General features: G+C 43.0%; 3 protein-coding genes, 1 long non-coding RNA gene and 1 other non-coding gene across 6 annotated transcripts in view; 2 read left to right on the top strand and 3 right to left on the bottom strand.

The window, feature by feature from the left end:
* The window catches only part of hcar1-3 (hydroxycarboxylic acid receptor 1-3), a 2,715-nt gene extending 354 nt beyond the window's left edge, over positions 1 to 2,361 (bottom strand). Inside the window, exons 1-2 of the mRNA XM_046358886.1 lie at positions 2,189 to 2,361; positions 1 to 1,470 (exon numbers count right to left, since the gene is read on the bottom strand). The exon at positions 1 to 1,470 is cut by the window's left edge and continues 354 nt beyond it. Of these exons, the coding sequence (XP_046214842.1) occupies positions 359 to 1,366 (1,008 nt within the window). The 5' untranslated portion in view covers positions 1,367 to 1,470; positions 2,189 to 2,361 and the 3' untranslated portion in view covers positions 1 to 358. The remainder of the gene's footprint in view (positions 1,471 to 2,188) is intronic.
* A 4,137-nt stretch (positions 2,362 to 6,498) lies between these two features.
* Positions 6,499 to 16,945, top strand: LOC124041373 (transmembrane protein 229B-like). Its single transcript, XM_046358887.1, has 2 exons — positions 6,499 to 6,730; positions 15,483 to 16,945. The coding sequence occupies exons 1-2, from the start codon at positions 6,571 to 6,573 to the stop codon at positions 15,965 to 15,967; spliced, it is 645 nt and encodes a 214-aa protein (XP_046214843.1). The 5' UTR covers positions 6,499 to 6,570; the 3' UTR covers positions 15,968 to 16,945.
* A 171-nt stretch (positions 16,946 to 17,116) lies between these two features.
* haao (3-hydroxyanthranilate 3,4-dioxygenase) lies at positions 17,117 to 19,796 on the bottom strand. Its single transcript, XM_046358888.1, has 4 exons — positions 19,185 to 19,796; positions 18,929 to 19,035; positions 17,831 to 17,899; positions 17,117 to 17,670 (listed from the first exon to the last, which is right to left on the bottom strand). The coding sequence occupies exons 1-4, from the start codon at positions 19,314 to 19,316 to the stop codon at positions 17,517 to 17,519; spliced, it is 462 nt and encodes a 153-aa protein (XP_046214844.1). The 5' UTR covers positions 19,317 to 19,796; the 3' UTR covers positions 17,117 to 17,516.
* A 5,016-nt stretch (positions 19,797 to 24,812) lies between these two features.
* trnai-uau lies at positions 24,813 to 24,906 on the top strand. Its single transcript has 2 exons — positions 24,813 to 24,850; positions 24,871 to 24,906. It is a non-coding gene; the product is annotated as a tRNA-Ile (tRNA).
* A 3,605-nt stretch (positions 24,907 to 28,511) lies between these two features.
* LOC124040806 lies at positions 28,512 to 33,082 on the bottom strand. 2 transcript variants are annotated; one of them, XR_006839793.1, is made up of 5 exons: positions 32,542 to 33,074; positions 32,017 to 32,085; positions 30,378 to 30,682; positions 30,184 to 30,295; positions 28,512 to 28,980 (listed from the first exon to the last, which is right to left on the bottom strand). It is a non-coding gene; the product is annotated as an uncharacterized LOC124040806 (long non-coding RNA). The 2 variants fall into 2 exon arrangements; XR_006839792.1 differs by having other exon boundaries at positions 30,184 to 30,682; positions 32,542 to 33,082.
* Positions 33,083 to 72,089: the final 39,007 nt, after the last annotated feature.

A 72,089-nucleotide genomic window follows, 5' to 3' on the forward strand; every position in this document is an offset into this window, starting at 1 on the left:
AAATCCTCCTCGACTGAAATAGAAAGCTTGTCCCTCCCCCATTCTCCTCATGGTCCCCGTTCTGTACATTTTGAAACATCCCTCAACACTGCATCTAGTAAAAATGGTGTATTTGATAGACATGACTAAACCAAGACAAAAACATGTCACTCTACATCATTCGGTTCTAAAAAATATCCATTCAGTAGAATGAAGGCTTTCTTTTTCCTGTCTTTGTTTCACATACATATACACGCATACACACATACTCAGTCCTTTCAAGTATGTATCCCACATAGCTACAGAATCGGATCGGATCCTCCAGCTGACAAGGTAAAAATCTGCTGTTCTGCCCCTGAACAAGGGCAGGCCTCGCTCTTCACCCATCGCTGGTCATGCTTCCCCGTCGACTCAGCCTCATCTCCACCAGGCCCAGCTTATTGATGGAGCTCTTGAGGGAGTTTCGGAACATGGAACTGGAAAAACAGTAGATGACTGGGTCCAGAGCACTGTTAAGATAGGTAAATCCAATGGACATGCTGAAGAGCTGTGCAGCCAATTTGTAAGAGTCACAGTCCCTGGGTCTGAACTTCTTGATATAGACCGTACTCAGGCCTGTGGCGATTCCGGGAAAGAAACACAGCACAAACACAGCCACGATCAGCCCAACCACCCGGATGGCCCGCTGAACCTTCTGCTCCTTGTCCAGTTGCCGTTGGCGTAAGATGCAGGCAATCCTGGCTGAGCAGAAGAGCAAGAGCAGCAAGGGCAGGAAGAACTCTCCGACGAACACTATGTTGTGAATCTTGATTGCCAGGGGAGTCACAGTGTAGGAGTTGAAGCTGCGACACAGGGACATGTTGCCAGTCTGCCTGAGGAGGTTGGTGGTCAGCAGGGGGAGCCGCAGGGAGATCACCACTGCCCAGATGCCCCCCGCCACCCATCCTGCCTGGGTAGATGTCATGTGGTTGACACGGTGGTGTGGGTGGACCACCTTGAAGTAGCGGTCGAAGGCCACGGTAGTCATGAAGGCGATGCTGGCCGAGCGGTTGACAGCGAGCATGAAGAGGTTCATCCGGCACCAGGCTTCGCCAAACACCCAGTGTTCCCCACGGAACAGGTTGTCAATGCGGAAGGGCAGGCAGATGAGCAGTAGGAAGTCAGCCAGGACCAGGTTAAAGAGGAGCAGGGTGTTGGCCCTCCAAGTCTTCAGACGGCAAGTGAAGATCCACAGGGCCATTACGTTGCCTGGCAAGCCCACTAGGAGCTCTATAATCAGGACAGGAGGCAGTATGTCGGCCACCAGATTCTGAGTGGCCAGGCAGTGGAAGGGCTGGTCCAGTCTTCCGGTAGAGTTACTGTGCACTACTGTTGCTTCATCAACCATCGTTAGATTGAGTATGTTTTTGCTTCCAGGAAACCTCAGATGTTGGTGTTTTTCACACAATCTGCCTCTTCTTCTTCCTCTTTTCAGAGCATCTCAGAGGATATCTGCACAAACAAGGCAAATGTGAGAAAATAACATCAAATTTGCCAGGGTAATTTATTCAAGACAGACGAAGAGCTGTTTTCTACAAATAGTCTGTTCATATGCCTACCTCTTTGTAAATAAAAAGGAAGCTTATTGGAGGTTCGTCTATTACAGGGCTTGGGAAAGAGCTCAGCAAAACCGCTTTCAGTCAAGCTGTGTGTTCCTTCGTCCTCATTGCTTGGTTTTTGCTCTGACATGCACTGTCAACAGTGAGACCTTATATAGACAGGCGTGTGCCTTTCTAAATTATGTCCAATCAATTTACCACAGGTGGACTACAATCAAGTTGCAAAAATAAAATGAAACTGGATGCACCCAAGGTCAATTTCAAGTCTCATAGCAGTACTTATGAATACTTCTGTAAAATTTGGGAATAAACTGTAATAAAACAATATATTTTCTATGCTCAAAATTGACTCCTCCCTCAGTGCATGTTCAATGAAAATGCTTGCCACCATAATTTGCAAATAAATTCATAAAAAATCCTACAATGTGATTTTCTGGATTTTATTTTAAATTTTGTCTGTCATAGTTGAAGTGTACCTATGCTGAAAATTTACAGGCCTCTCATATTTTTAAGTGGGAGAACTTGCACAATTGGTGGCTGACTAAATACTTTTTTGCCCCACTGTGTATATATATATATATAAGATAACTTTTCGCATATTCACTACTCACCGGTTGAGCGTTTGGGGTCAATGACTGCATTTGGGGTTGAAGAGCAGTTTAGAATCCTGTAGGTGACTTTGAATGTCCTCAACAGATCTCCTCTCTTGTGTGTTTCCACTGTTCAGGATTTTCTGTTGTTTTCTCCGAGAGGCGTCTTGACATACACTTTAAGACTGACTTCCTCCGAGGGCTGGCCAGAGCCAACATGACATCACAAGTGTGATCTCTGAGCTAATTCGGGGAGTTTGCAATCACAACCAAACCCTCATTTGAGTGTCATCTGGTTCCGCCATGTCTGCATATACAGTGCCTTCAGAAAGTATTCACACCCCTTGACTTATTCCACATTTTGTTGTTTTACAGTCTGAATTCAAAATGGATTCAATCAATTTGTTTTCTCACCCATCTACACACAATACCCCATAATGGAAAAGGGAAAACAGCTTTGTCAAAATGTTTGCTAATTTATTAAAATTAAACATAAATACCTTATTTACATCATTATTAACACCCCCTTTGCTATGCCACTCCAAATTGAGCTCAGGTGCATCCATTTCCTTTGATCATCCTTGAGATGTCACTCCAACTTGAATGGAGTACACCTGTGGCCAACTAAATTGTTTGGACATGATTTAAAAAGAAACACACCTGTCTATATAAGTCCCACAGTTGACATCACATGTCAGAGCAGGAGCTGTACCATGAAGTCCAAGGAACTGTCCGTAGATCTCAGAGATAGGATTGTGATGAGGCGTATATCTGGGGAAGGGTATAAAACCATTTCTAGAGTGTTGAAAGATTCAAAAAGCACAGAGGTCTCCATCATTGGGAAATTGAAAAGATATGAACCTACCCAGACTCTGCCTAGAGCTTACCATCCTATCAAATTGAACAACCGAGCAAGAAGGACCTTGGTCAAGGAAGTGACCAAGAACCCAATTACCACTCTGACAGAACTACAGAGTTCCTTGGCTGAGATGGGAGAACCTGCCACAAGGACAGCAGTCTCAACAGCACCTCACCAATCTGGTGGGAGTGTGGCCAGGCGGAAGCCACTCCTGAGAAAAAGGCAAATGACAGCATACCTGGAATTTGCAAAAAGGCACATGACAGCATACCTGGAATTTGCAAAAAGGCACATGACAGCATACCTGGAATTTGCAAAAAGGCACATGACAGCATACCTGGAATTTGCAAAAAGGCACATGACAGCATACCTGGAATTTGCAAAAAGGCACGTGAAAGACTGAGAGCATAAGTTAAATGAGTCGGTGGTCTGAGACCACAATTGAACTTTTTGGCCTGAAAGCAAAGCATTATGTCTGAAGAAAACCAGGCATCACCTGTCTAATACCATCCCTACCGTAAAGCATGGTGTTTGCTTTTCAGCGGCAGGGACTGGGAGACTGGTAAGGATAGTGGGAACAATGAATACAGACAAATAAAGGCAAATCATTGATGAGAACCTGTATCAGCGTGCAAATGACCTCAGACTAGGGTGAAGATTTACATTCCAACAGGACCATGACCCCAAGCATACAGCCAAATCAATGCTGGAATGGCTTCAGTCCAAGAATGTGAAAGTCCTTGAGTGGCCCAGCCAAAGCCCAGACTTGAATCCCATTGAAAGTCTGTGGAAACACTTGAAGATTGCTGTTCACCACCACTCCCCATCTAACTTAACAGCGCTTGAGAAAATCTGCAAGGACGAATGGGAGAAAATCCCCAAATCCAGATGTGCAAAAGCTGATACTGACACACCCAAGACAACTCAACGCTGTAATCGGCACCGAAGGTGCTTCTACAAAGTATTGCCTCAGCACCTATTTTTTTAAGTGTGTATCTAGAACAATCTTTTATTTAGATGTCACCATAGGAGAACCGTTTTTGGTTCCAAGTCGAACCTTTTAGGTTCTAGGTAGAACCGTTTTGAGTTCCATGTACAACCCTTTACACAGAGGGTGAAAGCCATGAAAGCCAAAATAGTTTACCTGGAACCAAAAAGGGTTCTACATGAAACCAAAAATGTTTCTCCTATGGGTACAGTACAATAACACTTTGGAACCCTTTTCTCTACAAGTGCGGTGGTGTGAATACTTTTGTAAATGAGATTTCCGTATTTACTTTTCAATACATTTGCAAGCATTTCTAAAAACATGTTTTCACTTTGTCATTATTGCGTGTAGATGGGTGAGGAGAAAATATTTAATACATTTTTTAATTCAGGCTGTAACACAAAATGTGTAATAAGTCAAGGGGTATGAATACTTTCTGAAGGCACTGTACTGCTGTATGACCTTGAGGTCTTTGCTCAATCTGAGGTATCATTGTGGTTATTTTAACATGCAACTGCTTGTTCACAGCGATAGGGGATGTTGGTCAAAATACCAGTGAGTCAAGATATGGACGTATTATGAGGAATAAGAGAAGGTTAAATATGCTGTCCTCATAAGAACAAAAACCAGGCATACAGTTCCACTATTACCCATGAGTCATGACATATGAGCAACATATACTGTATCAATCCAGAAGCTCCTTTTCGACCTAATTCCCCCTGGATCCCGATATACTGTAGTCTATGAACCAGTCCATGGATTGCACCTGGCTGAGTTTGGGTGTCTTAAAGGAGCATTCTGGGATGGCTACATCCGTTTTAAGACTTTTAAATGAATGATATATAGCCATTGATTCTTGAAGAAAAAAATAAAAATAAGAAAAATTGTCTGATCTATGAATAATGTTTATAGCATTAATGTCATAATATAACCATATACATCTCAAGGTAAAAACAAAATTGCCTAGTATGTGACAACAGACGGTGTTACTCTAAACAAAGTCCAGTACTCTGATCAAAGTCCATAGGAAATTATTTAGAAATGTTCAGATGACAGCACTATCTGTCAGCGATGTCTTAAGTCCTCGGTCTTCAGTCATTTTGAGGTTGCCAGTCTCACTCTATTTCACAGAGCACAGAACAGAAGTAACACATATTGCAAAAAAAAAAAAATAGGGGCACACAACCGCACCCACTGACTTTCACACTTTCAAAACAACACTTCTCCATGCACAAATACTCTGCAATACATTAGTGTATCTCTGTTGATAGGCAGATGTTAACCCCATGGTGGTGCTACTTTTACGGCCTCTGTTTGTTTTGTGTGCGGTGTAATAAAGTAGGAAAATAAGAGACCAGAGTCCAGCTTGCACACACACACACACACGCACACGCACGCACACACACGCACACACGCACACGCACACGCACACGCAGCAGCAGGTAGCAAACACTGTGGGAGGCCTAGGAGGTGGACCACACTCACAGTGTGGGAGTCAATTACCACTAAGTCATTCCCCTCTGTCTGTGAATGACTGTAAAAGTAGTTGAATCGTAATGTTTTGAGAGCCTTTCGAGGGGAAGATATGTGGTTTGTGAAAAGGACCTGTGCTAGATAACCTATGACATTTCTGGCACAGAACTGAAAGATATTATGCAAACTGTCTCGAAAGTGTACTTCCATTAGCTTTTTAAAACTCACAAATGTAAATGGTTAGACATTGGACAGATCAGCTTTGTATCAATATCTTGGTCACTGTGTAAACAGAGTACAGTGTACTACACTCTTAGAAAAAAGGGTTCCAAAAGGGTTCTTCAGCTGTCCCCATAGGAGAACCCTTTTGGGTTCCAGGTGGAACACTCTGTAGAAAAGGGTTCTACATGGAACCCAAAAGGGTTCTTCAAAGGCTTATCCTATGGGGACAGCCAACAAACACTTTTAGGTTCTAGAAGATAGCACCTTTTTTTGCTAAGAGTGTCGGCCGTACTTGCATGTTAGACATCCCACATTAACACATACCCACAATTCTCCCATCCCATGTAAATGTACACATCACATATTAAACCAGCCTGGGAGGCAGACAATGGTGATCCTCTCTGTAATTCCAGAGGACCTAGATGTAATGTCAGGGCTAGCCCATCCTTATCAGTGTCCCATAAGGTCATGTCCCTCACTCCCTTCGCCTGTCCTCAACTGATAAGCCTCACGCAGCCTGCTCTGAGACAGTAGAGAAAGGACCCTCAAAGCCTTAGTAAAGTTTACTTTGGCGACAGTGACACGCAGGCACACACACACACACACACACACACACACACACACACACACACACACACACACACACACACACACACACACACACACACACACACACACACACACACACACACACACACACACACACACACACACACACACACACACACACTGTTTGTCACTGATGGCCCAGGTGAGTGGTAAACCTGGTTGGCTCTCCTCCCCACCGCCTCCGCACTCCACCTTGACCTTAGACTGGAGAAGAGATGTCGCTCTGTACCTCTGATAGCATGGACTGGCTTAATGTTTAGCCTAGGGTCTAAACACACACACACACACATAGACACAAAGAGGCAGACCGGGAAGCATTATAAAAGGCAACGTAACCACAGAGACATACACGGCTCAGGGATGGAATCAGGAACACGACACGTAAGGAGGGTACTAGGCGGTAAAACTTTGGGTGAGTCATTGAGTCACTTTTTGGGGAGTTGGTTTTATAGGATTGCATTTTTATCACAAAGTCATTTTTTCAGATAACAATCATGACTATCAGCTAATCAATTTGTTACAGCCATAAATGTTTCTATGCTGAAATAAAACTTGTTCAGTTCTTTCCTAAGCTGAGTCTTTTACAGTAACAGCCTGATCCATAACAATCGCAGATAAAGTCAATTGTTTGTCTGTTAAATTGAGAACAATAGACTCTATAGACCATAACAATGCTGACATAGTATAAGCACATTTCTTAAACTTTGCATGGAATATCATAGAGACTTTTTAATAGGAAAGCATGTCGTGAAATCGTCTGTGTTTCCCCCGTGAGTCAATAGAAGACAAAGGTTATTGACTTGCACCCCCCTCCCCAACGTCAAAAATATTTTCACATGACACTCCCCTTTGTACGGTAGAAGAAAAAAAAATGCAACCAAGGTAAAAAACAGTTTCAAGTTGGATATTCAACGGATATTCGCTCTTTCAAACCTCAATAGCTTTCAAACTATTTGAGCCACAGACTCCAAATAATTGTCATGATGTTGGAAAAATTGCGCACAACATTGCACAGGTCTTATTTTCACGATTTGGACATTAATGTGCTTTCCAAAGCTAATAAACATGTGGAAATGTGAGCAGCATTTTGAATTCCTAATTGAATTAGGAAGTACAAACTTTGTTTACATTTGAATTTCAATAGCTCCTTAGTCATGTGACCTACTGACTTCAAACAAGGTGCAGAATGTCCACTCAGTGGGCCTACACATTGCACATCCTTTAGTTTGTCCATTTTCATCTCACATGATTTTACAGTAATTTTTCTAAATTTTAAATGTCAATAGCTCCTTGGTCATGTGACCTAATGACTTCAAACAAGTTGCAGAATGTCCACTCAGTGGGCCTACACATTGCACATCCTTTAGTTTGTCCATTTTCATCTCACATGATTTTACAGTAATTTTTCTAAATTTTAAATGTCAATAGCTCCTTGGTCATGTGACCTAATGACTTCAAACAAGTTGCAGAATGTCCACTCAGTGGGCCTACACATTGCACATCCTTTAGTTTGTCCATTTTCATCTCACATGATTTTACATTAATTTTGAAATGTTCAAATTTCGAATAGCTCCTTGGTCATGTGACCTACTGACTTCAAACAAGGTGCAGGATGTACACCGACTACCCTTCTATATTGCACACTTCTTGGTTGTATACTGTAAAATCATGCGGTGTAACGTACATTTTCATAGTTTTAAATTGCAATAGCTACTTGGTCATGTCAATTACACACCTAAGAAGCATACAGTGGATATACACCCATATTGCATAACCTCTAGTCATGTATCTTCTATATTGCTGTACATTATTATTAGTTTGACAATTAGGGGGTTCAGTTCAGTGTTGTGTATACCATTTTCTTTAATATTTATCGATAATAATTGGTAGTTCTAAGTACTTATTTTTCCTGTTTTTTTATTTATTTTGCCACAGTATTTAACAGCGGTACACAATAGGAGAGAGACAGATAATATCTCCTTTAGTCGTTAATATCACCCATAAAGGAAAAGGTCAAAGTACGAGAGTCATGCTATTAATTGTCCAAAGCAGGGATGGAGAGTGAGCTTGTGAGGTAGGCTGCAGTGGGTTTACTGGTCAATACATATACTGAACATGTAACCACAGTAATGGTGGCCAGTAAATCAATGAATAAAAAATTTATATTGACAAATTAAACAGAAATTGTAGACCTTTAATATTTTCCAACATGTCAACAGAGACTTTACTTCAATTAAGTACGAAACATGTCACCCTGTTAACTTTCTCTTTATCCCTGGTTGACATTTCAGAGCCTCTTCAGTGTGGATGGGGTATAGCTTACATTTTCAACAACAAAGACAGCACTTCCAGTTTGTGTTCTTCACTCTGTTGAACTCGTTTCTCTTCATTCCAAGGCACAGCACATGGAACCACCGTTGGCGTGCAAAACATTCCATCTAAAACAAAACAAAGCTTAACACGTTATAAATAATATCAAATATCAATGCAGTATGACGTATTAGCCATCCATTGTGTTATATCATAAATTGTCTTACATGTTACTAACCCAGTCAGTCTTTGGGCCACATCCAGGTTCTTTATCAGTGGCCCACATGAAGCAGTTGTTGAACTCTGAAATCATAGGCATTGCCCTGAACATATGGCTGTCCCACACAACAACATAGAAATATACATAACATAAAACAAATATTTACATTTACTTTGAATTAAATGTCATTACATACCAGACATTTTTAGTATAACCTCAAGCCATTTTATTCGCAGTTGCTCCATGTGTTTTTGAAGGTTCCATATCAATTTGGGAAGGGATGTTGGGGAAGTTCTGTGCAACTTCCTTGGTCATCTACACCCAAAATAAAATGGAGTTTTTGACCTAATTGTCACATAACAGCTAACCATCCATTATTGAAAATATAACTCTCAACCCTGCATTATAAAGACCCCACAGCTGAAGGTGTCCTGCTGCATGGTGGGAGTTATTCCCCCCCCCCCCCTTTCCACTTTGTCCAACCAGTCGTCTTTTCCATGGCAGGATCTTCTCATTTTGAGGTATTCTCTTTTTTAAACATAACGGGATTCTGATTAATATAGGCATATTAATACACAGGCCAAAAATGTATGCTGTTTTCATTATCTCTGTAATTTATGCCCCATTCTACACACAGCCTAAATTATAGGCACTGAACCATTTACAGGACAATAATAAAAGTAGCATATAGGATCCAACACTATCACAGAGTGAATAAATGTAGAGCGTTTGTAGACTTTAAGGAAAAAAATATTACGTGACAGTTTCATCAGTACGTGCTGAAAGAAAGTCATATCACAAAGACCACAGATGACAGTGCTCACCAAATCTATGACAACGGAGAATGAATTGTAAGCACCAAAGTGTGTTAAAGTGTGTTTGTCAAAATAATATCTGAAAATGTCTGTTTTTGAACATAATACCTCTATTTGCAATAACAATTTATGATATATACAGATGAGGAATATTCCATGTACCAACATGAAATGTAGGCCGGACATAAGACATTCCCACATACAGTATACACGTACATAGAGGTATTTTTCAGCTGTGATTTTACCCGTCTGAATCCAGAATGGATACGACAATGTGGCAGCACAGGATGTAATACACCCTGACAACAATCTACTTTTTGATCTTCTTGACTTGTTATGTGGTAAACTGCTACTGTGTGTCAAGAAAAGAGCCCCAATTAGGGGTTAGTGTCCTCCAGTTAAACAGGTCTGGTTTAGATGAAAAACTATTGCCCTGTGTTCACGTTCATAGGGGCATGAGAGACTAGTCAGTGGTAGAATTGAGTTGGCACTTTATTGGCCCAAACATCCACAGACCTACAAGGTTGAAGTTACTAATGGTCAGTAATTAGTATATATATATTTTTGCATTAATGCATTGTGTCTTCTAACTGTCCAAGAACAGGATACAAAGCAATAGAAAACATTTGTTCCCATAAATACAATGGAGGATGTCTCTCCTCATACCTCTGGCACTTGAGTCAGACTGCCAGACTGTGTAAAAACTTAATGATGGGGCCAGCAACGGAGATCCCATTGACTAAGCACCACAGAGACCAATCAGGAGAGAATACACAGGTCAAGGGTGCCAATTGAAAGTCAAGGGGTGTGTCTGTGCCTTTTGATTACTCTCTCTTTACAGAGAACCCCTGTGGTTCAAGTCAAGAGCTACCCATCCCCTTTCAGTCTGCTCTGCGCATGTCTGAAAGTGACAGAGCTAGCAGCCAAGACAGTTTTTCACAGTATGTCATAAAAAATGAGGGACATAAATATTAAGGTGTACGTCATCAGAAACATTCAGCTCCATTTCCAGTGAACTACATAATGATATTACATGTCCTTATACTTGGTTAGGTGCACATCTAATGTTCTTCTATGTTCATCCTTCATACTGTATGAATAATTTTTTACACAATATGTTTAGAATTACTGTGAATATAAAGAGCATATGTTTTTCATGAGGCCTACCTGTGCGCCTTCCTTTAAGCACCTCTGTTCGAACACATCTCCTGTCCTTGATCCATTCCACATACAGCCATTTGTGGATCTTTTCAGTGGTTAGAGTGTTGGACTAGTAACCGAAAGGTTGCAAGTTCGAATCCCCCGAGCTGACAAGGTACAAATCTGTCGTTCTGCCCCCGAACAGGCAGTTAACCCACTGTTCCTAGGCCGTCGTTGAAAATAAGAATTTGTTCTTAACTGACTTGCCAAGTAAAATAAAGGTTAAAAAAAAATTAATGAAAAATTAAATGTGAACGATAGTTATTGCGAGGCTGGAACATTTGTTAACTTCCCCCAAAAATGTTGAACACCCATGTAAAATGAAGGCCTGCAAAGCTTACAGATTTACGTCTAATAGCATGAGATTAAAGTAGACAAACTAAAGGGTGTGCAATGTGTAGGCCCACTGAGTGGACACTCTGAACCTGGTTTGGAGTAAGTAGGTCACATAACCAAGGAGCTATTGAAATTATAATGTTGAAAATTCATGTAAAATCATGTGAGATGAAAATGGACAAACTAAAGGGTGTGCAATATAGAAGGGTAGTCAGTGGACATTCTGAACCTTGTTTGAAGTCAGTAGGTCACATGACCAAGGAGCTATTGAAATTCAAAAATGTAAATAAATCATTTAAAATAGTGCGAGATGTAAATACACTTTTTTTTAAAGTGTGTGCAATGTGTGTCTATGCCATCAGGTTAGCTACAACCAATTTTAAAAGCTTTAGGTGTAATGGTTAAAGAGCTATTGAAATTTGAAAAATTTGATTTGTTACTATGTTGACGGTCCCTAACTGCTGTTGGTGGTCGTAAGGAAAACTACAGGCAAATATCCGTTGAATATCCAACCTGAAACAGTCTTTACCTCGGTAAAAATGCACACCCTCCCCCTTATACTTATAGAATTAACCCAAAACAATGTTTACGACCACAAATAACAATAACTGTAGCGACCCTGTGTTTTTAAACGTGGATATCGTCTTCGCCACCTCACCATGCTTTTGTGGCACAGTCGATACCATGCAGGGCTACGGGCCAGAAGGTTGAGGGTTTCGCAGACCACCACGGACAAGTTAACTCTCCCTACCTGTTTCAGTACGATCAGAGCCGGCTGCAGACAATGATCCGCTAGGTAGGAATCCAATTTACAAAATGTTGATGCAATGTTTATAATTATATAAAACATATGCAATTAATTTTCCACCAACAGGTTTCTGTGCCAAATGCACCACAGAACCAATAAGCCAAGCATATCAACTTTGGACGCTTCAACATCATGGTTTGCGTTTTCAACACCACAATCAAATAGACTTGTCAAACTCGACAAACAGAATATATAGGTCTTACATCCCTCCCAGTATCGAAGGCTTGGCTTGACAATCTCTGAATGTCATTACACCTTTTGGTGTTTTGTAACAGATGTCTCTTTCCATTGAATTAGCCTAATCAGATTAGAACATTGTGACTGTTTGTGTTTGTGTCACACATGAAAGGTAATACATTTAAAAAGTTAAATTACAAATACAGACTATATTAAAGCGTACGTTTGTCGAGAGGAAGCAGAGCAATTTAAGCTTACCTTTTTTAGACTTTTGTTGGCTCATTGTCCTGTTGAAAAACAAATGACAGTCCCACTGAGCGCAAACCAGATGGGATGGCGTATTGCTGCAGAATGCTGTGGTAGCCATGCTGGTTAAGTGTGCCTTGAATTCTAAATAAATCACAGACAATGTCACCAGCAAAGCACCATAACACCTCCTCCTCCATGCTTCACGTGTGAACCACACGTGTGGAGATCATCCGTTCACCTACTCTCTGTCTCACAATGACATGGTGGTTGGAACCAAAAATCAAACATTTGGACTGATCAGACCAAAGGACAGATTTCCACCGATTTCCACCATTTCTCATGTTTCTTGGCCCAATCAAGTCTCTTCTTCTTATTGGTGTCCTTTAGTAGTGGTTTCTTTGCAACAATTCAACCATCAAGGCCTGATTCACACATACTCCTCTGAACAGTTGATTTTAAGATGTGTCTGTTACTTGAACTCTGTGAAGCATTTATTTGGGCTGCAATGTCTGGTAACTTTAATGAACTTATCCTCTGCAGCAGAGGTAACTGGGTCTTCCTTTCCAGTGGAGGTCCTCATGAGAGCCAGTTTCATCAAAGCGCATGATGGTTTTTGCGACTGCACTTGAAGAAACTTTCCAAGTTCTTGAAATTTTCCGGATTGAGTGACCTTCATGTCTTAAAGTAATGATGGACTGTCATTTCTCTTTGCTTATTTGAGCTGTTCTTGTTTTTTTTAACCAAATATATACCACCCCTACCTTGTCACAACACAACTGATTGGCTCAAACGCACTTAAGAAGGAAAGAAATTCCACTAATTAACTTTTAACAAGGCACACCTGTTTATTGAAATGCATTCCAGGTGACTACCACATGAAGCTGGTTGAGAGAATGCCAAAAAGTGTTCAAAGCTGTCATCGCGGCAAAGGGTGGCTACATTGAAGAATCTGAGATATAAAATATATTTTAATTTGTTTTACGCTTTTTTTCTACTACATGTTTCCACGTGTTATTTCATAGTTTTTCGCTATTCATAGTCGTCGCTATTATTATACAATGTAGAAAATAGTTCAAATAAAGAATGAGTAGGTGTGTCCAACCTTTTGACTGGTACTGTATGTGGCCACATTATTATAGGACGACTTGGGAGAATGATGATCCACAAAATACAGCAGACTGGCCTGCTACTGTGCCTTTCTAGACCTTATAAACCATTCGAGAGCAGAGCCACAACTGATCCAAATGGAAGGCAATATTCAAATCACAGGGCTTTTGCGTCGTTGTTCAAATGACATTATCACTGCAGTTTACAGCCTTGGTGCAGCTTTGAATGATTTTACAGTTAAGCCTATTGCAGATGTGGACAAACGATCCACCTACCACTATTGTCACTATGCATGGTGGATAGAGGGCAGGATAGACAGACGTGTAGACTATATTGACCTGTGGTGAAGTTAGCTCCCGTGAAAAGCATAGTGCATAAGGGAAGTAACAAAACATGTTTACATAGGGGAGGAGCATGAAAGCAGGAAAGTTGTGATGAGGAAATGTGTCTAAGATGGACTCAATGATATAGTGAAACCTGCAAAAGGGGAAATGCAAACCAGGGAAGAAACATTCTCTTCAACATTTACACTCATCATAGCATCTTCAGCGGTGGTTTTCTGACAGTACCAAGTGAGAAAGTTCATTAAAATAGCTTCCATTATGGCTGGGTTTGCAGGATCACTCATGGGTGGAGCTACAGTAGTAAACATATATCTATTATGTATAACTATATCATTTTAGTGGTAGAATATTTGTAGAGTGTATCCTTAAAACCATTTAGTAAAGGGCCAACTTTATTGGGTGTAAAGGTCACACTGGGTGTATGGGTTACACACAAGTTGATGCTGTAACTAGTGGGAATGACTGTCTTACTCGATCTGACAACTGGGGTTTTGTGTATTTGCCTGGTGAACCTGCTGTCAAAATGACATTTCTAATATTGCATAACTAAACAGTTATCATACTGTAGGTATCACAGAGCTGTAACTGAACATGGAGACATACAGAGTGAACCATCTCAAACCATTCCATTTGGACATGCTAAGACATCATGAAGACAACAGATGATGAAGAAACATAAATGTGACGGAGAATAGTAGAGTTGTCTCCTGATATGCACTGGCATGGGTCTTTGACTATGTGCATTTAACCAGAGCATGCAGATATGTGGAGCAAGTATTTTGTGAGACTGTTAAAATGCCCTGTGTTGCATAATACTGTAACTGTATCACGGAACCCAAACCTGCTGCACGTGTGTGACATCCTGCGTTATCGTGCATACATTTATTTTGTCCCTCTACACCAAACGCGATCACGAGACGCAGGTTAAAATAGCAAAACAAACTCTGAACCAATGGCATTCATTTGGGGACAAGTCGAAAAGCATTAAACATGCATGGCAATTTAGCTAGTTAGCTTGCACTCGCTAGCTTTCTGTTTAGCTAGCTTGCTGTTGCTAGCTAATTTGTCCTGGGATATAAACATTGAGTTGTTATTTTACCTGAAATGCAAAAGGTCCTCTACTCCGACAATTAATCCACACATAAAACGGCCAACCGAATCGTTTCTAGTCATCTCTCCTCCTTCCAGGCTTTTTCATCTTTGAACTTATATGGTGATCGGCAAAACAGTTCATCTTTCAATCATCCACGTGGGTATAACCAATGAGGAGATGGCACGTGGGTACCTGCTTCTATAAACCATTGAGGAGGTGGAAGAGGTAGGACTTTCAGCGCGATCTTCGTCAGAAATAGAAAGGAATTCTATTTTAGCCCTTGGCAACGCAGACACTTGTTGGCGCCCGCGAGCAGTGTGGGTGCAATAATTGAATAACATGGCTTTCAAAATGTATTTTGCGATGCTCGCGCATGCGACATGTCCAGCAGTCTGGTCAGCATGTTATGCTGTGCACTCATCACTCGTAATCGATTGTACTGTCTGGACAGGTGAGAAATACTTCATAGCGTGCAACAAGTCTTGATATTCTCTTCCTGTGACAGAGGCTGGTGATGATGAGGAGGCCCCACCAGAGCCACCAGAGCGGGTGACCCATCGTCCCCTGTCCCCTCTGGGCCGCCTCTATGTCTACGCCCTGCACGGCTGCCTGTGTGAGGTGGGCTTCACCGCTGTATGGGACTGGTGGGAGACCAAGGACAGGAGGCTGGCAGGACACACCAGCCTTTGGGCCCTCCCCATGTATGCCTTGGCCATCTTCCTCATAGAGGGCCTGCGTGGCAGGCTGTTGGCCCAGCGCTGCCCCCTGCTGCTACGCATGCTGGTCTACACCCTGTTCATCTACCTGTGGGAGTTTAGCTGGGGCGTGGTGCTGAGGATTTTAGGAGCCTGTCCATGGGACTACTCTGGGTTTAGCTATAACCTGGCAGGGCTGGTGACTCTTGAGTACGCCCTGCCCTGGGCCCTGGCCTCACTAATAGCAGAGCAGCATGTCATCAGAAAAACTCTGAGAGTACGACTGGCTAACTGATGACTCTCTGTAGAGGATTACCAAGTCATACAGTCTCACCTACATCCTATTATATACACAGCATACTTAAGCAATAAGTCCCGAGGGGGTGTGGTATATGGCCGTTCTTAGGCATGCCTCATCGTGGAGTGCCTGGAAACAGCCCTTTTCATAAACCCCTGAGGTGACTTATTGCTATTATAAACTGGTTAACAATGTAATTAGAGCATTCAAAATAAATGTTTTGTCATAGCCGTGGTACACAGTCTGAATTACCACAGCTGTCAGCCAATCAGCATTCAGGACCTGAACCACCCAATTTATAAATGGAAACACACCATGTAATTGACAGTGTCCTCACAAACCCTTAAGTCTATCGTTTTCAGTGAGCATGGTAATAACTGTCAACATGGTAATACCGGAAAGCATTTTTACCGAGAGAGCACTAGTCGGTTGCCATGGCAGCGAATAACAAGTGCACTATCAAGCATCAAATGAGGCAAGCTGGAACATGACAGAATGTATCAGTCATCTGCTCTGTGGGCAGTACACTGTGCTGGGAAGAGAATCTACTGTAGGGCCACTGTCACAAACCCACACACCACATTCAGTTGTACAACCTAAGTACTGTTCAAACATCCTAAAGGATCAAAGGCTTCATATTAAAAACAGGTTTTAATTAGTAGGCCCGTCAAATATCTCGACTAACATTGCTGATTTCTAATTTGTTCTGCTATCTTACATGCATCAGGTTTGGACTAAGAGAAATAAAATGAGTTTTTCTGAAATTTGGGTTTAACTTGGTTAAATGGATGTTGTTGAAATTAATCTAATGCAGCATTGCATCAATGGAAGATAAAAGTTATGCTTCAGTGTGTGGTTTACATGAAGGGAAGTATTACAGGAAGTATGTGTGAACTTCCTCATTCAACCATCCTGACTGCTGGGAAGTGCTAACGAAACCATTTGGTGTGTCAACAAATAAAAGATCACATACCATATTTGTATTTATTTATGAACACTTGTACAAATTGTACAAATGTACAATTCAGTTTGAATACATTTCGAACACTGATTCAGGTGTTCATGCAATGGTTTCATTCCGAAAGCATGAAAATATATTGTTGTTGCTATGTTTATTTGTCAAGATGTTCTATTACAGTTTGTTTTGACTTCCTGTTTTACTCAATACCTACCCAAATCTTATCTTTGAGCTCATTAGAGTGTTAATCTTTAACGTCATTTATGACTCAGGGTTACAATCACGCTCTCTGCAGCAAAATAACATGCAATCCCTTTCGCTGACCCTCCTTTTCCCTTGTGCGTCGCAGCAGAGAGCGTGCTCGTCAGAGGTCATGCACGTCTCCTTCCTGGGTTTTGACTGACAAACAGGCAAATTCTCCCCTCCACTGATACCGGAAGCACCGGAATCATACAAAAACAGAAATTCAAACCGATTCCTCTAGCAAACCACAAAATAATAGCATCTACTGTATGAGTGCGCGACCTCTTTCTTCTTGTGTTACTTGAATACAGCATTCTTTCTCTAGCCATTATTTATTGGGGCAATTCACAAACATGCACATATCCACTCTATCATCCATTTCCTTTTCTTATTACCACACTCATCATCCCACTCACTGGCTGTGTCCCGGAATGAGTAGGCTGTCTCCTGTGGGCTGAGGGAACTCTTGGCCATCCAGTCACATGGGGAGGGATCCCTCCTGGGAGAGGAAGAGAAGGTGAGGACGAAAGTGCAAATAGACAGAAGAAAGCAGAGCGAGTGAAATGAAAAGAGAGAAATACCACACGTTTAAATAAATAGTGAAGGCATTGATGACGTGACAGAAATGCAAATTCACGAATGGATTAGTGACACTGTACCTGCTGCCATAACCAGACATCAGTTTCTTGTTTACAAACCTCTGTCTGCCCGGGGCCACACAGCATGGTCTGTCAGAGAGTAGTAGAAGTAACATTAGCACCACCATCATCATCTTTACACTCACTAGTCCGATAAACCAGACCTATAGCTCACTTTCCTCCTACTACACTAGTGAGCAACTTACTGTAACTTTCAATATTAGCAAGTCATGAGTTTGAATCAGTGGGGAGCTCAGTCTGGACTGGTTGTTGGTCGCTTTGAAAGGTTTCAATGAACGTAAAAGGTCAACAAATAGCTAAGTCATCATTCCAGAGTCACCTCCGTCTCAAACTGGGCTCTGAACATGCAGATGGGGTGTCAGCTGGCCAGGGAGGGACGTTGTTTTTCCACTCAGTCTCTGAAGTGGAAGGGGGTCATCACATGCAAGGTTTTCTGAGGCTGTCTGAAGTCTAGACAGACAGAAAATGATAGCACATTGGCCAACAGGGTTCTCGTGTCGTGGGACACACTTGCACAGCAAAATATCCACAACCCCGATATAAAACCACACAAAAAATAAAAGTCATGTGCAACACCTACTGAAGACCACCTTTCCCATTGTCACTTTGTGAGAGGGGGAGTCACCTGGGTTTAAATTGCCTGTTCTGTGCTGCTCCGACGCAAAAGAAACTGAGGACCACAGCATCCGCTGAGTATTCCCTGCCGAGCACTAATGTTCACAAAAAATGTTCTGTTTAATGCCAGACTAAATTCAATGACATGCGTCTCACTTTTGAATCACTAGCACCAACTGGGTCCACAGGTTTTCACAGTAAAACCCTCTCAAAATGTCTGTAGTGTCATCCACACATTACCTGAAACCACAGAGGCATGATTTCTTCTCTCTCTCTCTCTCTCTCTCTCTCTCTCTCTCTCTCTCTCTCTCTCTCTCTCTCTCTCTCTCTCTCTCTCTCTCTCTCTCTCTCTCTCTCTCTCTCTCTCTCTCTCTCTCTCTCTCTCTCTCTCTCTCTCTCTCTCTCTCTCTCTCTCGTAGGGGGGTCAAGGGGATGTGAGGTGTGACGATGTGTGTAAGAAGAAGGCATGGTGGATGGTGGTACCTTAAACAGTCTGTCTTTGAATGAAGCCTCCATCTCTCCAACACCAGCCCCACAGTGTTATCCAGTCTATGGGGGGAGTGGGGGATCCGAGCTGGGAGCAGAAATGTCTGAGGACCAGATATGGACACAGGAGGACAGGAGGACATGTGACACAAACACAAACCTAAAAAATCTGCATAGTTTTTTATGGCACTATCACTTATGTTAAACAGTGGACTTGGCGAGGGAAGCTTGGAATAGCTGTTGTTTCTCTCACCGGGGCCTTGTGGATATGCACAAGCTCCTGAGTGGTGCAGGGGTCTAAGGCACTGCATCTCAGTGCAAGGGGTGTCACTACAGTCCCTGGTTTGAATCCCGGCTGTATCACATCCGGCTGTGGGAGTCCCATAGGGTGGTGCACAATTGGCCCAGTGCTGTCTGGATTTGGCCGGAGTAGGCCATCATTGTAAATAAGAATTTGTTCTTAACTGACTTGCCAAGTTAAATGTATGTTTTCCATTCTCTACCACCTTCAGACATATGTCCCCTTCCACCAAGTAGAGCTGCACAAAACAAGACAGGAAGAGGACATGACAGTGAAAAGCAATACCTTCAGACTAGAAAAAACACAGATACATCATATCTTAGGCTTCACATCACATTCAAGTGCTCACTAAGCTATGAATGTGCTTCTACTGACCTCCAGTGGCTAGATTTTGTTCTTGAAAATGCAAGTGCAATCCTCTCTGCTTTGTAAATAGACTGAGTACACAAAGCATTAGAAACACCTGCTCTTTCCATGACATAGACTGACCAGGTGAATCCAGGTGAAAGCTATGATCCCTTATTGATGTCACCTGTTGAATCCACTTCAATCAGTGTAGATGAAGGGGAGGAGACGGGTTAAAGAAGGATTTTTAAGCCTTGAAACAATTGAGACATGGATTGTGTATGTGTGCTATTCAGAGGGTGAATGGGAAAGACAAAATATTTAAGTGCCTTTGAACGGGTTATGGTAGTAGGTGCCAGGCGCATCGGTTTGAGTGTGTCAAGAACTGCAACGCTGCTGGGTTTTTCACTCTCAACAGTTTCCCGTGTGTAATCAAGAATGGTTCATCACCTAGAGGACATCCAGCCAACTTGACACAACTACGGGAAGCATCCCCGTGGAACACTTTTGACACCTTGTAGTCCATACCCTGACGAATTGAGGCTGTTCTAAGTCAATATTAGGAAGATGTTCCTAATGTTTTGTACACTCATTGTATAAAGTCTTTACATAGCGCAAATAAGTCTTATATCACATACATAATATATCTTAGTCGTTTGAATGCCAATTGTCTGCAAGTGCTTGAGATATCATTCCTATGCAATGTCCCTATCTGAAAGTAAGCAACTGATGCAAGGACATTACCACGCTAGTTAGTTAGCAATCAGTCAAGCCACCGTAGTATCTTTCCTAACCCCCGTGCCTAACCTTCTCACATGAACTCAGTCAGAGGAACATCACTCAATCCTTTGCCACAGTATTTGGTCAATGTCATAGGTGAATGTTGGCCTTTTCTCCTACCTCCTCCCCTTCCTCTATGTGTTAATCATTGCTGGTGTTGGGACCTCCAACAAGCATGATGTTCAGCTGACACAAATGCCTAGAGGAGAAAGAAAATATGAAAGCATGCACTTTGCTCACATTCATTACCTTTGTCAATCTTTGCCAACATAGCGTGAATGATTCACATTTGACTACTAAAGATAGTCAGGGGGTAAACAGAACTTATTTTACAGCTCAACGTGATGGTAGCATGGTCCCATTTTAAAATAACAACAGATGCTTCATATAAATCCTATAGATGATTTGTGAAGCATCTGTGCTTATGAACACTTAATATGAAGACTTTCTAAGTTATAGTTTGTTTAATCTAGTGACACCGGAGTGTGCAACTAAAACTGAAACTATAACGATGTCTATAAACAAAACTAGCCCAGGCTGCTACTCACGTGAGTTTGTTGCACACTGGTGGTAGAAAGGCCCTTTCATTCTCTGCAATCCATTTGTCCACGTTCACAAGAAGTGGTTTCCCACTCATTATTGCAAAGTGATGTGAAAATTGTAACGGAAAAAATAACTCTTTGTGTATCGAATCATTTTGTCCTGTGTGTTTTTTTGTGGGGGGGGGGGGGGGTTCAGAGAGATTGAGAGTCCAAAGTACAGAAGTGGGATAACTAGGTTAGTCTGGTGTGATCGGTGAAAGGTTGCTTTCATTCCCACAATAAGAAAACTAGTGACAGTGATGTGGGCGGTCATATAAGACCAAAGCGGAAACACTTGTCAGTAATGTGATGGAGTGAAGTGATGAGGGGACGAGGACTGCACATGTTAATGAGTAGGAGGGAAGCAGGAATCACATTCAAATTAGCACTGCTGTCTCATAGAATGTACATGGATAAGCAAAGTATATTATAAAAGGTACAATTAAATTAGTTGTATTTTGTTTTTATGTTTAAAAAAAACATTTAAAATTGACTGTACTCTATGTTTGAACCTGTTTTATTGGCTGAGTTCATCACCTTAAAATCCCCTTCTTTTACCACTTACCACTTTTCGCAACATCAGCAAGACAAAGGAGCTGATCGCGGACTACAGGAAACAGAGGGCCGAGTACGCCCCCATTCACATCGACGGGGCTTTAGTGGACCGGGTTGAAAGTTCCTCTGTGTCTACATCACTAAGGAATTAGCATGGTCCACACACACCAAAACAGTTGTGAAAAAGGCACGACAACGCCTCTTCCCCCTCAGGAGGCAGAAAAGATTTGGCATGGGCCCTGAGATACTCGAAAAGTTCTACAGCTGCACCATTGAGAGCATCTTGACTGGCTGCATCATCGCTTGGTATGGCAAATGCTTGACATCCAACCGCAAGACGCTACAGAGGGTAGTGTGTACGGTCCAGTACATTACTGGAGCCAAGATCCCTGCCATCCAGGACCTCTATACCAGGCGGTGTCAAAGGAAGGCCCTTATAATTGTCAAAGACTCCAGCCACCCATAGACTGTTCTCTCTGCTACTGCACGACATGCAGTACTGATGCCCCAAGTCTGGAACCAACAAGACTCTGAACAGCATCTTCCCCCAAGCCATAAGACTGCAAAATAGTTAAGCAAATAGCTACCAGGACTATCTGCATTGACCCCCTTTTGCACTGACTCTTTTGACTCCTCACATACGCTGCTGCTACTTCTCATTATCTATCCTGTTGCCTAGTCGCTTTACCCTTACCTACAGTGGGGCAAAAAAGTATTTAGTCAGCCACCAATTGTGCAAGTTCTCCCACTTAAAAAGATGAGAGAGGCCTGTAATTTTCATCATAGGTACACTTCAACTATGACAGACAAAATGAGAAAGAAAATCCAGAAAATCACATGGTAGGATTTTTAATGAATTTATTTGCAAATTATGGTATATATATATACCAGTTGCATATCCACAAATCAGTTTCTCTTCTCATCCCCTCAGTCTCTTGTGGCCAATAGAGAAGGGTCTGTCATGGGAAGAGCAGGGCAATGTGATATCATCATCATCATCATCTTCATCATCACTCTGTAATCAAGCCCCAGGTGGACTAAAGAGCAGTTTCTCACATTTTCCTTTCCCATCAATGTGTTAAGGATCGGCCCCCTTTTTCCAATTTTGGCCTAAAATGACATACCCTAATCTAACAGCCTGTAGCTCAGGCCCTGAAGTAAGGATATGCATTTTCTTGGTACCATTTGAACGGAAACACTTTGAAGTTTGTGGAAATGTGAAAGGAATGTAGGAGAATATGACACATTAGATCTGGTAAAAGATAAAATACAAAGAAAAAAAAACTGTTTTTGTATTTTTTTGTACCATCATCTTTCAAATGCAAGAGAAAGGCCATAATGTATTATTCCAGCCCGGATGCAATTTAGACATTGGCCACTAGATTGTGTGCGCAAAGTTTTAGACTGATCCAATGAACCATTGAATTTCTATTCACAATGATGTATCAAGACTGCCCAAATGTGCCTAATATGTTTATTAATAACTTTTTATGTTCAAAACTGTGCACTCTCCTCAAACAATAGCATGGTATTATTTCACTGTATTAGCTACTGTAAATTGGACAGTGCAGTTAGAATAACAAGAATTTAATCTTTCTGACAATATCAGATACTTCTATGTTCTGGGAAATGTTCTTGTTACTTACAACCTCATGCTAATCGCATTAGCCTATGCTAGCTCAACTGTCCCACCAATCCTGAAGAAGTTAATGAGCTCCATTTCTCCACACTACATCCCCTCTCCGTCGATGTCCTGGAGCTTGGCAGGAGCCACAGTCTGCTGGGAGCTCAGTCTAGACATGCATTTGTGAAATCAGATTAGTTCTTGCTAATCTGCCTCCTTGGAGATGAAGGTCATGTGACAGATTTATCTCCCAAGCATATGTTAAAGAAGGCTGCTACATATGCTACATTTCCATCCCTCTCTCCCTCCATCTATCCATCCATCCAAATACAAGACAGATGATTGCTTAGATTAGTGGATAGATGATAATGATCTGAATTCATGTTGTCAAGTATGGTTGTTGACATGTTGAATTGTGATCCTCCAATAAACTATCCCTACCATACATGTCCCTACCATACATACAGTGTTTTTCATTCAGTTTACAATGTTAACATAACCATACTACAATAAAACAATGGACTCTTTTTCGAAAATAGATTATTATACACAAGCAAAACTGCATCATGTTATAGAGGGTAGCCTGAAGAGAAAGAACACGTTTAGTCAACAGGACGAACACAGGACTAGTGCACTACTTTTGTGAAAAAAGGTTAACTAAATGTATTTGAGTGTTTACCAGCATGTGTAACTTCAGTCTGTGTGCAAAACAGTTAATACTTGTGGAATATATAAATACTTGCTTGATATTTATTTTCCAGTTTCTTGAAATACTTTGCAAATGCAACTTATTTCTATCAGTCGTTTTACAATTTAAAGGACACCCTTATCCAAAGCAACTTACAGTAGTGAGGGCATGCATTTCCTACTGGTCCCCCATGGGAATTGAACCCACAAGACTAGAGTTGAAAGCATCATTCTCTACTACCATTTGATGCACATCATCACATCACAAACCAGTTGATGTGTCAATGTAGTCAATCAATGACTGTATTGTGCATTGTCTTTATGGTGATCGAAAGACCACAGGGACAGGGTAACAACTCTTACAATTCCAACGGTTGAATCCTGCAAGATACTGTTTTATACACCTACTTTTTTTTTTTGCCAAACCAGCAATGCTGACATTGTTCCTTAATTTAAGGTTAGGGGTAGAATTAAGGTTAGTCGTGTTGTTAAATTAGGGTTACGATTAGGAACATAAACTGTAGAACTATGTGGGGTTTAGCCATAACTTTGTGGCTGTGGTAACTAGTTAGGACCCTGTGGCAGCCACGATTTCACAGAAATTAGCAACTTGTTATGAAATGAATATTCATACTACAAACCACACAATATTATATCTCTTTTCAGATTAGCTGTCAAATACACACGGCCAATATAGGAAAATACATTTTAGTCACAATAGACTCGACAACGGATAGCTCTCTATCCATCCAATGAGCAGTTCAGGCGAACTAACGTTAGCAAGCTAGTTAGCTATGTTCAAACAACGCAAACGACTGATTCGGCAAATCAGTAATTTATTAAAGCTTAGTCGGGTCTTGATCGGTTTCTATGAGTGTTGCTGTATGGTTCTGGTTGTGTTGTAACACATAACAGACTATAATTACCGATAAATAAATCATTTTAAAAAAGAAGATAGCATCCGGTTTAGACTGTTCATAATCTCTATTGCTGAGCCGTAGAAGTGGAGCTCCAGTGGCGCAATCGGTTAGCGCGCGGTACTTATATGACAGTACATTGTAGAGCTATGCCGAGGTTGTGAGTTCGAGCCTCACCTGGAGCAGTATTTTTACTGCTGCAGAAGAGGTATTAGCCGTTGAACTTGAGATAACATTGAATACGTGAACCAGCCACTCAGTAACTACCTATACTGTCAGTGAGTGTCAATTAAGCAGTGTAGACCAAGACAATATCAGGTAGGGACTTTCTTCTCTAACATATTTTTTTACCTAAACCTAGTACAAATATAAAAATGTAGGTAGAGTAGCCTAGATATTACTTGTTAGATATTGTTGCACTGTGGGAACTAGAAGCACATGCATTTCGCTACCACGTGTATGTGACCCATACAATTTGATTTGATTCGATTTAATCACGATTTGTCATGTCTTAGCTACATGCTATTTCTTAGCTACATGTTATCATTAACATATATTCCTGCTGTTTTATGAAGACATACAACAAAATAGCTATCATCCACACTCCCATCCCGGGGGCCAGTCGTGTATAGCTATAACGGACATTTTGGTGACCTTATTTGACTTTTTCTGCTGCTTTTGAGACACGGTTCGATCCCACCTTGGGACACTACTTGATTGAGTATATAAAACACAAAACAATCATACTATTGATCTCTCTGTTATTATTCTAATATGTATTCATTATATAATTCTCAGTATTTATGATAAACCTTTAAACTGCACTCTTCCTCCAAGGCTCTCTATTTTTCAGCTACAGATGACAAACCTACACTGTCCAAGGGTTGCAGGTCTGCCAACTTCCTTCTCACACATTGTATTCAGAGAAATATCCAATAAACCAAAGACATTGCTTTATGAACAATCCAACATTTATTTTTGGCAACTGTCTCAAAGCTAAACTAAAAAGCAGCATTCCCTAAGTGAGGATGGCTTTCACTTCAGCAGTAATAAATTCATGAACTTCTTTGAGGAAAAGATCATGATTATTAGAAAGCAAATTACTGTCTCCTCTTTAAATCTGCATATTCCTTCAAAGCTCAGTTGTCCTGAGTCTGCACAACTCTGCCAGGACCTAGGATCAAGAGAGACACTCAAGTGTTTTAGTGCTATATCTCTTGACACAATGATGAAAATAATCATGGCCTCTAAACCTTCAAGCTGCATACTGGACCCTATTCCAATTAAACTACTGAAAGAGCTGCTTTCTGTGTTTGGCCCTCCTATGTTGAACAAAATAAACATCTCTCTATCCACCGGATGTGTACCAAACTCACTAAAAGTGGCAGTAATAAAGCCTCTTTTGAAAAAGCCAAACCTTGACACAAAATATTTAAAAAACTATCGGCCTATATCGAATCTTCCATTCCTCTCAAAAATGTTAGAAAAAGCTGTTGCGCAGCAACTCACTGCTTTCCTGACGACAAACAATGTATTCGAAATGCTTCAGTCTGGTTTCAGACCCCATCATAGCACTGAGATTGCACTTGTGAAGGTGGTAAATGGCTCTGCATCTGTCCTCGTGCTCCGAGACCATAGTGCTGCTTTTGATACCATTGATCACCACATTCTTTTGGAGAGATTGGAAACCCAAATTGGTCTACACGGACAAGTTCTGGCCTGGTTTAGATCTTATTTGTCGGAAAGATTTCAGTTTGTCTTCTGTTTTTGTCTTCTGTTTTAGGACCACTATTGTTTTCACTATATATTTTACCTCTTGGGGATGTCATTCGAAAACACAATGTCAACTTTCATTGCTATGTGAATGACACACAGCTGTACATTTCAATGAAACAAAGTGAAGCCCCCAAATTGCCCTCGCTAGAAGCCTGTGTTACAGACATAAGGAAGTGGTGGCTGCAAACCTTCTACTTCTAAACTCGGACAAAACAGAGATGCTTGTTCTAGGTCCCAAGAAACAAAGAGATCTTCTGTTGAATCTGACAATTAATCTTGATGGTTGTACAGTCGTCTCAAATAAAACTGTGAAGGACCTCGGCGTTACTCTGGACCCTGATCTCTCTTTTGACTAACATATCAAGACTGTTTCAAGCACAGCTTTTTTCCATCTACGTAACATTGCAAAAATCAGAAACTTTCTGTCCAAAAATTATGCAGAAAAATTATTCCATTCTTTTGTTACTTCTAGATTAGACTACTGCAATGCTCTACTTTCCGGCTACCCGGATAAAGCACTAAATAAACTTCAGTTAGTGCTAAATACGGCTGCTAGAATCCTGACTAGAACCAAAAAATGTGATCATACACTGGCTTCCTGTTAAGGCAAGGGTTGATTTCAAGGTTTTACTGCTAACCTACAAAGCATTACATGGGCTTGCTCTTACCTATCTTTCTGATTTGGTCCTGCCATACATACCTACACGTACGCTACGGTAACAAGACGAGGCTTCCTAATTGTCCCTAGAATTTCTAAGCAAACAGCTGGAGGCAGGGCTTTCTCCTATATAGCTCCATTTTTATGGAATGGTCTGCCCACCCATGTGAGAGACGCAGACTCGGTCTCAACCTTTAAGTCTTTACTGAAGACTCATCTCTTCAGTGGGTCATATGATTGAGTATAGTCTGGCCCAGGAGTGTGAAGGTGAACGGAAAGGCTCTGGAGCAACGAACCACACTTGCTGTCTGCCTGGCCGGTTCCCCTCTTTCCCCTGGGATTCTCTGCCTCTAACCCTATTACAGGGGCTGAGTCACTGGCTTACTGGTGCTCTTTCATGCCGTCACTAGGAGGGGTGCGTCACTTGAGTGGGTTGAATCACTGACGTGATCTTCCTGTCTGGGTTGGCGCCACCCCCTTGGGTTGTGCCGTGGCGGAGATCTTTGTGGGCTGTACTCGGCCTTGTCTCAGGATGGTAAGTTGGTGGTTGAAGATATCCCTCTAGGGGTGTGGGGGCTGTGCTTTGGCAAAGTGGGTGGGGTTATATCCTTCCTGTTTGGCCGTCCGGGGGTATCATCGGATGGGGCCAGTGTCTCCTGACCCCTCCTGTCTAAGCCTCCAGTATTTATGCTGCAGTAGTTTGTGTCGGGGGGCTAGGGTCAGTTTCTTATATCTGGAGTACTTCTCCTGTCTCATCCGGTGTCCTGTGTGAATTTAAGTATGCTCTCTCTAATTCTCTTTCGGAGGACCTGAGCCCTAGGACCATGTCTCAGGACTACCTGGCATGATGACTTATTGCTGTCCCCAGTCCACCTGGCTGTGCTGCTGCTCCAGTTTCAACTGTTCTGCCTGCGGCTATGGAATCCTGACCTGTTCACCGGACGTGCTACCTGTCCCAGACCTGCTGTTTTCAACTCTCTAGAGATAGCAGGAGTGGTAGAGATACTCTTAATGATCGGCTATGAAAAGACAACAACTGACATTTACTCCTGAGGTGCTGACTTGCTGCACCCTCGAAAACTACTGTGATTATTATTATTTGACCATGCTGGTCATTTATGAACATTTGCACATCTTGGCCATGTTCTGTTATAATCTCTACCCGGCACAGCCAGAAGAGGACTGGCCACCCCTCATAGCCTGGTTCCACTCTAGGTTTCTTCCTGGGTTTTGGCCTTTCTAGGGAGATTTTCCTAGCCACCGTGCTTCTACGCCTGCATTGCTTGCTGTTTGGGGTTTTAGGCTGAGTTTCTGTACAACACTTTGAGATATCAGCTGATATATAAATACATTTGATTTAACTGAATGTAGTTTATTGCAGATATTCTCCTCAAATAAAATGTAGCATACAAAAAATAAACAAGTTATTACAATTGATTTACATTGGGTCTAATGTGTGTGTGAGAGGGAGACATGTTTTTCAACTCAGAAAAAAGCACACAGAATTTCCCCAAACTGTAAACATTAAGCCATAGCCTTTTACAAAATTATCAATCACACTTTGATTTGATAGATATTTAGAGTAATTATGTAGATATTGACAATGGATATGAAGGAGTAGATCTATCCAATCCTAAAATAAAATGGACCAAACATTAAATGAACAAGTAATTACAACTTATTTACATTGTGTATAATGTATTTGAGTGCATGTTGTTTTATTTTTCCTTGTCAGCCACCCATCTCTGCTTTGTCAGTCTTGCAAGGCCCTGTGTATTGCACTTCTGGGTGAGGCTGTCAGGCAGTGGAGGAGTACATGGCAGATCTGAAAGAGAGATGCACAAAGTGACAGTAAGTATACAGCTCAACAACATGTCTGTGGCAGGCAAAATGAGAAAAAAAATCCAGAAAATCACATAGATTTTTTTTTTTTTTAAATCGGCAGGGATTGAGAAACTGGTCAGAATTGAAAGAATGATGACTATGACCCTAAGCATGCTGCTAAAGCAACACTCAAGTGGTTTAAGGGGAAACATTTAAATGTCTTGGAATGTCCTATTCAAAGCCCAGACCTCAATCCATTGAGAATCTGTGGTATGACTTAAAGATTGCTGTACACCAGCGGAACCCATCCAACTTGATGGAGCAGTTTTGCCTTGAAGAATAGGCAACAATCCTAGTGGTTAGATGTGGCAAGCTTATAGAGACATACCTCAAGAGAATTGCAGTTGTCATTGTTACAAAAGGTGGCTCTACAAAGTGTTCACTTTGCGGGGGTGAATAGCTATGCATGCTCAAGTTCTGTATTTGTGTTATTTGTTGTTTGTTACACAATAAAAAATATTTTGCATGTTGTGTAAATCAAATGATCAACCCTCCCCCCAAAAAATAAATATTTTAACTCCAGTTTGTAAGGCAACAAAAGAGGAGAAATGCCAAGGGGGGTGAATACTTTCGTAAGCCACTGTAATCATGCACTCATTAAATCTATTTAGTTGTAAGGCCTAGATTCAATCAGATCAAGTGTTAACCAGCGATAGCCGACACCCGCATAGCTGATGTTTTGGCGGTGTCTGAGGTGTAACTGCGTTGGATCTATCAAATCAGTCAGCAGCAGCTCTTGATCAGTGTCACAAAACTACACCCGTCCTATTCTCTTTAAAAGTTCAGAACCAGAAAGTGTAGGTTATATAGAAACAACGACGCTCAAATTCTAAATCATTAAACTAAATAATGAGGATTTCTGTCAGGCTAGTCGAGATGTAGATTACATCTCAAATTGCAATGTTCTAACTTGTAAACAGGGCTGCATGAGATTTCTGTTAATGCGACTCAGTGAAGCCAATGGCAATGTCCGTTTTAGGTATAATGCCAGGAGCCGCTTGTGAATTTGACCGTTCTAACACAGTTCCACATCAGACACCTCCAAAACAACCGCTATGTGGATGTCGGCTAATTCGGATCTGATTGAATAGAGCCCCAAGTGAGGGACAGTGTGCATGGGTGTATACATGTACCTGATAATTACCTGTATCACCTGTCGTGGCCGGTGTAGCAGATGCAGGAGCAGACGACTGCAGATGCAGGAGCAGACGACTGCAGCTGTGAAGACTGTGGTTGAGCTAATAGGGGTGTCAGATCTCAAAGAGGAACCATTTTTTCAGTTAAAATTATACAACAAAACAGAGTGAGTTAATGTATATATGTGTATTTGATAATTACCTGCACCACATCACACTGCTTTAGGTCTACAAGCCTCTGGAAGTTCCAGCGTGCCACTCCAGGCCTGGCCCAGCTTGGTGGAAAGAGGGTTACCTGTCACCCACTCCAGGCCTGGCCCAGCTTGGTGGAAAGACGGGTTACCCGTCACCCACTCCAGGTATGGCCCAGCTTGGTGGAAAGACGGGTTACCCGTCACCCACTCCAGGCCTGGCCCAGCTTGGTGGAAAGACAGGTTAGCTGTCACTCACTCCAGGCCTGGCCCAGCTTGGTGGAAAGACGGGTCACCTGTCACCCACCGAGCAGGTCTGAAAATGGGCACAATATAGTTTTAATGACTACACACTAACCTAAACAGAACAGACTATGGGAGGTGCACAATAGTACACAGAGCCATGACTACATGGCTGGTGGAACAAAAAAACACCTTATGGAACAGCGGGGACTGTGAAGAGACCCATGCATACACACGATAACATACGCACTGTACACACACGTACACAAGGATTTTGTGTTGTAGATATCTGGTAGTATAGTAGTGGCCTGAGGGCACACACTTAATGTATTGTCATGTTTTTCAAATTGTATAACTGCCTTCATTTTTCTGGACCCAAAGAAGAGTAACTGCTGTCTTGGCAGCAGCTAATGGGGATCCATAATAAATACAATACAACAAATTAAGTTTGTGTGTGTGTGTGTCTGGCAACCCACCCACAGACTTCATTTTCTCTACTGCTCATTGTACTTGCCCATGCAATCTGATGTGTGTGTGTGTGTGTGTATGTTCTGTGTTATTATGACTTAGAAGTATCAACCTGACTACATCCTTGTCGCAGGCCAATCAGTGATTAGCTTGGGAGGAATGACTATCAACCGTGTACAGTAAAAAGGATCTGGATTGACAAGTAGGCTAAATCATGTGAAGTTACAAACCTCTAGGGCTTAGTCTACACTCAATTTAAATAAAGGATGCAGGACATGAGCTCTAGGACCATGGCCTCAGGACTACCTGGCCTGACGACTCCTGGCTGTCCCTGTCTCCAGTCCACCTAGTCCTGCTGCTCATCCAGTCTCTGCTGTTTCTGTCTGCAGCTATGGAACCCTGACCTGCTCAAGGCTCATTGGAGGTACTAACTTGTCCCAGACCCCCTGTTTGATCCTGTCTCTCTCTACCGGGCCTACTGTCTCAACATCTAAATGCTCAGCTATGAAGAGCAAGTGGCATTTACTCCTGAGGTGCTGAACTATTGCACCCTCTATAACCCTCTATTATTTGACACTGCTGGTCATCTATGAACGTTTAAACATCTTGAAGAATAATCTGGCTAAATAGCTGGACTCTTTTGTAATCTCCACCAGCACAGCCAGAAGAGGACTGGCAACCCTTCAGAGCCTGGTTTCTTCCTAGGTTCCTGCCTTTCTGGGGAGTTTTGCCTAGCCACTGTGCTTCTATATCTGCATTGCTTGCTGTTTGGGGTTTAGACTGGGTTTCTGTATAAGCACGTTGTGACTACTGATGTAAAATGGGGTTTACTAAAATACATTTGATAGATTGCTTGTATATGCTTCTATTCATGTCAGTAACTCTAAATCTAAATGTGACATTGAGTTGTCTTATATTTCCTCAAAATGGAAGTTGTACCTTAAGCTAGCACTTTTTCCTGGTCTTTCTTGCTGGGGACAGGGGGCTTCAGGTTTGGGAATGGAGGGCCTAGAGAATTGGAATATTAACAATAATTAGTGTCCGCATGTATGAATGAACTGATTGATCTGAACTGATTGAGAATTGCTGATCATATAATGTATATGTCTATTTTCTTTAGAAAATCTGCCACCAAACCACACAATTCTATCCAGTTAGAGTGTACACAACCATTATGTTTTTATTTTTGACCTGGTAAAATAGGCTAACAACGACGCTAGCACACTACACCCCATATCAACCAACTAGTTGTAACAAGGCTATATTAAACTGTAACGTTGCTGTAGCCAACTACATTACATTATTATCCACCTAGCTAGCTAGTGATAGCATAGCTAGCTCCAAGGAAACAACCAACGAATGACATCAGGCTTTTTAACAATATATCCATCTATCTAGCTTGTATGATTGCATGTAAAACAACTTTACAGATGATTACAAAGCTTGAAAGCAAAGTTGACTTACCAGTATGCTGCTCTCTCGGGAACTAGAGTGAGTCATCCAGATATGAGGTTAGCTAGCGCCGTTAGCATTAGCTAGCTAGCAGCGCCAGCATATTAGGTATGAAAGTATCTATCCAGCAACAATGTCGTGGTCAAAAACGAAATAAACTATGTTTAGCCATGCTGACTTCGTAAGATAAATAATCATTATGCCGAACGTACATGTATGTGACTAACTAGCTAACTTTAGCTTGCCAGCTCAGTGACCGGTGATCCACCTACTCCTGTTTACAAATGTGACACTATTTGGTGGAAGGACTTTACTAAGGCCTAATATAAAGTGCAAATATATTATTCGTTTTTAGCTGTAAATGTAAGAAGTGTGTTTCTGACCCGCACAGTATTTCATCAACTGAGCTGAAGTTGTTCCCTCTCATTATCTATATATAGGAGGCAGCATGAAGGAATTTCTACACAAATCTATTGGGCTGTAATAAGACTTGCTGTTTAACTTCACCAAAGGGGATGGTATTTGATAATTAACTGCATTTGAACTGGAACAAGGTGAGAGTGACTGTAGTTGAGGTAATTTACCAGTATTACATTAGAATGGTGTATTAAGTATACTTCCCTGGCCAGCCTGCAATGTACTGTATCCACTCGGGGGCGCTGTTGTCCATGTATTGAGTTGGGTTGCTAGTTAAATACATCAATGAGGCTTGGTGGCTGGTCGTGACTGGCCACGCCTCTCATTCGTTGAATGATTTAGACACATTTGATTGATGCATCATTCGCAACCTTTCTGTTGACATGAATACAGTTTCTTTTAAATGTCAGAATGTTGATTTATACTGATTTGTCTGTGTGCGCATGTTTGAGAATGCTCCCTGAACTTGATCAAAATGTTTTCCTATACTGATCCAATGTTGAATACATCCTACTGTATACATTACACTATAGAAAACATGGTCAAATGTAAATGTTGCTGGGAAGAAGGTGTAAAACAAATGGATGTTAGGGGAATGTGAAAAGCTGATAAGAAAACTCTTTAGGAATAGGCTATAAGCTGTTATTTAGGTAGCACCTAATTAATTTAGACAGCCGTGTGTGAGTGGATGGATCCATTATGAAGAAAAGTAACACATGATAGAGGAGAGAGATTTTACAGTAGAGAAAACTGAGCAGAGAGAGCTTTGGCAGCTGGCCTCCCCCTCCACTCCGCTCAACTCCCCTCTCCCCTCCTCCTCTTCCCGACCCCAATACAAACACTCAGGATTTGACATCATCTCAAATTAAATGACTCCAAGTTTCATATAATTGACTCTTACACAGAAAGAACACAGCTGATTTAAAAAACATTCGGTGTCGAGGGATTTAACCTTTTGTCCATTTCGTGCCCTCCCAGGAACACTTGAACGCTAAATGCAATCAGCATGAGATCAGTGGAAACAAGGTCACAGCAGGTGATGAACTTGTCCCTCTTGTACTGCAAAAATGAAAAGTCTTCTCCCCACCAGTACCCTCAAGACTCTCACAAGCTCTGTAGCTGTATGGAGGAGTTTTTCAATTTAACATCAGGCCCGAGGACCCCAGCAAAAATCTGATAAGAATGAATTTAGGAGAATAGAAATGGTTTGCTAGGTAGGAAATTAATATCCAACTAGTCAGTGACAACTGTTTGGAGTTTGTGGCAGCAACTATGTGAGTTTATTACAGTATTATAGGCACTATGTCCTGGGATTTCCAATGACCTTCTATGTAGAAGAATCTCTTACCTTCTAACTACTCTGGGCATCGTAGAGCAAGACAGATCACATGTACGTGTTTATGAGAGTCTCAGCTTTTCATAGCTGGGTCATAATACAGCACAAACCATTTGGGACTCTACAGACGTTTTTTTGTGAGAGGACACACACTCATCCCAAATTGAATGGCTAAGAACTATATAATTGACTGCCCTTGTCTCACCAAAACCCCTCTAGCTCAGCCCCCGTTTATCACACAGACTAATGGCTGGTATCTATGGATGCTAAATAAATAGACACATTCAATGGTACAGCGCTAATGTTTAAAAGGGGTCGGCAATACGGTGGGACTCTGGGAGTTTAAAATATTAGCCTAAACAACATATGCTGTCAAAGCACATATCACAGCATACAGATGGCTCTACAATTATTTTGTGGGACATGCTTTATTTATTTATTTTATTTCACCTTTATTTAACCAGGTAGGCAAGTTGAGAACAAGTTCTCATTTACAATTGCGACCTGGCCAAGGTAAAGCAAAGCAGTTCGACAGATACAACGACACAGAGTTACACATGGAGTAAAACAAACATACAGTCAATAATACAGTATAAACAAGTCTATATACAATGTGAGCAAATTAGGTGAGAAGGGAGGTTAAGGCAAAAAAGGCCATGGTGGCAAAGTAAATACAATATAGCAAGTAAAACACTGGAATGGTAGTTTTGCAATGGAAGAATGTGCAAAGTAGAAATAAAAATAATGGATGTGCAAAGGAGCAAAATAAATAAATAAATTAAATACAGTTGGGAAAGAGGTAGTTGTTTGGGCAAATTATAGGTGGGCTATGTACAGGTGCAGTAATCTGTGAGCTGCTCTGACAGTTGGTGCTTAAAGCTAGTGAGGGAGATAAGTGTTTCCAGTTTCAGAGATTTTTGTAGTTCGTTCCAGTCATTGGCAGCAGAGAACTGGAAGGAGAGGCGGCCAAAGAAAGAATTGGTTTTGGGGGTGACTAGAGAGATATACCTGCTGGAGCGTGTGCTACAGGTGGGAGATGCTATGGTGACCAGCGAGCTGAGATAAGGGGGGACATTACCTAGCATGGTCTTGTAGATGACATGGAGCCAGTGGGTTTGGCGACGAGTATGAAGCGAGGGCCAGCCAACGAGAGTGTACAGGTCGCAATGGTGGGTAGTATATGGGGCTTTGGTGACAAAACGGATTGCACTGTGATAGACTGCATCCAATTTGTCGAGTAGGGTATTGGAGATTATTTTGTAAATGACATCGCCAAAGTCGAGGATTGTTAGGATGGTCAGTTTTACAAGGGTATGTTTGGCAGCATGAGTGAAGGATGCTTTGTTGCGAAATAGGAAGCCAATTCTAGATTTAACTTTGGATTGGAGATGTTTGATATGGGTCTGGAAGGAGAGTTTACAGTCTAACCAGACACCTAAGTATTTGTAGTTGTCCACGTATTCTAAGTCAGAGCCATTAGAGGTCAGCATGTGGGAGAAGTTGGAGCTCAGGGATGATAGACAAGTTTCCTACTAGTAGGCTAATTACCAGTTGGAGGGTGTTGAAGTGGATTTGTCCCAGTCATATGTAGTAAATACTACCTTCCCACTTGATTATGAATGCAGGGTAACCCCATTAAGACACATGTTCTTGTACTGTACTCTGGGAGTCGTAGGCCGATCTGCTGCTCTCTGCCCATATAGGCCTTCTCCTAAGGCACACACACACACACCACCATATCTCCATTTGTGGAGACAGTGTATTGTATGAAAGCTTGTCGGTTCAGCATAGACAGGTTTTGATGGAGACATGCCAAACACACCATCACAACCACAACACACGTGTTTGTCTATCCAAACATTTCCAGGAGTGTTTTATCTCTTTTTTTTCTCCCATTGTTCTTTTTTCCTCTCATCAGTCCACGCTCAACTCAAATGTGCCCTTGGGTAAATGAATCCCGAGGTTCTTCTCTGACATATTTTGTGTGGATTGGTGTTGGCTAAATGATGAACAGGACTGTAGTGAAACACTGAATGTGTGTTTGTGTTGTTCATGTAGTTGCTTGTGTGCACATCTTTTGTGACACAGGTATGTGTTCCAGTGAAATGGCACGCATAGTTTTCCCTTTCCAGTTTTATCATGTTGGAACAGTACTTGTTGGATGGTGTTCTGTCACATTGATTTCACAAGGTCTCCATATATCAAAGCTAAATTCTTCTCAAAATCTCCTTCCTCAGTCTGACGACTAAATGAGGCAAGGTGTAGGCCTAGCAGCATATGTACAGGGTTTGGTTCGTCATCATATCGGTATAGAATTTTATTTTACGAAGTTAATCTCATTGAGATTAAACATCTATGTTTTAAGAGCGACCTGGCTAAAATAGCAGCATATAACGTTTTATACAAAGACACATTTACAACAACCAGAAAGCACAGGTGGAAAACAGACATTTACCACTTGATCAGGCATGATGCTTTGGAGAGGTGTGGTGCATCTAGGGGGTCAAACAGAAGCTCTATCTTTTTTTCGGTGAAAAAAGACCTGTGAAAGGGTGAGATAGTGGTGAGACTTGGGAATGAACAGCAGGTGAAGGGTTTTTGAGCGAGGTGGTGGGGCCTGTTCCTTTATCTCCTCCTTCATCTGCCCTGGGGTGACCGAACTGTCATTCATTGGAAAATAAATCACTTTCTCCGCTCTGACTCATCTCTCACCCCAACAACACCGAGAATACTATCGTGAAGTAAAATATTCATGGGCAGGGCTCTAAAATGCGACCATTTTTATCACATATGCTAATAATTATTTTGCTGTGCGACTTGGAATTTGGGAGCACCTGTGCGCCAGGTAAAATAATCTGCCAGAATAATTAGGCTTCGCTGGAGGGGAGAGTGGGGTAAATTGAGACATTTGTTTACATTCAGAAATACAGTATTCTTTCTAACAAAGTTATCTACATACAGTACCTTCAGAAACTATTCATACCCCTTGACTTACTCCACATTTTGTGTTATAGCTTAAATTCAGAATGGATGAAATAGATTTTTGTCTCTCACTCATCTACACACAATACCCCATAATGACAGCGTTTCTAGCAATTCTTGCAAACCTATTGAAAATGAAAAACAGAAATATCAAATTTACATGAGTATTCAATCATTTGTAGAACTACCTTTGACGGCGGTTACAGCTTTGAGTCGTATGTCTGTATCAGCTTTGCACATCTGGATTCGGGGATTTTCTCCTATTCTTCCTTGGAGATTTTCTCAAGCTCGGTTACGTTAGATGGTAGCGGCGGTGAACAACAATCTTCAAGTTTTTCCACAGATGTTCAATGGGACTCAAGTTTGGTCTTTGGCTGGGCCACTCAAGGACTTTCACATTCTTGTTATAAAGCCATTAAAGCATTGCTTTGGATGTATGCTTGGGTTCATTGTCCTGTTGGAACGTAAAAGCCCCAGTCAGGGCCTCCAGGGTGGCGCAGTGGTTAAGGGCGCTGTACTGCAGCGCCAGCTGCGCAACCAGAGATTCTGGGTTCGTGCCCAGGCTCTGTCGTAACCGGCCGCGACTGGGAGGTCTGTGGGGCGACGCACAATTGGCCTAGCGTCGTCCGGGTTAGGGAGGGTTTGGCCGGTAGGGAAATCCTTGTCTCATTGCGCACCAGCGACTCCTGTGGCGGGACGTGTGTAGTGCGCGCTAACAAAGGTTGCCAGGTGCATGGTGTTTCCTCCGACACATTGGTGTGGCTTGCTTCTGGGTTGGAGGGCGCTGTGTTAAGAAGCAGTGCGGCTTGGTTGGGTTGTGTATCGGAGGACGCATGACTTTCAACCTTTGTCTCTCCCGAGTCCATACGGGAGTTTTAGCGATGAGACAAGATAGTAGCTACTAAACAATTGGATACCACGAAATTGGAGAGAGAGGAAAAAAAATAATCTTTGCCCCAGTCTAAGGTCGTTTGCACTCTGAAGCAGGTTCTCATCAAGGATTTTCCTGTATTTGGCTCCATGTCTCCATTCATTGTTCCCTCTATTCTTACCAGTCTCCCAGTCACTGCCACTCCCCATAGCATGATGCTGCCACCACAATTCTTCACAGTAGGGATGTTGTTAGACAGATGGTGAGCTGTGCCTGATTTTCTGCAGACATAACGCTATTCAGGCCAAATAGTAAAATATTTGTCTCATCAGACCATAGAATCTTTTGCCTTATGATATCAGAGTCTTCCACGTGCCTTTTTGAAAACTCCAGGCATGCTGCTTTTTTTCTTCTTCTCAGAAATGGCTTCTGTCTTGCCACTCTCCTATAAAGCCCAGATTTGGAGTGTCATAACAAAAGGGTGTTAATACTTATGTAAATTATGTAAATGAGATATTTATGCATTTAATTTTCAATACATCTGCAAAAATCTGTAAAAACACATTTTCACTTTGTCATTATAGTGTATTGTGTGTAGATGGGTGAGAAAAAAGGCTACATTTGTGTAGCAATTGTGCACGGGTGTTCGCCCTGTGCATGCCTAAATACAAGCTTTGAAAAACTGCTTTTTGGGGGTCACAGGTCAAAAAGTTTGAGAACCACTGAGCTAGCAAACAGATTTCTGATGTGCTGTACATCTATAGGATCAGTCATGTTACCTCATTAACTAGTTAAAGAGCTTCTCCAGTACTTTTATATGCTTTTTAGACAGTAGTTCTGAAAGGAGGGCTAATGAGCCAAAAGTGGTCCCTGAAAATTGCACACTACGTCACATATGTGCAGATATGTGCCCCACATCATTGCTTTCTCTCTCGCTCGGCTAAGTGTGAATCTTGCTAGCTGTCACTCAAATGGCGAGGGGCTGAAGCTCATTGGCTCAAACTCAAATTGCTAGGGGGGCTGGCCACGTGGGGAAATGTAGGTAAAATGGTGCAGCACAACTTCCAGAGAAACAGTCACTGTCAAACTAGGGATTTCCTAATCCAGGCACTTGTCATCTCCCGTCTGGATTACTGCAACTGAGGTAAAACAGTAATTCTGCTCATAGATTATGCATCTATCAACGACACATTGACACATCCAGCCCAAAAATACTTACTAGTCGCCAAAGTTCTGTAGCATGTCTCTACCAACCTGGTAACTTTGGGGCAGCAGGGTAGCCTAGTGGTTAGAGTGTTGGAATAGTAACCGGAAGGTTGCAAGTTGCAAGTTCAAATCCCGAGCTGACAAGGTACATCTGTCGTTCTGCCCCTGAACAGGCCCCTGAACAGGCCCCTGAACAGGCAGTTAACCCACTAGGCCGTCATTGAAAAAAAGAATTTGTTCTTAACTGACTTGCCTAGTAAAATGCATTTAATAAATTTAGTATCCTAATAAATCATTTGCACATCATTGTTCTTAAAGAGACAGTTCAATGTTCAATGTAATGCATCTCAATGGACGGGTTAGCTGACAACGTCACGAAAACTATGCAAACTCTTCAATGTGTTGTTTTGATTCTAGATGGCCAGATAGCTAGCAACAATGTCAAGAAGCTGCCATGTTGGAATTGTAGATGGATCATTTCAACCATACTGAACAAAAATAGAAACTCAGCATGCAACAATTTCAACAATTTTACGGAGTTACAGTTCATATAAGGAAATCAGTGAATTGAAATAAATAAATTAGGCCCTAATCTATGGATTTCACATGACTGGGCAGGGGCGCAGCCATGGGTGGGCCTGGGAGGACATAGGCCCACCCACTGGGGAGCCAATCAGAATAAGTTGTTCCCCACAAAGGGCTTTAATACAGACAGAAACACTCCTCAATTTCATCAGCTGTCCGGGTGGCTGGTTTCCGACAATCCCACAGGTGAAGAAGACGGATGTGGAGGTGCTGGGCTGGCATGGTTACACGTGTTCTGCGGTTCATTGCCCCCAGCACAAGGTGCACCTGTGTAATGTTCATGCTGTTTAATCAGCTTCTTGATATGCCACACCTGTCAGGTGGTGGATCATCTTGGCAAAGGAGAAATGCTCACTAAAAGGGATGTAAACAAATTTATGCACAACATTTGAGAGCATTTGTGCGTATGGAAAAGTTTGTGGTCATACGCACATCCTTAAAAACATAGGTGCTGGGCTAATAAAGAATACTAGTCTAGACAAGAAGGCCCGCACACTGTTTAAAGCTCCCAATTCACTGCTTTATTGACAATGTTTCAATATTTTATATCAGCTCATGAAACATGGGACCAACACCTTGCATGTTGCGTTTATGTTTTTGTTCAGTATAGTTTTATCCTGTTTTTGATGCCATGTCTTGTTTTGAGGTGTTTTGACTAATGTCACGTCTATGCTAATATGGCAAAATGTTGCTAGCTAGCTTACCAACAACTATAACAATTCTACTTGAGAGACAAAATGTGCTCATTGTGCAAATGGATTTACGTTTTCAATAAACACCGGAAACAAACTATAATTTACATTTTGTCAACAATCTAAGTCCACCCTGTCTGTTTTGCCCCATAGCAACATTTTGTTGCTAAACAACCAACCTGTCTATTGGAAACCTAATATTCCACAAATGACTTTGTAATTTCAATGACAGGTGTCTGTATCAACATTTGAGCTTTTATAGTAAACAAATGTCTTTACGGGGTTACATATTAGTTTCTAGGGCACAACAAGTAGGCCCAATAAAGGCTGTATCTTAATCAAGAAAAACATATTTCCTGGTGCTCCTAACGTTGATGTGGTGCTCCTAACGTTTATGTGGTGCTCCTAACTTTTTGCTCCTAACTTTTTTTTAGGAACATTTTAACTTAGAGCCCTGGTCATGGGGAAGTCTGTATGCTGTATGACAGAACGGCCAATGTGAGTAGCAATGTAGTGAAGCTTTGCACAAAGAGGAAATCCTAGAAGGATTTAGTTGTAGATAAAGTTACTGGAAAACCTTTAGTTGTGGCTGTTTAGTTGTCACGACCACTCCTTTATTCAAAGAACAGATGATTCAGATATTAATTTCCCAATTTGATCTGAGCCCACACTGGATTCAAAACAGCTATTTTCACCATGCATAGTATTTTTTTTCTAAGAGCAGTGAACGAGCTGTATAAAATGGATGTGGGAAATGCATCCACTCTAGAAAACAGAACCATTATCACATCTTTTACAGTCAAATGAAACAAACCCCTTCACCATACAATGTCTGTCAGTTCCCCTAATTGTCGAGAGAAGATGTTCCGCAACTCCGTGGGACATAATCCAGGTGTTTCAATGTTTTTAGAAGGCCTCTTGCAACTATACGCCAAATTTCGTTAGATCTCTGTCCCTTCGTGATTAATGACAGAACTATGTGTCATGAGCTATAATTCACGTGTCTTTGGTTAGCGCTGAGTGCTAGCCGTCTGGGAGCAGTGACAGCTCATATAGCCCTGCTGTTATGTATAGTGGCCCGTGGGGCTGTACTCATTATGTGTCAAGGTATAATTATTGTGATTTCTTTCCCACAGAGCCCTGTCAGGTTGGCGATGAGGTTTCTGTCAGAGCACCAAGGGGAAGTTCTCACACCCTTGTTTCACCTGTCTTTATGATTGTCTCCACCTCCTTCCAGGTGTCGCCCATCTTCATCATTATCCCCTGTGTATTTATACCTGTGTTCTCTTGTCTGTTGCCAGTTCATTTTGTTTCTTCAAGCCTACCAGCGTTTTTGTTCTCAGCGCCTGCTTTTCCCAGTCTCACTTTTCTCGCCCTCATGGTTTTGACCCTTGCCTGGCTTGACTCTGAGCCCACCTTCCTGACCACTCTGCCTGCCCCCGAGCCTGCCTGCCAACCTGTACCTTTGCCCCACCTTTGGATTGTTGACCTCTGCCTACCCTGAGCCTGAGCCTGCCTGCCGTCCGGTACCTTTGCCCCACCTCTGGTTTACTGACCCCTATCTACCTATTGCCTGCCCCTGTTGGAATATTAAACCATTGTCAATTTGACGTGTCTGCATCTGGATCTTACCTTGATTCCTGACAGAAATAATACATTTGGAATCAAGTTGCAACCAAAAAGGTGTTACTCAAATCAAAATAATTTTAAAATTTGAGATTCTAGCCAACCTTTGCCTTGATGACAGCTTTGCACACTCTTGGCATTCTCTCAACCAACTTCATGAGGTAGTCACCTGGAATGCATTTCTATTAACAGGTGTGCCTTGTTGAAAGTTAATTTGTGGAATTTCTTTCCTTATTAATACAATTGAACCAATCAGTTGTGTTGTGACAAGGTAAGGGTGGTATACAGAAGATAGCCCTATTTGGTAAAAGACCAAGTCCATATTATGTCAAAAACAGCTCAAATAAGCAAAGAGAAATGACAGTCCATCATTACTTCAAGACATGAAGGTCAGTCAATACGGAACATTTCAAGAACTTTAAAAGTTTCTTCAAGCGCACTAGCAAAAGCCATCAAGCGCTTTGATGAAACTGTCGCTCATGAGGACCGCCACAGGAAGACCCAGAGTTACCTCTGCTACAGAGGATAAGTTCATTCGAGTTAACTGCTCCTCAGATTAAAGCCCAAATAAATGCTTCACAGAGTTCAAGCAACAGACACATCTCAACATCAACTGTTCAGAGGAGACTGCATGAATCAGGCCTTCATGGTTGAATTGCTGCAAAGAAACACACATAACTGCACCACATATCACACTTTCACAAAATGCTTGAAGACATGGCTAAAGGTCAATCAGATTTGTGAACATGGTCCCTAGCTGTGTGTTGCCGCTTTCCACGTTGTCTGTTGTCTGTAGCTTGTGAGGTGTGGAAACACTTTGTTGCTTTTATGAATTTTGTCTTGCTGCTTTTTGTTCTATGTTGCTCTGTCTGTATGCTATGTCTTGCTTGTCCTATGTTGCTATGTTGCTATGTCTATGGTGCTATTGTCTATATTGTAATTGTTTTTAATAACCTGCCCAGGGACTGTGGTTGAAAATTAGCCGGCTGGCTAAAACCGGCACTTTTACTGAAACGTTGATTAATGTGCACTGTCCCTGTAAAAATAAAATCAACTAAACTAAACTAAACCACTACTAAAGGACACCAATAATAAGAAGATACTTGCTTGGGCCTAGAAACATGAGCAATGGACATGTGACTGGTGGAAATCTGTCCTGTGGTCTGATGAGTCCAAATTTGAGATTTTTGGTTCCAACCGCCATGTCATTGTGAGACGCAGAGTGGGTAAATGGATGATCTCCACATGTGTGGTTCCCACCTGAAGCATGAAGGAGGAGTGTGATGGTGTGGGGGTGCTTTGCATAGAATTCAAGTCACACTTAACCAGCATGGCTACCACAGCATTCTGCAGCGATACGCCATCCCACCTGGTTTGCGATCAGAGGGACTATAATTTGTTTTTCAACAGGACAATGACCGAACACACCTCCAGGCTGTGTAAGGGCTATATGACCAAGAAGGAGAGTGATGAAGTGTAGCATCAGTTGACCTGTTCTCCACAATCACCCAACCTCAACCCAATTGAGATTGAGGTTATGTAACGGCAGATCTCCTCTTCGTCTGAAGAGGAGTAAGGATCGGATCAAGATGCAGCGTGGTAAGTGTCCATAACTTTAATCAAAGAAAGCACTGGACACTGAATACAAAAATAACCAAAGAAACGTGAAGAAACGAAACCGAAACAGTACCGTGTGGCGAACAAACACTGACACGGAAACAAACACCCGCAAACCAACAGTGAAACCCAGGCTACCTAAGTATGATTCTCAATCAGAGACAACTAACGACACCTGCCTCTGATTGAGAACCATACGAGGCCGAAACAGAAACCAAACATAGAAAAACAAACAGACTGACCACCCCAACTCACGCCCTGACCATACTAAATAAAGACAAAACAAAGGAAATAAAAGGTCAGAACGTGACAGGTTAGGGATGAGTTGAACCGCAGAGTGAAAGAAAAGCAGCCAACAAGTGCTCAGCATATGAGGCAACTCCTTCAAGACTGTTGGAAAAGCATTCCTTATGAAGCTCCTTATGAAGCTCCTTATGAAGCTCCTTATGAAGCTCCTTATGAAGCTCCTTATGAAGCTCCTTATGAAGCTCCTTATGAAGCTCCTTATGAAGCTCCTTATGAAGCTCCTTATGAAGTTGAGAGAATGCAAAGAATGTGCACAGCTGTCATCAAGGCAAAGGGTGGCTACTTTGAATAATCTCAAAAAGCCATTTTTTGGTTGCTGTATGATTCCATATGTGTTTTTTCATAGTTTTGATGTCTTCACAATTATTCTACAATGTAGAAAATATATTTTTTTAAATAAAGAAAAACGCTTGAATGAGATGGTATGTCCAAACGTTTGACTGGTACTGTATATGTTTATTTTCTTTTGAAAATCTGCCACGAAACCACACAATAAAAATATAAAAAATCAAGGGAGACCTGTCGAACAGGGCAGAGCACTCAAGTAAAAGGCAAATCCATAACATCAGCTGGTATGGATAAAGACAATGCGACACCACCACAGCTGCATTAATGTGTTGTCTCTCTATAATGTTGGCTAATTCAACAATTTCCAGACCCAACGAATATATCAAATCAAATCAAATTGTATTTGTCACATACACATGGTTAGCAGATGTTAATGCGAGTGTAGCGAAATGCTTGTGCTTCTAGTTCTGACAATGCAGTAATAACCAACGAGTAATCTAGCTAACAATTCCAAAACTACTACCTTATACACATAAGTGTAAAGGGATAAAGAATATATACATAAAGATATATGCATGAGTGATGGTACAGAGCGGCATAGGCGAGATGCAGTAGATGGTATCGAGTACAGTATATACATATGAGATGAGTATGTAAACAAAGTGGCATAGTTTAAAGTGGCTAGTGATACATGTATTACATAAAGATGCAGTAGATGATATAGAGTACAGTATATACGTTTACATATGAAATAAATAATGTAGGGTATGTAAACATGATATTAAGTAGCATTGTTTAAAGTGGCTAGTGATATATTTTACATCAATTCCTATCAATTCCCATTATTAAAGTGGCTGGAGTTGAGTCAGTGTGTTGGCAGCAGCCACTCAATGTTAGTGGTGGCTGTTTAACAGTCTGATGGCCTTGAGATTTACATTACATTTAAGTCATTTAGCAGACGCTCTTATCCAGAGCGACTTATGTAAAGTCTTATGTAAATGTAAATGTAAAATGATGGCCTTGAGATAGAAGCTGTTTTTCAGTCTCTCGGTCCCAGCTTTGATGCACCTGTACTGACCTCGCCTTCTGGACGATAGCGGGGTGAACAGGCAGTGGCTCGGGTGGTTGTTGTCCTTGATGATCTTTATGGCCTTCCTGTGACATCGCGTGGTGTAGGTGTCCTGGAGGGCAGGTAGTTTGCCCCCGGTGATGCGTTGTGCAGACCTCACTACCCTCTGGAGAGCCTTACGGTTGTGGGCGGAGCAGTTGCCGTACCTTTTCTTCAGCCTCCTGAGGTTAAAGAGGCGCTGCTGCGACTTCTTCACGATGCTGTCTGTGTGGGTGGACCAATTCAGTTTGTCTGTGATGTGTATGCCGAGGAACTTAAAACTTACTACCCTCTCCACTACTGTTCCATCGATGTGGATAGGGGGGTGTTCCCTCTGCTGTTTCCTGAAGTCCACAATCATCTCCTTAGTTTTGTTGACGTTGAGTGTGAGGTTATTTTCCTGACAACACACTCCGAGGGCCCTCACCTCCTCCCTGTAGGCCGTCTCAACGATGTTGGTAATCAAGCCTACCACTGTTGTGTCGTCCGCAAACTTGATGATTGAGTTGGAGGCGTGCGTGGCCATGCAGTCGTGGGTGAACAGGGAGTACAGGAGAGGGCTCAGAACGCACCCTTATGGGGCCCCAGTGTTGAGGATCAGCGGGGTGGAGATGTTGTTACCTACCCTCACCACCTGGGGGGCGGCCCGTCAGGAAGTCCAGTACCCAGTTGCACAGGGCGAGATCGAGACCCAGGGTCTCGAGCTTGATGACGAGTTTGGAGGGTACTATGGTGTTAAATGCTGAGCTGTAGTCGATGAACAGCATTCTCACATAGGTATTCCTCTTGTCCAGGTGGGTTAGGGCAGTGTGCAGTGTGGTTGAGATTGCATCGTCTGTGGACCTATTTGGGCGGTAAGCAAATTGGAGTGGGTCTAGGGTGTCAGGTAGGGTGGAGGTGATATGGTCCTTGACTAGTCTCTCAAAGCACTTTATGATGACGTAAGTGAGTGCTACGGGGCGGTTGTTGTTTAGCTCAGTTACCTTAGCTTTCTTGGGAACAGGAACAATGGTGGCCCTCTTGAAGCATGTGGGAACAGCAGACTGGGATAGGAATTGATTGAATATGTCCGTAAACACACCAGCCAGCTGGTCTGCGCATGCTCTGAGGGCGCGGCTGGGGATGCCGTCTGGGCCTGCACCTTGCGAGGGTTAACACGTTTAAATGTTTTTACTCACCTCGGCTGCAGTGAAGGAGAGTCCGCATGTTTTGGTTGCGGGCCGTGTCAGTGGCACTGTATTGTCCTCAAAGCGGGCAAAAAAGTTATTTAGTCTTCCTGGGAGCAAGGCATCCTGGTCCGTGACTGGGCTGGTTTTCATTTTGTAATCCGTGATTGACTGTAGACCCTGCCACGGACCTCTTGTGTCTGAGCCGTTGAATTGTGATTCTACTTTGTCCCTATACTGACGCTTAGCTTGTTTGATTGCCTTGCGGAGGGAATAGCTACACTGTTTGTATTCGGTCATGTTTCCGGTCACCTTGACCTGATTAAAAGCAGTGGTTCGCGCTTTCAGTTTCTGCCATCAATCCACGGTTTCTGGTTTGGGAATGTTTTAATCGTTGCTGTGGGAACGACATCTTCAATGCACGTTCTAATGAACTCGCTCACCAAATCAGCGTATTCATCAATGTTGTTGTTTGACGCAATACGAAACATATCCCAGTCCACGTGATGGAAGCAGTCTTAGAGCGTGGAATCAGATTGGTCTGACCAGCGTTGAACAGACCTCAGCGTGGGAGCTTCTTGTTTTAGCTTTTGTCTGTAGGCAGGGAGCAACAAAATGGAGTCGTTGTCAGCTTTTCCGAAAGGAGGGCGGGGCAGGGCCTTATATCCATCGCGGAAGTTAGAATAACAATGAACCAGGGTTTTACCAGCCCTGGTTGCGCAATCGATATGCTGATACAATTTAGGGAGTCTTGTTTTCAGATTAGCCTTGTTAAAATCCCCAGCTACAATGAATGCAGCCTCAGGATATGTGGATTCCAGTTTGCAAAGAGTCAAATAAAGTTTGTTCAGAGCCATCGATGTGTCTGCTTGGGGGGGGGGGATATATACGGCTGTGATTATAATCGAAGAGAATTCCCTTGGTAGATAATGCGGTCGACATTTGATTGTGAGGAATTCTAAATCAGGTGAACAGAAGGATTTGAGTTCCTGTATGTTGTTGTGACCACACCACGTCTCTTTAACCATAAAGCATACGCCCCCGCCCCTCTTCTTACCAGAAAGATGTTTGTTTCTGTCGGCGCGATGCGTTGAGAAACCAGCTGGCTGCATAGCATCTCTCCAGTGAGCCATGTTTCCGTGAAGCAAAGAACGTTACATTCCCTGATGTCCCAGTATGACTGTTGCTGTATTGTAGCCTACTCTACATTTAGTAATGTTGTACTGTACCAACCAACTTGCCGACTAGTAGTGACAAGGCTGTATTGTTGTCATTCACTAATGCTGTAATGGCACTGTAGCCCACTGTACACCACTGGAACGAACTGCAAAAATCTCTGAAGCTGGTGACTCTTACCTCCCTCACCTCCCCAATGAAGCTGCCAGTTGAGGACTTGTGAGGCATCTGTTTCTCAAACTAGACACTCTAATGTACTTGTCCTCTTGCTCAGTTGTGCACCGGGGCCTCCCACTCCTCTTTCTATTCTGGTTAGAGACAGTTTGCGCTGTTCTGTGAATGGGAGTAGTACACAGCGTTGTATGAGATCTTCAGTTTCTTTGCAATTTCTCCTCTTGAATAGCCTTCATTTCTCAGAACAAGAATAGACTGATGAGTTTCAGAAGAAAGTGTTTTGTTTCTGGCCATTTTGAGCTTGTAATCGAAGTCACGAATGCTGATGCTCCAGATACTCAACTCGTCTAAAGAAGGCCAGTTGTATTGCTTCATTAACAGCAACAGTTTTCAGCTGACCTTTTAAAATGGTAAACTTGGATTATCTATCACAAACTTGGATTAGCTATTGCCATTGGAACACACAAAAGAAAGTGTTTTGATGGTTGCTGATAATTGTCCTCTGTACGCCTATGTATATATTCCATAAAATATCATCCGTTTCCAGCTGCAATAGTAATTTACAACATTAATAATGTCTACACTGTATTTCTGATCAATTTGATGCTATTTTAATGTACAAAAAATGGGTTTATCTTTCAAAACCATTTACATTTCTAAGTGACCCAAACTTGTGAACGGTAGTGTATATATATATTTTTATGAATTATGAAATTATGAAAAATATTAACATTCCACCTGTGAGGTCACTAGAGGGCGATTTGGCCATTTGACCGCAGGAAAGGGCTACAACAATATAATAATATTACCATCAAGTATCATCATCAAGAATTTTCACAGCTGGGCCTCCCGCAGTACAGCGCCCTTAACCACTGCGCCACCAGAGACTCTGGGTTCGCGCCCAGACTCTGTCGTAACCGGCCGCGACCGGGAGGTCCGTGGGGCGATGCACAATTGGCCTAGTGTCGTCTGGGCACAGGGTATGCTAACCACGGTTGCCAGGTGCACAGTGTTTCCTCTGACACATTGGTGCGGCTGGCTTCCGGGTTGGATGGCGCTGTGTTAAGAAGCAGTGCGGCTTGGTTGGGTTGTGTATCGGAGGATGCATGACTTTCAACCTTCGTCTCTCCCAAGCCCGTATGGGAGTTGTAGTGATGAGACAAGATAGTAGCTACTAAAAAAAAAAATTGGATATCACAAAATTGGGGAGAAAAAGAGTGTAAAAAAAAAAAAAAGGATTTCTCACAGCTTGCAGCATTGTGCATTGTGAACTGAGCTGGCAAAGAGTTCTGAGTAGTGCTGGGCAATTGTTTCTTCCGTTTTTTTTTGTGAGCTACAATGAAGGCATATATTGATGTTTTCCGGACCTTTTCAAAGGTCCACAATCAAAGTCTATTTCTGGTGATTAGTCTGAGCTAGATACCTACAATTTTGCTGCGAAACTTTCGCTCCCCCGTAACCCGTCAATTGCAGCTCTATACATAACTCTCTGCGGCAGTGCTGTTGCTATGCTTACTACTGGCTTTTAGTGGCCCAAATTTCCAGGCCATTTATCAATAAAAGATTGTTTTGGAATGCTGTCTGGCCAGTGAGTTTGAACTGGACTGCAGACCACATCCTCTGGCAGAGGCTGCCCATCCAGATACATGCCATGAATAATGGGTTGCTCATTGGAAGTAGCTGCTTGTGATTTATGTGCGTGCGGGGTCTCTGGCAGAGGATGTGTGTGTCCTGATGCAAGTCCAGGATCCCCCAGAGCATTTTTCTCCTGCTTTCCCGGAGTGTGTTGCTGTCAGCACCCCTAAACGGACCCGAGCTCATCCGAGCGAGGCCCCTGTTAAATCGTGTTAATACCTGGATGGCAGGGTGACAGTCAGAGCTACCTCACACACACACACACACACACACACACACACACACACACACACACACACACACACACACACACACACACACACACACACACACACACACACACACACACACACACACACACACACACACACACACACACACACACACACACACACACACACAAAGGCACACGTACACACACAGACATTCATAGACATAAAGTATACTCATACCACACACACGCACACAGATGAGCTTGTATAAACACACACACTCACAGACATTTGCGCATGCACACACACACACAAACACACACACACACACACAAACAACACACACATACACACACTTGAGTTTGATTTTGAACATCTATTTTGGCCACAAACAGACTCCCTCTGGTCAGTATGAGTTGTGGGCTTGTGGCTTTAGTCTTTTTGTCTGGTGTTTGTAACTTTGTTACTATGACAAACTTCATTAACATCACTATGACTTGTGCAGGTGTATTTCGTAAATGTATCAAATGGTTAAAGGGATAGTGTGATATTTTGGCAATTAAGCCATGCATACCATTTTTATGCCTCTGCGTGCAGTTTGAAAGAAGTTGAAGGTAGCGCTATTGGAAGTTACCAGCACAGCTTGCACTATCCCTTTCAATTTATTATAATGTATCCACTGTGTGTCCACAATGAAGTGAACCAGATTGGGATGGCCTCATAGAATAGGCTACAGTGGTTGATGGCCTTGGCAATGGTTCGGAGAATATACAGTATCCAGTGTCTGTGTGTGTTGGGGGGGGGCGTAGAAAGCAAACAGACTGGTACGGGTAGGAGGTAGGCAGATCTTTCGGCACCCAGGCTGTCGCTCCCCATGGGCACATCAAGGCCGGTATGGCGGCTGGGCCAGGAGCTGCTGACACCGCCGCCAGATTCAAAGAGATCATCCAGTAAGATCCTGGCAGAGCTGGGCCGGCCTAGCACAGGGAACAACGCTTCCCATTCAGAGCTGGGCCTGGGAAAACACAGGGTTAAAGCCCTGCACGGATTCCCCCTGCTCTCTGGGCTCTCAGGCAAGTGGACTTACAGGTGCTGCACACTCATCTCCTCCTCTCCTCTCCCTCCTCCTCTCCTCCTCAAGGATTCATTCAGAGTTGGCAGGGCTGGTGGCTTAGTGCTGTTGCTTTTTCAATCGACTGTGTCTTGTAATAGCCAGTGCATTGCTGTAACATTGTTATTCCATTGGCTGGTATAGTGGAACTCTGCTGCGCCCGACTAGACCTGCCCCCCTTGTCAGAAAAGTCCGTAGGCCTATAACCTTCTGCTAGAATGAACAATATGCATCTTCTAGTGATCGGGCCCTCTGGACCCACCCTCTGCCCCCAGCTGTGCTCTGGACACCATATGTGAACTGATTGCCCCCAATCTATCTTCAGAGCTCGTGCTGCTAGGCGACCTAAACTGGAACAAGCTTAACACCCCAGCCATCCTACAATCTAAGCTTGATGCCCACAATCTCACACAAATGATCAATGATCTTACCAGGTACCACCTCAAAGCTGTAAACACGGGCACCCTCATAGATATCATCCTAACCAACTTGCCCTCTAAATACACCTCTGCTGTTTGGCCTGGGGTATCCTGGAAGAATATTGATCTCATCCCGTCAGTAGAGGATGCCTGGTTATTTAAAAAAATGCCTTCCTCACCATCTTAAATAAGCATGCCCCATTCAAGAAATGTAGAACCAAGAACAGATATAGCCCTAGGTTCTCTCCAGACCTGACTGCCCCTAACCAACACAAAAACATCCTATGGCATTCTGCATTAGCATCGAACAGCCCCCATGATATGCAACTTCTCAGGGAAGCTAGAACAATATACACAGGCAGTTTGTAATGGCTGTTGGAAGGACAGGACCAAGATGCAGCGTGGTAAGTGTCCATGTTAGATTTATTTGATAAGCTGAACACTGAAACACAAAGTAAACAAAAGCACAACCAAAACAGTCCTGTCTGGTAGAGACACAGAGACAGAAAACAACTACCCACAACTCAAGTGGGAAAAACAGGCTGCCTGAGTATGGTTCTCAATCAAAGACAACGATTGCCAGCTGCCTCTGATTGGGAACCATAACAGGCCAAACACATAATTGGAAAACATAGAACACAAAACATAGAATGCTCACCCCAACTCACGCCCTGACCAAACTAAAACAGAGACATAAAAAAGGAACTAAGGTCAGGACGTGACACAGTTAGAAGAGCCAAGGCAAGCTTTTTCAAGCAGAAATTTGCTTCCTGCAACACAAACTCAAAAAAGTTCTGGAACACTGTAAGGTCCATGGAGAATAAGAACACCTCCCAGCTGCCCACTGCACTGAAGATAGGAAACACTGTCACCACCGATAAATCCACTATAATTGAGAATTTCAATAAGCATTTCTCTACGGCTGGCCATGCTTTCCACCAGGCTACCCCTACCCCGGTTTACAGCACTGCACCGTCCACAGCATTTCACCCAAGCCTTCCCAATTTCTCCTTCTCCCAAATCCAGTCAGCTGATGTTCTGAAAGAGCTGCAAAATCTGGACCCCTACAAATCAGCCAGGGTAGACAATCTGGACACTTTCTTTCTAAATGTATATGCCGAAATAGTTGCCACCCCTATTACTAGCCTGTTCAACCTCTCTTTCGTATCGTCAGAGATTCTCTTCAAAGGGGGTGACACTCTTGACCCAAACTGCTACAGACCTATATCTATCCTACTCTGCCTTTCTAAGGTCTTCGAAAGCCAAGTCAACAAACAAATTACCGACCATTTTGAATCCCACCATACCTTCTCCGCTATGCAATCTGGTTTCAGAGCTGGTCATGGGTGCACCTCAGCCACGCTCAAGGTCCTAAATGATATTTTAACCACCATCGATAAGAAGCAAAACTGTGCAGCCGTATTCATTGACCTGGCCAAGGCTTTCGACTCTGTCAATTACCACATACTTATTGGCAGACTCGATAGCCTTGGTTTCTCAAATGATTGCCTCGCCTGGTTCACCAACTACTTCTCTGATAGAGTTCACTGTGTCAAATCAGAGGGTCTGTTGTCCGGGACTCTGGCAGTCTCTATGGGGGTGCCACAGGGTTCAGTTCTTGGACCGATTCTCTTCTCTGTAAACATCAATGATGTCGCTCTTGCTGCTGATGAGTCTACGCAGACAACACCATTCTGTATACTTCTGGCCCTTCTTTGGACACTGTGTTAACAACCCTCCAGGTGAGCTTCAATGCCATACAACTCTCCTTCCGTGGCCTCCTCTTAAATACAAGTTAAACTAAATGCATGCTCTTCAACCGATCGCTGCCTGCACCTGCCCGCCTGTCCAACATCACTACTCTGGATGGCTCTGACTTAGAATACGTGGACAACTACAAATACCTAGGTGTCTGGTTAGACTGTAAACTCTCCTTCCAGACCCACATCAAACATCTCCAATCCAAAGTTAAATTGAGAACTGGCTTCCTATTTCGCAGGTATATCTCCAGCAGGTATATCTCTCTGGTCACCCCCAAAACCAATTCTTCCTTTGGCCGCCTCTCCTTCCAGTTTTCTGCTGCCAATGACTGGAATGAACTACAAAAATCTCTGAAACTGGAAACACTTATCTCCCTCACTAGCTTTAAGCACCAGCTGTCAGAGCAGCTCACAGATTACTGCACCTGTACATAGCCCATCTATAATTTAGCCCAAACTACCTTTCCCCCTACTCTATTTATTAATTTATTTTGCTCCTTTGCACCCCATTATTTCTATCTTTACCTAGCACATTTTTCCACTGCAAATCTATCATTCCAGTGTTTTACTTGCTATATTGTATTTACTTCGCCACCATGGCTTTTTTGCCTTTACCTCCCTTATCTCACCTCATTTGCTCACATTGTACATAGACTTATATTTCTACTGTATTATTGACTGTATGTTTGTTTTACTCCATGTGTAACTCTGTGTTGTTGTATGTGTTGAACTGCTTTGCTTTATCTTGACCAGGTTGCAATTGTAAATGAGAACGTGTTCTCAACTTGCCTACCTGGTAAAATAAAGGTGAAATAAAATAAATAATAAATTGGACACAAAGTGATCGATGACATGGAAACAGTGCTGGTTTGTCAATCTGCTGTCTGTCCCGTCTCTCGGTACCTGTGTTACTTTTGTGTGCTCTTATTGGCTACAATCATAATGTAAGTGGTAACTTTGAGTTGAAAGCCACTTAATTATTATTTTGTGGCACATTCATTTATTTTCATTGGCGTGTTTCATTGGCCCAATAGCCAGCTACGGAGTCGGGTGCATAGGCTATTTGAACCACTGTGCTTTGATTTACAACCTAACAGCAAGTGTTGACTAGTTTATAAAAGGTGCCAAACTGAAGGAATAAAGTCAATCCCCTATATCCTTTTGCTATTCATAAATCCTACAACGTAGTTACAGTGTCTTCAGAAACTATTCAGACCCTTTGACTTTTTACACATTTTGTTACGTTGCAGCCAATACTAAAATGGATTCAATAAAAACATCCTCAGCAGTCTACACACAATGCCCCATAATGACAAAATGAGAACAGGTTTTTAGAATTGTTAGGAAATGTTTGTTTTTTTTTTTTTTTAATGAAATACCTTATTTAACTATTCAGACTCTTTGCTAAGAGACTCAGCTGCATCCTGTTTCCATTGATCATTCTTGAGATGTTTTCTACAACATGATTGCAGTCCACCTCTAGTAAATTCAATTGATTTGATATGATTTGGAAAGGCACACACCTGTCTATATATGGTCCCACAGTATGAGACAGGGCATGTCAGAACAAACACCAAGCAGTGAGGTTGAAGTAAATGTTGTAGAGCTCTGAGACAGGATTGTGTCGAGGGGAATCTGGGGAAGGGTACCAAAACATTTTGGCAGCATTGAAGGTCCTTAAGAATACACTGGCCTACATCATTCTTGAATGGAAGAAATTTGGAACCATCAAGACTCTTCCTAGAGCTGGCCACCCATCCAAACTGAGCAATCGGGGGAGAAGGGCCTTGGTCAGGGAGGTGACCAAGATCCCAATGGTCACTGACAGAGCTCTAGAGTCTCCTCTGTGGAGAACCTTCCAGAAGGACAACCATCTCTGCAACACTCCACCAATCAGGCCTTTATGATATACTGGCCAGACGGAAGACACTCCTCAGTAAAAGGCACATGACAGCCCGCTTGGAGTTTGCCAAAAGGCACATAAAGACTCTCAGATCATGAGAAACAAGATTCTCTTGTCTGATTAAACGAAGATTGAACTCTTTGGCCTGCATGCCAAACGTCACGTCTGGCACCAACTCCCTACAGTGAAGCACGGCGGTGGAAGCATCATGCTGTGGGGATGGCAGGGACTGGGAGACTAGTCAGGATAGAGGCAAAGATAAACGGAGCAAAGTACAGAGATCCTTGATGAAAAGCTGCTCCAGAGTGCTCAGGGCCTCAGACTGGGGCGAAGGTTCATCTTCCAAAAAGACAACGACCCTAAGCACACAGCCTAGACAACGCAGGAGTGGCTTCAGGACAAGTCTCTGAACTTCCTTGAGTGGCCCAGCCAGAGCCCGGACTTGAACCCAATCAAACATCTCTGTAGAGACCTGAAAATAGTTGTGCAGCAATGCTCCCCATCCAACCTGACAGGGCTTTAGAGGATCTGCAGAGAAGAATGAGAGAAACTACCCAAATACAGGTGTGCCAAGCTTGTATCGTCATACCCAAGAAGATTCAAGTCTGTAATCTCTGCCAAAGGTGTTCCAAAAAGTAATGAGTAAAGGGTCTAAAAACTTACATTATGCAAATACCATATTTCAGGTTATTATTTTTAATAAATTTGCAAAAATGTCTAAAACATTTTTTGCTTTGTCATTATGGGTGATTGTGTTTAGGTTGAGGGAAAAAAACTATTTAACTTCTTGCTTTTAGGGGGCACTCTTTTAATTTATGGATCAAAAAACGTTCCCGTTTTAAACAAGATATTTTGTCATGAAAAGATGCACGACAATGCATATAATTAACAGCTTTGGAAAGAAAACACTCGGACATTTCCAAAACTGCAAAGATATTGTCTGTCAGTGCCACAGAACTAATGATACAGGCAAAACCAAGATTAAATTTCATACAGGAAGTGCCCCAGATTTTGAATGTGCTGTGTTCCAATGTCTCCTTATATGGCTGTGTATGGGTCACGAATGAGCTTAGACTTTCTGTCGTTTCTGCAAGGTGTTGACAGCATTGTGACGTATTTGTAGGCAAATCATTGGAAGATTGACCTTAAGAGACTACATCTACCAGGTGGCCGCTTGGTGTCCTCCGTTGCAATTATTGCGTAATCTCCAGCTGCGTGTATTTTTTGTTTGCTTCGAGGAGAAACACAGCTGCCACGAATGATTTATCATTGAATAGATATGTGAAAAACACCTTGAGGATTGATTCTAAACAAAGTTTGCCATGTTTCTGTCGATATTATGGAGTTAATTTGGAAAAAAAGTTTGGCGTTGTAGAGACTGCATTTTCAGATTTTTCTCTTAGCCAAACGTGATGAACAAAACAGAGCGATTACTCCTACACAAATAATATTTTTGGAAAAAATGAACATTTGCTATCTAACTGAGAGTCTTCTCATTGAAAACATCTGAAGTTCTTCAAAGGTAAATTATTTTCTTTGAATGCTTTTCTTGTTTTTGTGAAAATGTTGCCTGCTGAATGCTAGGCTTAATGCTAAGCTAGCTATCAATACTCTTACACAAATGCTTGTGTAGCTATGGTTGAAAAGCATATTTTGAACATCTGAGATGACAGTGTTGTTAACAAAAGGCTAAGCTTGTGAGTGAATATATTTCTTTCATTTCATTTGCAATTTTCATGAATAATTAACGTTACGTTATGGTAATGAGCTTGAGGCTATAATTACGCTCCCGGCTACGGGATTGCTCGACGCTAGAGGTTAATCCATTTTAGAATAAGGCTGTCATGTAGCAAAATGTGAAAAAGAAGTCAAGGAATGCACTGTCTATGTCCATGGTATCGCATCAAGAAAAGTAATCCAAAGATCTTATTTCATTTTCTTAGGATTCGAAGCCAATGTCTAGACAAGCCAGTGACCACTAAAGTGACGCGGCAGTGTTGCCTAAATGTCATGATAGGCCTACTGATTTGATTAAAGTGTTGACAATAGAGCAGTCAAAAGCTGCTTTCTGGGCAGCAAGCCCATGTTTAACACCTGCAACATTCTTCAATCATACCTGGTCTATTCACAATCTGGCGAGGGGTTTGACATTTGTGGCATTTTTTTCTCAACAGGAAATCCATGTTTTACTTGACAGGACAATACCTATGTTACAATGATGCTTGTATGAACTCGAACCCAGGCACAGAGAAACACAGCAAACAGAGGTAAGGGTAAATCCAGATCTTTACTTAAAAGTCTTGACAGAAACAAGGTAACCGCACAAGAGTGCACTAAACAAAAATAAGATCTAAGCAAGGATACAGGCCAACAGAGGAACCTAAATAGCCAGGCAACCAGCTGAACAGAGAGGACAATCAAACCAAACCAACCCAATAAAATCAATCAGGGTAACCTGGAAACTAGAAACAAGATAAAGGTGTCCTCCCAAAGAACGGCTCCTGGGGTAATTAAATGGGGATGGAAGTCCCGAATGAGTCCTCAGGACCATAACCCTCCCAGTCCATGAGATGCTGAGTTCACACCCGGAACTAATGACTGGAGAGGATGCGTCGCACCGTGTAGGCTGGCTGTCCCGCTATCATGCGAGGCGGAGGTGGAGGCCGAGTGCCCAAAACCAGAGGAATGAACATCACAGGCTTGAGTCTGGAGATGTGGAAGGTGGGATGAATCCTCATGGACCAGGGAAGACAAAGACAATAGGCCACTGGATTGATGCGCCATAGAAACTTGAATGGCCCAACGTACAGGGTTGGCAGATCCCTAGTAGAAAACCAGACCATCTGGCCTGGACGCAGGGGGGGGGGACTCGAGCGGCGATGATGGTTGACCTGTTGTTGAACCCGAGCTGAGGACCTCAGGAGCGCTGAGCCTCTTCCAGGTCCGGCGGCAAGGAGAGATGAGATGGAAGACCGTGATGAAATCTATGGAGAGATGAGACCATGGTCAAGAAGGCAGAGGATGAAGAAGCCCCAGAGACTGCTGATTAGGAGTCTTGTTCTGGGCGCATGTCGGATAGGCATCCACGAAGTTCAGAGGGTCCACCTTTGCCGAGGGCCACCAAATCCTCCTCCTCAAAAACAATGTCAGAGCCAACGTCAGAGGCATCCACCTCTACCACGAAGATAGAGAAGGATCCGCATGAACGAGAATGGGTGCAGAAGAAAACCGATGTTTCAGGTCTTGGAACACCTTCTCAGCAGTAGAGGTCCAGCTTACATGCCCAGCCGAGCCCTTGGTGAGCACTGTCAATGGCGCAGCCACAGAACTAAAGTATTTCACAAATCTGTGGTAGAAGTTAGCAAAAGCCCAAAAACGCTGGACTTGCTTGACAGTGCTGGGCTGTGGCCAGTTGACCACCGCTTCTACCTTTTAGGAGTCCATCCGTACACAGCCCTGAGCTACAATGCACCCCAGGAAGCAGATCTGAGGAACGTGAAACCCACACTTTTTGGCCTTCATGAACAAGTGGTGAGAAAGGGGTCTTTGAAGGACCTGGCGAAACTGTTGGACGTGTTCAACAATGAACCTGGAGAAGATGAGGATGTCATCCAGGTATACAAACACAAACTGGTGAAGGAAGTTGTGAAGCACATCATTGACCAGGGCCTGGAAAATGGCTGGAGCATTAGTAAGTCCAAACGGCATGACATGGTACTCATAATGTCCACTCATCTCCCTGTCTGATGCGCACCAAATTATACCCGATTTGTAAATCCAATTTTGAGAAAACCGTAGCTCCCTGGAGTCTCTCAAAAGCCAATGATGTCAGAGGTAACGGTTCTTGATGGTAATGTTATTCAAACCTCAGTAATCGATACAGGGACATACTCCCCCATCCCTCGTTCCAACAAAGAAAAAACCCGCTCCTGCAGGTGACGTGAACGGCGGAATGAAATCAGCCACCAGGGCCTCCTTAATATAACTGTTCATGGCTGCAGTCTCTGGACCTGAGAGAGAATACAGCTCTCCTCTCGGAGGAGTGGTGCCGGGCAGGAGGTCGATGGCACAATCGTAGGACCTGTGAGGAGGCAGTTCACTGGCCCTTTGTTTGCTGAAGACCTGACCAAGATCCCAGTAATCCCGAAGTATATGGGAAAGATCAGGCATGTCATCCCCAGCCGGCAGAACAGGAGCATCGGAAGCCTCCAGATGAGCAGGACCAGAAAGATGAGGAGAAACTTGCTGGAAGGTGAGCTGGCATGAAGGATTCCATCCCAGGAACCTTCCTGAGGGTGAGTCAATTTGAGTATTATGGATAGAAAGCCACGGATGTCCAAGCACCAGAGGAAGCTTAGGAGGGTCCACCAGATGTAACTGGATAAATTCCACATGGTAATCCAGAACTAGTAGCTGAATTGGCATGGTGAGTTGCTTCACCTTCCCAGACCATAGGGGTTGACCATCCAGCGCAGTGACCAACAACAAAATGTCAAGCTTAGTGAGAGGCAGCCCCTTGGCGAGCTAATGTGCAATCCAGAAAACAGCCGGTAGCCAACTGCCCATTGTCTCACCACAGCCTTCTCTCCAGAGCAGAAAGTCTGGAGCGTCCCAATTGCATCTGCTCCTCTGAAGGATATGAAGGGGAACCAGAGCCGAATTAAGAACTCTGACAGGGTACAGAACCAGCAGACGCGGCATAAGGCAGTGGAACAGCCGAAGGATCAACTCCCTCAGCGGGACCTGAAACACTGGAGACCACTCGGAACCCCTCCGTCCTCTCATGATGACGTTCCTGAAGCCGGTTGTCAATCCGGATGGCCAGAACGATGAGCTCATCCAGAGTGTCAGGGTTGTCCCGGGAAGCTAGTTCATGAGAACCTTGCTGAGTCAGTTCAGAAAGGCTGAGTGAGGCCTAGACCTAGACGATATCCAAAACAACTAACAACACACTGAATTCACACATTTCATTTGAATTATAAAGTCATGTCTTTCTGCTCAATACGACAAATAATTTTACCAATCTAAACTATATAGAGTATTCAATCACTTAGCTGTGTATTTCTGATGGATCAAGGCATTAGAATGTACCAGAGGCCGCCAAGGGGCATGCACCGCCAATACCCCCAAGCCTGAAATCCTTGGCTGGCTACTTTTTCTATTTGGCATGTACTTTTGTTCGAAAACAAACTGGTCAATCACCACCTTCCGGAAAAAACAATTGATCACTTTTTAGATGCACTATTGTTAAGTGACTGTCCCACTGGATGTCACTTTTGTAAGTCATAAGAGCAAATGATCATTTTGATCACTTCTCTTGTGACTTTCACATGATCATTTTTCGGATGACTGCCTTGCCTGGTTCACCAATTACTTTGCAGACAGAGTCCAGTGTGTCAAATCGGAGGGCATGCTGTCCGGTCCTCTGGCAGTCTCTATGGGAGTGCCACAGGGTTCAATCCTCGGGCCGACTCTTTTCTCTGTATATATCAATGATGTTGCTCTTGCTGCGGGCGATTCCCTGATCCACCTCTACGCAGACGACACCATTCTATATGCTTCCAGCCCGTCCTTAGACACTGTGCTATCTAACCTCCAAACGAGCTTCAATGCCATACAACACTCCTTCCGTGGCCTCCAACTGCTCTTAAACGCTAGTAAAACCAAATGCATGCTTTTCAACCGTTCGCTGCCTGCACCCGCACGCCTGACCAGCATCACCACCCTGAATGGTTCCGACCTTGAATATGTGGACATCTATAAGTACCTAGGTGTCTGGCTAGACTGTAAACTCTCCTTCCAGATGCATATCAAACATCTCCAATCGAAAATCAAATCACGAGTCGGCTTTCTATTCCGCAACAAAGCCTCCTTCACTCACGCCGCCAAACTTACCCCAGTAAAACTGACTATCCTACCAATCCTCGACTTCGGCGTTGTCATCTACAAAATTGCTTCCAACACTCTACTCAGCAAACTGGATGCAGTTTATCACAGTGCCATCCGTTTTGTCACTAAAGCACCTTATACCACCCACCACTGCGACTTGTATGCTGTAGTCGGCTGGCCCTCGCTACATATTCGTCGCCAGACCCACTGGCTCCAGGTCATCTACAAGTCCATGCTAGGTAAAGCTCCGCCTAATCTCAGTTCACTGGTCACGATGGCAACACCCATCCGTAGCCCGCGCTCCAGCAGGTGTATCTCACTGATCATCCCTAAAGCCAACACCTCATTTGGCCGCCTTTTGTTCCAGTTCTCTGCTGCCTGTGACTGGAACGAATTGCAAAAATCGCTGAAGTTGGAGACTTTTATCTCCCTCACCAACTTCAAACATCTGCTATCTGAGCAGCTAACTGATCGCTGCAGCTGTACATAGTCAGTAAATAGCCCACCCATTTTTACCTACCTCATCCCCATACTGTTTATATTTATTTACTTTTCTGCTCTTTTGCACACCAATATCTCTACCTGTACATGACCATCTGATCATTTATCACTCCAGTGTTAATTTGCAAAATTGTAATTATTCGCCTACCTCCTCATGCCTTTTGCACACAATGTATATAGACTCACCCTTTTTTTTCCTACTGTGTTATTGACTTGTTAATTGTTTACTCCATGTGTAACTCTGTGTTGTCTGTTCACACTGCTATGCTTTATCTTGGCCAGGTCGCAGTTGCAAATGAGAACTTGTTCTCAACTAGCCTACCTGGTTAAATAAAGGTGAAATATATATATATTTTTTTTTATTAAAAAATTGTCTAACACCTTGCGACTATGATAACACTTGTTACTGGACATGTATACAATATGTATTGGCAGCACTGGCACCACATTCATTCACCAGCTGTTTTATTCATGCTGTTTTATTTGTACATGAATGGCCTATTCAGAACACCCGCTTGTGCCCAACTCGGTCAGGCCCTAGAGCAAAGAGAAAGAAGAGTGCGTGTTTAGTTTCTGCTAAGGTAGCCCTCTCTCCCCACAGTCAGCGTGCCAGCGTCTGATCTGATCCACCCTGGCTAGTGGGGGTGTGAAGGGGGAAGGAGAGGGCTGACATGACATCACTTCTTCCACTGCTGTGGGGGTTGTTGTCCCTGCCATAATAGGTCCGGGTGCTGGAGCTAATGCAAAAACGTTCTGGGGACTTCACAGGGGTTCTGTCATTATGCCACCCACGGATGGAATTCACACACAAACGCACGTGCCTGCCAGCACACACATACAAACATGCACACGTGCATGTGCGCACACTAACATACACACGTCGTGGGTCCTACATGGACATTAATTACAGACCACCGGGACCTGTGGCTGACACCGTTGCATTATCACTCCCAGAAGAACTGCCAATTACGGCAGAGGATGAACTGCTAATCTGATCGTCTTAATAAGCCACTGCTGCTGTTGCTGTGCCGCTGGTGCCAACTGCCTGGGCAAAACATGCCTGTGTGCGTTGATTAGTCACACACACACAGACACAAATAAGCACTTGCACACGCTGTACCCAGGCCCATGTGCAAGGAGAGCCAAACGGTTTCTAAGCTGTCAGGTTGTCATGGATATGCTTTCAGGATGACTAAGTGTACCAAGGCCTTGCTCTCCTGGTACAGAGTGTGTCGTCAAAGCTGCTAATCACCCACCATGGATTTTAATAAAGGTTAAATCTAAGCGCTCTACATGAAAGATGAGAGTTAAGATGAGAGCTGTAGAGCAGGTGCCTGTTTAGCTGGGCTGATATAGGAGATGTGTCTTGCAATGGAGGGAGACTAACTGTCTAGCTGTGTCATGTGAGGCATGCACATCACTCAGTGATGCATGAGAGCTGTTACACTGTGATCAGCTCCCATCCTTTGACATTGGCCCGCTGTCTATGTCTCCCTCTGTGTTCTCAGCGATGACGGCCGGCGATTACCCTGGCTTTAATGGAATGAATCGAACCCCTTCTCACCACCACACACACAGTCCTTGCCTCTACCCCCGGGCATCAGAGTGGGCCCCACCAACGTATCCCTCAGACCTGTTACACCAACAAGCGCCCAGGCCCATTGTGCTCTGCTACAGGCAAGAGGTTGGCTGTTGGTTTGGTCCCGCCGCTTGGTTAGGACAACGTTTGGACAGCGTTTGATCCGACTTAATCCCAGAGAGCGAGAGCCATGCTGGAGTGCTGTGTCCCCAGGCAGGAGTTCTGGCCCCTGGCCCATGCGACAGGGCCCTACACCTGCACAGCCTCCATCACACAATTCCATTCATTTAAACAGGACTTTAGTCTAGACCAGGTTTTCCCAAACTGGGGGGTACGCCAAATAAAAATGTGATTCACATTTTTTTTCTTCTTTAATCACATTTTCAAACAGTCCATTTCTATTTTCCAATGGGGCTATACATTTGGGTAAGGTTTTTTTCTCACCTGAGTAGCCTCATTTCACTGCCAAAAATAAAATTCAACCATCTAGTGTTCAGCGAAATAACAACACAATGTGAAATACAGGTAGCCTAGTCAAATAATTAACATCCAATCACATTAACCGTTACTCTCTCGTGGGAATTACACTAACAGTCTGTATGTAGCCAAACGTAGCTGCTGCTCATTCTGTTTGCTCCAAAATTGATAGATGGTTAAAAAAAGTGAGGCCCACGTTCATAGAGACACATACCAGCTCTACTGGTAGCACTGCTACTACCAGCAGTACTACACCTGCACCTGTCGACGACACAAGTTGTTCTGCTTCCACAAGCACTTCCAATGCTAGCATCAGTAATTCTACATTTATTGTTAGCCCAGGTAGCTTGGACACTGACAGTTGTGAATCTGATGCAGCCGAAGAGCTACTGCCCCCTTACCCGGGAAAGCACCAAACAACAGACAGGGATGTTGGACCATCGAAGAGGCGCAAATATGATGAGAAATACATTGATTTGGAATTCACTTATATTGGGAGTAGTGCCTTCCCTCAGCCACAGTGTGTTGTATGTGCAAAAGTACTATCTCACAACTCGATGAAACCTTCAGTCTTGGGCAGACATTTAGAAACAAAACAGGAGTCTTAATGCTTGCGAATTAAGACAACTTTCGAGTAGTAAGACATGTATAAAAGCAACAGATACCATTAATAAGAAGGGGCTAGAAGAGTCTTATACGGTGAGCTACCGAGTGGCTAGGACAGGCAAGTCCCATACCATTGTGGAGGACATCATTCTTCCTGCTGCAGCGGATATGGCTGGGACAATGCTGGGGGGAAAAGACCAATAAAACTACACTGTTTCACAACAAATCTGTGACATGGCAGGAGATGTTTTGAAACAATTACTGCTTCGCTTACAAGCCAGTGAATTAAATGCATTACAGCTGGATGAGTCAACAGACGTGGCGGGCCTGGCACAGCTCCTGGTATATGTGTCCGTTACGTTTATGGGGGGGTCAATTAAGGAAGACATTCTCTTCTGCAAACCACTGGATACCAGGACAACAGGAGAGGATATTTATAAAGTATTGGACAGTTTTGTGACATCAAATGGACGTTGGTGGTAAAGATGTGTTGGTATCTGTAGTGATGGCGCAAAGGCCATGACAGGAAGACATAATGGAGGGGTAACCAGCGTGCAAGCAGTTGCTCCTGATGCCACTTGGGTACACTGCAGCATCCACCGAGAGGCTGTTGATGCCAAGGGAATGCCTAACAGCTTGATAGACGTTTTGGACACTACAGTGAAAATGGCTAACTTTGTTAAAACAAGGCCCCTGAAATCTTGTGTATTTTCTGCGCTATGCAATGATAAGGGCAGCGATGTAACACTTTTACAACATACGCTGGTCATCAAGGGGCAAAGTATTGACCTTTTATTTAAAATTGAGAGACAAGCTTAAAGTTTTCTTTACTGACCATAATGTTCACTTGTCTGACTGCTTGCATGATGATGAGTTCCTCGTCATCACCCTATCTGAGTGATGTTTTTTCTCACCTGAATGATCTGAATCTAGGATTACAGGGACTCTCCGTAACTATATTCAATGTGCGGGACAAAATTGAGGCTAAAATTATGAAGAGCTCTTGCATTAACAAGGACAACACACAGGTCTTTCCATCGTTGTATGATTTTTTGTGTGTGCAAATGAACTCAAGATTATGGACAGCGTCAAATGTGATATAGCAAAGTACCTAAGAGAGATGGGTGCGCAATTACACAGGTACTTTCCCAAAAACGGATGACACAAACAACTGATTTCGTTATCCCTTTCATGCCCTGCCTCCAGTCCACTTACCGATATCTGAACAAGAGAGCCTCATCGAAATTGCAGCAAGCGCTTCTGTGAAAATTGAATTGAACCAGAAGCCACTGCCAGATTTCTGGAAAGGGCTGCAATCAGAGTATCCTGCCTTGGAAAGTCGCACTGTTAAGACACTGATGCTCTTTGCAACCATTATGTGAGAGTGGATTCTCAGCCCCCTTCACTCTTCTCATTAACCTGTGGTGAGTTATTCACAATTTGTGATGAACAAATAAGGCTTTATATGTAAAATTGTTAAATAAAAAGCAAAATGATTGATTATTATTGTATTATTATTTGTGCCCTGGTCCTATAAGAGCTCCTTGCCACTTGCCCACACTCCGGGTTGTGACAAAAACTCTCACTCATTCTTATGTTTAATAAATGCATCGTATAGTGTGTCTGTGTGTGGCAGGCTTACAACGATGGCAAAAAACAACATTTGTGAGTGCGCTGAACCTGGTGCCAGAGGGGGTATGCAGCTGGAGGTTGAGAGCTTGTAGGGGTACGGGACTAGTGATTCATGTTGTGCTACACTGTGTTGCAGTGTACAATAGTTGTTCAATAGTTAACAACAATAGTTGTTTATTATTGCAAATACTCAGGAAATCCTGGCTAGATTACTGTAATTGTAAGGTAAATGAATAGATGATTAATAGATAGAGTTGCAGCAACTTTCCCCTTTTTCATATTATTCACATGACCTTTTGATTGAGTTGTGCATTTTCTGATGTGGCGCGTCTCTCTACATCACACCCCTCTCTCCCGCCTGTCTCACCTGACCTGTACATTTATCTTCACACCTGGTCCAACATTGTATACGCTCGATGATCAAGATATTCAACTCATTCTCTTCTCACCCTAACCTCAGGTCCTGTACACACCGTTGAAAAGAGGTCCAAGGAAAGAGTTCAGATGACTTTGGTCCTAGTAATGCACGCTATCCTGTGAATCCTGTTTTATCAGAGGAAAGAAACCCAGAACACTCTGAACGGTTTTGATTTATGAGAGCAGAACCACATTCGATATTCATTTCCGCAGCTGTGGCCAGCTAAAAAAACAGCCTGCAAATGGGCCGGTACCGACAATGGAACAGTGTAACTCTGTGTGTGAGTCACTCCTATTTTAGGAATGTTTTGGGCTTTTTCTGTAAATTTGCAGCAGATGTTCCTGATTTGACAGATGTATATATCTATAATTATTAAAAACACCTTTTGGTGACTCAGTATTTCGAGGCTTGTCTTGTGTAATCGAAGCTGCGGTTTTAAAAAGGGGTGGGAGTTGGGAATTTATTGAAAGCCAGCAAAACAGCCCCGCAGTCAGTTTCCAGACCTCCTGCTCGCTAGACCTGGCAATAGAGGGAGTTCAGGAGGGAATGGGGTCTAGAAGTATGGAGGGAGAGATGGAGAGATGGAACAGAAGTGATGATACCCAGTCAGATGGAGAGAGATGGAGAGATTTGGTTGCCCTGAGATTGGATGAAAGCCCTTGCATGTTTTTGTGCTATACTGTGTGTGTGTGTGGGGGGGGCTCCCTTGATTAATTGATTGATTGTGATGAGAAAATACTGTATAAAAGGAACAATACAAATACTGACATAAACTCAGCAAAACACTGTGTTTATTTTCAGCGAACTTAACATGTGAATATTTGTATTAACATAAGATTCAACAACTGAGACATAAACTGAACAAGTTCCACAGACATGTGACTAACAGAGAGAGAGAGAGAGAGAGAGAGAGAGAGAGAGAGAGAGAGAGAGAGAGAGAGAGAGAGAGAGAGTGTGTGTGTGTGTGTGTGTGTGAGAGAGAGAGAGAGAGAGAGAGAGAGAGAGAGAGAGAGAGAGAGAGAGAGAGAGAGAGAGAGAGAGAGAGAGAGAGAGAGAGAGAGAGAGAGAGAGAGAGAGAGAGTATGTGTGTGTTTGAGAGTATGTGTGTGTGTGTGCCCGTGTGTGGCTGTGTAATTTTAAAGATAAAACAATATGGTGTATCATGAACCCATCATGGACAGACAACCCACTCTATTGACTTTTAATCAGCACAAGGACATCTCATTTAGCCTACCCCATAAGTCCACATAGCTTCATCTGGAAGCTTTGATCCTAGTGTGCATCTCTGTTATGTTGTGCGATGTGTTTGTCATCCTGTACAGTTATTAAGCTGCATGATGTAAAGTTTCTTCTAGTTGGCGTGTGTGTGTGTGTGTGTGTGTGTGTGTGTGTGTGTGTGTGTGTGTGTGTGTGTGTGTGTGTGTGTGTGTGTGTGTGTGTGTGTGTGTGTGTGTGTGTGTGTGTGTGTGTGTGTGTGTGTGTGTGTGTGTGTGTGTGTGTGTGTGTGTGTGTTTGAGAGCTTGGAGATTGGAGACGGGATGGGGGTTAGCAGACTGGATATGATTACGGGGTGGAATGGCTGGGAGGGTTTGTGGTGAAGCGCTTTCTCAATAGTACATTCCAGTGTCGAAACAAAGCGCAACTGCTCTGCAAGCTGAGGCAGGATCTGCTCTCCCTGGCCTATGCCAGAGGGATTGTGCAAAAGGCCCACAAAGGGCCACTAAGTCCAAAATGTGCTATAGATGAGTAATTCATACTTATGTTATGTGACTATGTCCTCTGTTACAGATGTTTAAAATATACACTGAATATACAAAACATTAAGAACACCTGCTCTTTCCATGACATAGACTGACCAGATGAATCCAGGTGAAGCTATGATCCCTTATTGATGTCACTTGTGTAGATGAAGGGGAGGAGACAGGTTAAAGAAGGATTTTTAAGCCTTGAGACAATTGAGACATGGATTGTGTATGTGTGCCATTTAGGGGGTAAATGGGCAAGACAAAATATTTAAGTGCCTTTGAACGGGGTGTGGTAGTAGCTGCCAGGCTCACCGGTTTGTGTCAAGAACTGCAACGCTGCTGTGATTTTCATGCTCAACAGTTTCCTGTGTGTATCAAGTTATGGTCTACCACCCAAAGGACATCCAGCCAACTTGAAACAATTGTGGGAAGCATTGGAGTCAACATGGGCCAGCAAAGCCAGCACAGTAGCTCAGTTGGTAGAGCATGGTACTTGCAACTCCAGGGTTGTGGATTCAATCTCCAAGGGGGGTCAGTATGACAAAGAATGAAAATGTCTTCTGAATGACTAAATTGAAAATGTAAAATGAATGCTTTTGACACCTTGTAGAGTCCACGCCCATGTCCTTCTCATCACTACACTAGTGCTGTCTGTCACCTGTTCCTACTTGCTGTCAGTTAACAGCTCAACTGGCTGTTTAACTCTTCTTACTTGCCCACCCCCCCTCTTCTCTCTCTCTCTCTCTCTCTCTCTCTCTCTCTCTCTCTCTCTCTCTCTCTCTCTCTCTCTCTCTCTCTCTCTCTCTCTCCCTCCCTCTCTCTTCCTCCCTCTCTCTCTCTCTCTCTCTCTCTCTCCCCTCCCTCCCTCCCTCCTCAAGTTCAGGCTCTGTCTCATCTCAAGTTCATGCCCAGATTTTGACAAGTCAGTGAACAACATATGCTGAAATCTGATAAGGAGGCCTTCCTCTTCTAGCAGCGCCTTCATCTGTTCCCCTGCCGCTCCTGCTGGTAACTAGCTCTCTGAACTCACAAAATAAAAATCCCTGTGCTCAAGTTTGATTTACTACACCAAAGGAAATAACATTACCGCGTTATTTTATCTTTGTTCACTAGAGTTTGTTTACTATAGGCTGTATGGGAAATCCTTCAGGAATGTGGAGGAAGTGGGTGTTTCCTCCTGGTGCTGGCTCTTAATGGGGCTGGGTGGGGATAAGGACTAGAAGGGAGTTTTCTTTTGGGGGGGGGGGGGGGGTTGAATCCCAGAATGCCTCAGGTGTTTTGGGTTTTGGCCAGGCCAGCAGTGTGGAGGGGTTTTGGGGACTAAGCATATTTTTTAAAGATTCCTTTGGCTGCATCAATTACAGAATCGTGTTTAATAACAGAGTTTAATGAATGCCCATAGAGACTCAAGGAAAATCTTTCAAGTCGCTTTTCCTTTTGTGGCCAGATCTCTGACTCCTTCCTCTGTACTTCTGTACTTCTCATTCTCTCCCTCTACATTAATTCCAGGGCTAACAACACAGCCAGTCATTAAATAAGTTGCAATGTATTATGGTACACTGCCTTGTGAATTTTGACCCCTACCTGTAAAACACACTTTTATGGTGATTTCACACCTGTGGTTACCTGCAGCTCCTAGATATGACCCCATGGAGGCCAAAAGGTCATCATAACCTTTATAACCATGGTCATAGAGGTCTCACACCCACAATGACTACCCTGCTACAGGTGTATGATCTTAATTTGATCACTATTTTGTTGCTGATAATTTTCCTGCACAGCAGGAATGCTAACTTCATGTGAATTCAAGGTTTAAAATAGCTTCTACAGTTTGTAATTTCCATTAAAAATGTCAGACTTGACTTGTATCAACCCCTACGAAAATGAAACATTTTCATTAATCATAATCCAAATAATAATTCACATTTCCTGTTGCTGCAGGATTATTTTCCTGCTGTATCAAACTGTATCAAATTAAGATCCTCATCTGTACCCCACTCTTGACAAGTTTCTCCCATTCTCTGAGTGGGTCTCTCTCTCTCTCTCTCTCTCTCTCTCTCTCTCTCTCTCTCTCTCTCTCTCTCTCTCTCTCTCTCTCTCTCTCTCTCTCTCTCTCTCTCTCTCTCTCTCTCTCTCTCTCAGCTCACCGACAGTCTTAATTAAGGGACTGAATCATCTGTGCCAACTAATGAGGGCCTGAGATTTGCTTTTGCGTCTGGAGTGTAACCACTAAAGAGCTACAGTCGCCCGCAGAAATGTCTGCGAGGGAAATGCCTGGCTCTTTAGATCATGTGTAAGGCCCTACCAGAAGGACACAGCGTACCTCTGGAGCACCAGGCTGCAGCAGCAGCTGCCTCCATGATGGCTCAGTCTGAATCATGTACCTCTGACTACAGGTCATCAACTTTTATTCCTTGAGGGTTCGGGCTTTATGTGCCCCCCATTTGCACCCTAATCGGCGGTTCCTACTGTAGGTGTGTGTGTGTGTGCGTACGTGTGTGTGTTCATCTGAGGAATCCAGACCCCACTCTTCCACCTGCCAGTCTCTCGGCACTTATGTAGCAGTAGATGAGAGGCTCCTCTAACCCTGGAGTGTTACAGTCACTGTGCCCAGTCTAATCCTGCTACATGCCCGCTAGTGCCCTCCTGCACCTGGTGGCAATACTTTCCAAATTGATGCCAATGTTCGCTCTCTCCCTGGACCACGACCTCCTACCACTGCTAAAACAGAGACACTTTAGAAATGCATGAACACACATAAATGTCAACAAGCTTCGTTCTTTTTTCACGTTGTTGTCCTATTTTTTGTTTGTTTTCAAAAATGATGTTTTTGATTAGGGATGGTGATGGTGAAATCCGGATGCATTTGCACATCAGTCAGACATAAAAGCATTAAAAGTATGAACACAAAAATCCTATATGTAAGTATAACCACAGCTGAAATGTATAGTGTTGTGTGTTTTTCACTCATACACAATCTTTATGGGGAGGAGGAGTCTGCAGAGCCAACGTGTTTGGCAGTTACCGTTTTCTCATTGACCTCAGAGGTCTTTTCCTAATGGACCTAATGGATGATTGTGATGATTTAGGGCAGGAGTGTCACGTTTTCACACCCGCTCACCCTCTCCGGCGCTTCACGTCGCCAGTTTACTCATTATTACGCACACCTGCCACTATCGTTAAGCGCACCTGTGTCTCATGAGACACACCTGGACTCCATCACCTTGCTGATTACCTCCCCTAAATCTGTCACTCCCTTTGGTTCTCTCCCCATGCGTTGTTGATTCTGTTCCTGTGTTGTCTGTACGCTACGTTTTCTTGTTTTGTTCCATTTATTATTAAATTCACTCCCTGTACTTGCTTCCCGACTCCGAGCGTACCCTTTACAAGGAGAAAACAAAACAACCTGTAATTCATTTTGTATCTGAAGCGCACATGCTGAGGGAAGTAGGACACATTGAAAGCAGACATTTTAGAGAATGTTCACTCCAGAGTGGCGCAGCTGTCTAAGGCACTAGATCTCAGTGCTAGAGGGGTCAATACAGACCCTGGTTCGATCCCGGGCTGTATCACAACCGGCCATGATCGGGAGTCCCATAGGGTGGCGCACAAATGGCCACCGTTGTCTGTGTTTAGGGGAGCGTTTGGCCGGGGTAGGCTGTCATTGTAAAATAAGAGTTTTTTTCTTAACTGATTTGCCTAGTTAAATAAAATAAGCTAATTGGGTCATTTACATTTTCATAGGCATGTTCCCGTAATGTCCAAGGAATATTTCCAAGAGACCATTCCCTTAATGTCAAATAGAATTTACCCACAATGTGGTTACCATGTTCTCAGAACTTAAGATATTCATGTTCCAGACACATTTCATGGGAAGGTTGGAAAAACATTGTCAACAAAAAAAATCATTTATTACATCTTGCAGAGCCAATCACTGATTGGTGAAAACTTGCATATTTGACACACACATGATTACATTGTGCATGTTAATTTATGCAGTCATTATTATTCAACATGTCCTCACCTGGGAGTTGAATGTACAACCTCTTGGATTCAGATCTTCCTGCTGCGCCACTGTCTGTCAGGCATCAACCTTGTCACAGAGCATTTCATATTGTTCTGT

Source organism: Oncorhynchus gorbuscha, linkage group LG08, assembly GCF_021184085.1.
Source record: "Oncorhynchus gorbuscha isolate QuinsamMale2020 ecotype Even-year linkage group LG08, OgorEven_v1.0, whole genome shotgun sequence".
NCBI lineage: Eukaryota > Metazoa > Chordata > Actinopteri > Salmoniformes > Salmonidae > Oncorhynchus > Oncorhynchus gorbuscha.

Excerpts from the sequence above, each read along its gene's own strand:
- LOC124041373 (XM_046358887.1), top strand. The coding sequence starts at position 6,571 with ATGTTTAGCCTAGGGTCTAAACACACACACACACACATAGACACAAAG. Across the intron at positions 6,731-15,482 it reads ACTAGGCGGTAAAACTTTGG|AGGCTGGTGATGATGAGGAG; the intron begins GTGAGTCATTGA and ends TTCCTGTGACAG.
- haao (XM_046358888.1), bottom strand. The coding sequence starts at position 19,316 with ATGGGACTCCCACAGCCGGATGTGATACAGCCGGGATTCAAACCAGGG. Across the intron at positions 19,036-19,184 it reads TGCATATCCACAAGGCCCCG|ACATTTCTGCTCCCAGCTCG; the intron begins GTGAGAGAAACA and ends TCTGGTCCTCAG. Across the intron at positions 17,900-18,928 it reads TCAAAGACAGACTGTTTAAG|ACCATGCTGTGTGGCCCCGG; the intron begins GTACCACCATCC and ends ACTCTCTGACAG.